The sequence below is a fragment of the Cydia fagiglandana genome, chromosome Z (assembly GCF_963556715.1).
Source record: "Cydia fagiglandana chromosome Z, ilCydFagi1.1, whole genome shotgun sequence".
In the NCBI taxonomy this organism is placed as follows: domain Eukaryota; kingdom Metazoa; phylum Arthropoda; class Insecta; order Lepidoptera; family Tortricidae; genus Cydia; species Cydia fagiglandana.
The window spans coordinates 24,632,610-24,704,698 of NC_085959.1; the positions used below are offsets into that span (position 1 = coordinate 24,632,610).

The 72,089-nt window shown below is 36.3% G+C and overlaps 1 protein-coding gene across 1 annotated transcript; it reads left to right on the forward strand.

Moving 5' to 3' along the window:
* The first annotated feature begins 2,555 nt into the window (after nucleotides 1-2,555).
* On the forward strand, nucleotides 2,556-39,887 carry LOC134678070 (neuroligin-4, Y-linked-like). The gene is made up of 11 exons (XM_063536511.1): nucleotides 2,556-2,890; nucleotides 25,814-26,362; nucleotides 26,530-26,747; nucleotides 29,275-29,427; nucleotides 30,512-30,712; nucleotides 30,906-31,404; nucleotides 32,430-32,520; nucleotides 33,154-33,327; nucleotides 33,817-33,968; nucleotides 34,527-34,645; nucleotides 36,872-39,887. Exons 2-11 carry the CDS (start codon nucleotides 25,977-25,979, stop codon nucleotides 37,888-37,890), a joined length of 3,012 nt encoding a protein of 1,003 aa, XP_063392581.1. The 5' UTR covers nucleotides 2,556-2,890; nucleotides 25,814-25,976; the 3' UTR covers nucleotides 37,891-39,887.
* The last annotated feature ends 32,202 nt before the right edge of the window (nucleotides 39,888-72,089 follow it).

Sequence of the window (72,089 nt, forward strand, 5' to 3'; positions counted from 1 at the left end):
AGTAAGTTCTTCCATAACTTTTGAATACTGACAGGCAACTCTTTCAATAACACGCACATAGATCATTGTCGTGAATGAACAAGTTCAGCGCCACCTTCTCAATAACAGTACCAACAACTTGACTTTACAACATCTTGGTTCCAACACACAGCTAGCCTCATCGCCTGGCCGAAACCCCGCAGTTGCAGTTACGAATAGGACTGTGCCCTCCAGCACCCAGCCCTCAAACGCCCTCTGAACAACTCAGGATCCGGTTGCGACCGCCAACTCATGTGATGAACTTCTCAAATAAACTATTCTGAATGGTATCATTACTGTTAATTTGAAAGGGGTGTGAACCACGTTTTGTCTTTTATGTCAATATCATAAAACCAAATGGTTACTTAGCTATTATTATTCACGCAAAATGCTAAACTGACAGCAAAAATGACTAGTTAAGATTTCTTCAGCTTTTATGGGGTTAAAGTCACCTTTTAGGTTCTTCAAATAGAATCACGCAATTTTAACACTTTTCAACGAATACAGTTACAATTCATAAAATAATGGTACCAACTCACATGATTTCTAACCTCCAGTGACAGTCTAGCAACCAGTAAATATGCAGCTCATATCGGTTTCTGTAAACAAACTAAGGCACCCATGTTTATGCAACCGCAGCTGCAACCCGTGCGAGACGGGAGATCTCGCAGCAACAATCTTCGTTCTTCGTGGTGAACAGCAGAGGGCTGTAAGCGTGTTTACTTAGATTTACCTACAATATTTACAACAATCACAACAACATTTCCACGAACATTTCACACAACATAACATAAAACGTAATTATGAAAAAACTTGATCACAATTTACAAAACATGAAATATGTCAACTGTCATTTCACTTCAAATATTTTCCATCACGATGCTTCTTTATTTTCCACCAGCGACAGCATGAGATTTCTTCATTTTCTAGGCCTTTATAACTCTTGAATTAAGGAATGCCAGGGATTTTCAAATTCAGGGCAGATTTTCGGGACCTTCAGTCCACCTTCATTTGGCAAATTTGAGCTTTCAAGAGGAATTCCGTAGCGAATTCCGTGTGTTCGGCCGCACTTCTGATGTCGAGGATTGTGGGCGTATCATACTATCTGCAGCACATCAGAACCTTCAATCGTGGATGACGAGGGCCTTCAATGAAATACGTTGTTCAACTCACAATCTTTACTGCACAAGACTCATTACAAATCACAGCACGCGATACGTTTCTTATCTTAAGCAAACCAGTGGATTTGACCCAGGAGCCGCCACAGACGTCATCTTCTCCCGTTCGTTCTCATCGTGCTTCTTCTGAAAATTGATTGACAGCATAACTTCAATTGTTCTCGACTTCAATTGTTTTAATAGCGCACTCTATGACGTCTTAGCGGAACTGCGTCGAACGCCACTCAGATGTACGTAACACGTAACACCCTAGTTTGCTCTATTTGTCAAGGTTTGCATGATAAAACGCCTCTTGAGGGCGATAGATGGCACATTTCAGCCGTTCTCCGACATATATAAATCTATATTTTTTATGTAACTCCTACTGTCTCCTCCATATATTGGTATATTGTTTACGTCTAAATAAATCAAGTTCACATAAAAAAAATCTAAATTTTATAGATGTGTTTATTATTTTCTATTTAATTATCATGCACGGGAATGTATTTAATTATATAATTTTGAGGTGCAGAGGTACCGAAGTAGTATAATTGCCGTGGCAGTGCGACAAGGACATATACATAATACATCGGCGAGCGAACGACGTAGGTAACATATAACCTTTATAATCTCTCACGGTCCAGTGCCCTACACGTGCGACTGCGAGTGATTTACGCGTACCTTTAGAAAGTTAGCTTTCGGCGACTAATCAATGGCAAAAGGCATGAATAATGTCTATCATTTGAGTAACGGGTCGGTAGTGTTTCGAATAATTAATTTTCGGGGTGTGTACGGTTGTGTTGGTCTCGGCGAGGCTTGATTCAAAACGCGCATGCGTCCTGTCGCCGACTCGAGGCGAATCGTGTAGGGCGTACACATTTTTTTCATCATCTTTGTTAAGTCTCTCAGCACGTGTACTAGTAGTTGCGCACAAAGTGGTATATTATATATTAATACTTACATCAACTTTAACTATAAGAAGCAATTTGGCTAGTATCTACGAACATATTTTTCTCAGGCAGTAGCTAAGTCCACGTAACAATTAATCAATATCAAGCGCTTGCGTAAAGCTTTTTGATTTTACTTTTTGTGCATTAATTTACAACAAATAATGCGATACTATTATTGGTCGTATGAGTAAATTATAATAGTTACTATGTACCACTAAATAGCTTCCTATGATTACGATTTGATTAACATAAGATTTGTTTTTTTTATTGCATCAAAAAAGTTATAAATGTTAAAAAACATGGCCACCCTAACTGCAGCCTCCAGAACCCGAGGAGGTTTGATATTGACCTATACGTATTACGAGTACTCTCACTATGCTCTCTTTCAGGCTGTGCGAGCAAGATAGATATATTTCTGCCTGAAAATTGTGTAGGATAGAAAGAGTAAGTTGTATCTGGGTAGTCAGCCAGGTCTTGCTCAGTCCAGTATATTTGAAACGTCGGTGTGTTGTGGTCCTGCGTGGTAGCGTCCTTGTGGAAATCAAAGCGCGTGTACAACATTTTATGAACTTGCAACTTGTGTAGGCATTAACATTGTGTTAAGTATAAAGAAAAATACCTTGTGAAGTGATGCAAAACATTTATGTGCTTTTTTTACAAAAGCGTATGGACGCCAGTCTGGTGAAATAACGCATTATTAGTAGTGTTCGTGAGACTGTATTTTTTTCATGAGCCTGCGTTTCTCTCAGGAGTCATTTATAAAATGTAAGTATATGTATTTATATTTTCATTATTATTTTTCGGCGCCGATATTATTATAAATAGATTTGTTAATTTGTATTATCCAATAAGGGTAATGCTGATTGCGAATTTTTTTGCAACGCGAATGTCTATTCGACCTGTGTTACTTAGCTAGCGATAACCTTTCGTCTTGCGAAGATATATTTGTTAGCAGGAATACTATAGTGTGCCTTGTCAATACCTTTTTTGTTCTTTACCTCCTTCTAACGTGTGTTAAGGCTTGGTTTAATTGGGGCATAGTAAGGGTTTGATCAGAAAAAAATATGATCATGACCTAAGAGAGTAATCTTGGAATCAATTCTAGAACGATACGTTCTCCGTTTTTTTAGCATTAGAAAAAGGGTAAACAATCTTGATATGTTTTTTTAATCAAAAAGGCGATTAAAAATAGTAACTAATAGGTATACTTATGGAACCAAAAGAATGTAAATGACCATATACGCTATATACCTAATTGTTACATGTTAGCTGCAACTTATTTTTCAAAAGTGTTTTTAATAATGACACGTAATTTAGATTGCTTACCTTCTTTATATTGCCAAAAAAAAGGATAAACAGTTTAACGAGTATTTCTTTAAGAATAATAAAATATTCTGTGTAGTTTGCCCACGTATGTATGTAACTAAAACATTAAATAAATAAATTAGATAGGTACACGACTAATTATTGATTTCGTATATGTAAGTAACAAACCAACATACATTGCATTGCAACATTTTACCCTGAACAATCTTACCAAAAGATAAAACAGAAATTAAAATCAATAAATACAAAACTTTACGTACAGTCGCCGTCAGATATATCAGAGCGGCCGAAGTGTTCACAATATCTGGACACGCACTCTAACGCCCAGACAATAGAGGCGTGTTCAGATATTTATGAGCGCCTTAGTCGTTCCGATACACCTAATGGCTACTGGGGGCCGATTTTTGAAATTCGATCGCTCGATTTCGTCACTCGAAAATCGGTGGAAAACGACGAAATGCTAATTTTTGAAATACGAGCGATAGAAATTTGGAATCGAGTGGTATTGATCACTCGTTTTCAATTCTATTAGTAGAATTTAAATGCCTAGTAGTGGAGATATTATTGAATATGCACGAAATCGAGCGGTCGAATTTCAAAAATCGGCCCCTGTACCTAATCACATTATGAAAACTCAATAGGTACCTTTAAAAATAAACTTACGGTAAAATAACTTAACAATAACCTTTACTATTACTAGAAAAAAACTAGTTTAGTACTATGAGTACCTACATTGTGGAAAGAGCCCCCCTCTTTCCACAATGTAGGTACTCTAGTTGTTAGTTAGTGACAATTGGATCGAGTACCCCTCCGGCATTCAGCCACGATTGAAATGTATAAATATTTTAAACAGCTATTAAATGAATCAAGTAAAGTATTTTTAAACATTAACAAAAATATAAAATAATATACGATATTAATTTTAAAAGTAAAACTCATTTATGCCTACTTGGTTCGTATGAAGTTCGTAGGGAGTTATAGCTTCCACAATCCATAACTCCCGCGGTAACAATAGAGGCTTTTCTTCCTTAGTACACCTGCATAAAAATAGTATCTTTTTCGAGCAAGTAGGTACTTATGAAAAATTATTTACGCTTATCAAATGTTGGTCAGTTTGAGAAGTAGGTAGGTTACAGTTTAATATAACACGCAAGAAAATAACAATGCATGAAGTTTCATTACAAACTGTTCCCTTTGTCGGCCTTTGTTGCCGATTTTAGCGATCAAAAGGTAAAACGGATAGACGTAGGCGGGCAGTGTAGGCTTAGTAACATTTTCTTTTGTGACAGTTAAAAATATGTAATTATTGTACAGGGATACGCCAAAAACAGACTCTGGCGGTCAGACAAACATACAAAATAGATTTTTTATTTGTTGACACATGTCAAATTGTGCATAGGTCGGGTGCGCAGCGCTCCTTCACACCATGTATGTGTGCCCGAAATCTACTACCGCAAAGAAAAACCTGATGTTGACTCATTTAATTGCTAGCACCTTTATAAGAGTCGTAAAATATAAAATTTTAAATAATATTTCCGACGCAGAACAATTTCGATTTTTCATGTACACACACCATTCGAAGTTTGAGGAACCGCCGCCATAATCTATAGAGAAATTGCCTTTTACTCTGAAAAAAAAAATGAAAAATGAAAATTATTTGCATAAAATAATTAATCTTATATCAAGTAGCTATACGACTCGAAGTCTTATTAGGTACTTACAAAGAATAAAGTGGGTAAAGGACCATGGCCATTTTAAATATGCATGGATCATTTCGATGATATTCATTTTGGATAAAAATGTATCAATGTCCATATATTAATTAATCATTTTGCAGCTCACATTGAAACAAAAAGAAGAATTAACGAAAACAATCACTCATAATTTTAACTAAATTTGTTATATTTAATTATTTGTGTAGGTTTTTTTGTTTGTGCACCGGCCTTTTATTATTTTTCTAGTGACACCTAAAAGTATCGTTATGGCGAACGTTCCAATTCAAACGTAAACATAATAGAACCTCAATTTAAATAACTGTCCTATAAGGCACCTGCTTAATAATTTATAAATCAAAATAAATAAGTAAGAATTTTAAAATAATTCGTCATAAACTTATATAGGGTTTACCTTTATTTTGCCGGCAATTTTTCTGCAGATTTTCGTTTCACAGAAAAAAATTCAAGTAATTTCAAATCGCAAATATTTACGTAGAATATTTACTTCAAATAATTTTAGCTCGGATTAGTTATGTTTCACCAAAAATTTAAAACATTAGTTTTGTTTCAAGAACCATTTGTTTGTGTAATTTCATTTCACAGAACCATCGATCTGTAGAAGTCTCTTTTTAAAAATCGGTTCACCAATATTTAATATACAGAATAGTCATTTAGTCGAATTTTATTTATTGGGTCGTTAATTTAACGCAATCTGCTTCTCTGGAAGGAATTCGTTTTAAGAGGTTACCGTTCTAACCTAACCTAACCTACCTTTCTGGCAACAGTTCGCTTTCTTGGGGGTCGCAGTTCTAACCTAACCTAACCCACTTTTCCAGCAACGGTTCGTTTTCTTAGGGGTTGCAGCTCTAAAGTAACCTAAACTCCATTTTTAGCAATTTCAATGAATCCTACGAGTATGTGAAAGGTAATTTAGTAAAATATTAATTGTTGAAATTAATATTGTGTGAACTGTAGTGTCGCACAAATAATATTCAATGAATAATAATTCTACAGTCCGTCTTTAATTTATTTAAAAATATTTGAAGAAATATTCTGATTTTTAAACGAGTTACAAAATACGTTTCTTTGAAATGAATAATCGAAGAAACAGAATTAATTGTAACAAAAATGTGCGATTCGATTATTCTATGAATAATTTTCTGTAAAACCAAAAAAATCTGCAAAAATTTGGGTGTAAAATAAGGGTACACCCTTATATAGCAATCATCAGTTTTGACTGCGCACTAGTTTACATATACAGTCGGACCAAGAAAAGTCTGCAGCGGATTTGATACCCCACGCAGTGCGTCATTTAAGCGTCATAATTTCATAGAAGTTTGACATTAATATTAACACGTGCACTGCGTGGGCTATCAAATCCGCTGCAGACTTTTCATGGACTGACTCTATAAAATACACTTGTTTCCTATTTCATAAACCACCAACTTAAAAAAATATGGCTATTTTCCTTCTTTCATAGATGCAACTTCACACCACTTGCTGTTAATATCTGTCAATTTGATAGTTTATAATGTTTATATCCTGACCACGTCGTGGAACTTCTGTTCAACAAATAAGCTAGTTATACGACATTTAGGCTGCGCCAACTCAACTTAAAAGTTGTAGAAATACGACCACATAACCTACATTTTGTCTCAAATTGTTAATTGGGTATTAATAATCTATTTGACTGCTTTTTCAAATGTCGTTACTCGTATTTTATCTAAATAAAAATATTATAGGGTTAGAGCACGACAAGTCTGCAACGATTTTGATAGCACACGCAGTGCAAATGTTATTTACACGTCATAATTTCATAGAAGTTTGACGTTTAAAATAACACTTACACTGGGTATGCTATACAGGGTGTCCCAAGACTATGGGACATCAAGGGAAAGTACCTTAAACATCGTAGATAGGATATTTTACTGAAAGAAGAAATGATTTTAATTTAAAAAACAATTTTAACTGCATTCATAGATTTTTAAATAATTACACGGTTGAACCGGGAATCGAACCCGCTACACGAGAAAAAATATTATCCTGTAGCTTTATCATACCGATCGAAAGGCTTCATCTTCAGGATTATATTTTGCTAAATATCATAGTGTCAGAAATAAAAGGAAGACCATTAATTTTAACATTTTTAATTCAAAATGAATCAATTTAATTTGTCAAACGGTCTAAATGAGCTACGGGGTAATTTTATTTCTCATGTAGCGGGTTCGATTCCTGGTTCTACCATATAATTATTTAACAATCTATGAATGCAGTTTAAATTGTTTTTTAAATTAAAATAATGTCTTCTTTCAGCAAAATATCCTATTTACGATATTTAAGATACTTTCCCTTGATGTCCTATAGTCTTGGGATGCCCTGTATAAATCGTTTTATGAAACCACGATCCACGATGCAAGTGAAACTTTTTACTGGATTGTAGACAGGAATTTAACTGAAAATGCTCGGAAAATTTATTCGATATATAGGGTGTTAATATCGCGTTTTTATTCTTTACCTACTTAATACATATTCTCTTTAATTGTGTTATAAAAGCTCGTCCAACGCCAATCATGCCAATGTAATTCAGCTACTCAACATTGCTGCATCTGTAATTCATTCATTAGTAATATCGCTTACCGAGTCAGGGGCTAAGGAAACCGGTTTAAATAGGTAAGCTCTCCGACTATGCTTTGGTTGTTACGGATCTCACGGCCATGTTACACTGGCGTTTTTGAGATGTCTGCACGCTTGCGAGCCTTGCGAGTAGCCAACCGTTGGGACATTGACCGTGACGTTCGAAAACAAAAAGTCGTAAGACTATTAAAGTATTAACTTCCCATTATGACATGACTATTCGCCGTAGAATTTGACAGATAAAGAGAGTTTGACGTATTATTACCGTATTTAAGGTTAATATGGTCTACTGTCCTTTAAAAAAAGTGTTAAATTAAAAGCAAATATCAGTCTTCGTGAATTAAGTATCCGTGATGTTCGAAACTAAAAAGTAATACCTACTTACGCTTATTTTATCCTTTTTGACGCCGTGTTAAACACAAAAGCTGTCACGCGGACGCCACGTCACCGAAGTGTCAAAACTGAAATTAAACTTTATGCATAAGCACGTAGGTCTATGTTGCTCTGTGGTCTGTGACCGATTAATCAGTCTTTGCCATTGAATGGCATTTGGCGGATACATCGGTCATCGGCGTCCAAAAGGTTAAAAACTATGAACTCAAAGTACCTACTAGATTTAAAGTAGAATTATACTAATGCTATAGGTAATTATGCACTTAATGCAACATGCTGTTAGACAATCCGAAAAATTTGGGGCGATAGAAGTTTCACTTTAGAAATTACGATATTTGCGATTGTAATAATATTTTTAACTTTATTAAGGCCATAGAAAACTCTATTTTCCATAAGGACATACATGTAAGCAATTATAATTAAATTAAATACTTAAATAAATAAGTACCGCATTGTAGCATAGTGGCACAATGTTCATTATTTATGCAACACTAGTGAAATTTAATGTAATAAGTAAGTGAGACTGGATGTCTGAAGCCGTTGGATTGCCACCAAACGCCTATCAAATTAATTTTGGTCCAAACGCGCACTTACACTAACAGAAAACACGTCCGGAGTCCCGGCCCACCCGCTGCTAGCACCATCCTTGTAATGAGAGAATTGTCTAATTGGGTCAAATCACCCCTTTGTTAACCCTTCACCCACACAGAATTCTGGGACAATGGGTGCGCCACCAGTCCTTAAATAATTTTATATTAACAAAATGCCAGATGCCGGCATCCACTTTGTTTCGTCATATTTGATCGTGCACGTGCAGGAAAAAACGACCATGAAATGCGATGAACCGGGTCAGGTTTTCTTTGATGGTAAAAAAAAAATGTTTTTTTAATCAAGAGCATTTGTTTTCGTTTTATCCATTAATTTAAAAAAATAATATATACACGAGACAAGTGCACCCAGCCGCAAAATTTCATAGGCAACCACTTTATAGATGAATTTAGTCATAAAGTATAAACCATTCATGCCGACAAAGTGGTAAAATAAAAACTAGAAAAAAAGGCCTTATAAAACGATTTCCTCCATTGCTGGGAATTAATTCCTCTAAACGCTTTTTTGGGTTTAATTTAACTGGCCTACCACGTCTACGTATGATTTGACATCTAGTGTAAATTGTAAAAGCGGAAATAATCCCTTTTAAGTAACAACACACACCAGTTTTTGGTGTTATATTTGTAATGTTGGAATTAGAATTTATACTTTCTACCACTGCAGACTATACTTAGCTGTGCTTGGATTTAATACCTACCCTTAACTGATTGAACTAAACAAAAAGAAAAAAAACGTTAAGGATGGATAAAGTTACACCAGTTACAAGTAAAACTGTCAGCTTAAAAGTTTATCAGTAAAGATTCATTGCGTCGTTTGGGCCCTAGATCGATAACGGATCTTTGTCGTTGAAACCGCTATCACATACAAATGTGTAGATACATGCTTTACAACGATGAAATCTTCTTTCAATGCCAACGCCGAATAGTGTCGTTTACAATACAAGCAACATTACGAGTACATAAAAATGAACTGAATGTGCCACATAACCTGTCGCACGTGTCACAGTTACAAAAAAAATAAGTTAAAAATTAATATTTGCTGCATCACACAAACGAAGATGAGTTTTGATTGATTCCTTAAATTCATTTTCTATTTATCAGAAAGCCGTGAAAGGCAAGAGATCTCTGATGTTTTTCTAAAACTGTATAGGTATTTACGTCCATCCGTATTTAAAATAGTCCTATCTTAAATAAAAAAGTAAGCCGCTTTTTGAGAGCAGATCCGTACCTCTAAAGGAAAAAAATGAACTCTTATAAGATCACTCTTGTGTCTGTTAAAGCCGATTTGCTCTAAAAGTAGGTACTTATTGGACCGATTGGATTGTAATACATATTTTACACATCATATATGTCAGTCAGTTTTATTTTTTTATTTTTATTATGAATGGGCTTACTCATGGCCACAGACTAGCCGAGGCGTAGACGTGGCCTACGATGGAGCGAGCTCGCCCAGAAGGTGCCTGTTCACTCTTGATTTGAAGGTTGCCGGGTTATAAGAACACGGAAATATAGACGCCGGCAAGGAATTCCATTCCTTGGCAGTGCGCATAAGGAAAGTAGAAGCAAAGCGCTTCGTGCGAATTGGTGGAATATCTACCAAGTAAGGATGGAAACCGGCCGTGCGTCTAAAAGTCCGATGGTAGAATGGGGACGGTGGAATAAGCTCGTGTAGTTCTTGGGCACACTCCCCGAAGTGCAACCTGTAGAATACCGACAGGCTGGCGACTTTCCGCCGATGGGCCAAAGACTGAAGCTTAGCCGTTAGCTTCTTGTCGCCAATCATCCTCCTGGCTCTGCGCTCCACTGAGTCCAAAGCGGCGAGTTGGTATTTAGCTGAGCCATCCCACAGGTGGCTGCAATACTCCATACACGACCGGACTTGAGCTTTGTAAAGTGTTAGAAGCTGTCCAGGTGTGAAGTATCGCTTCACCTTATTTAGGACGCCCAGCTTTCTGGCCGCAGTTTGTGCTTTAGACTCAATGAAGCTGCCGAAGCTGAGGACTGAACTCAGCTCCATGCCGAGGAGTTCCAGGCTGTCGGCAATAGGTACAGATGCACCCCGGAAAGAAGGAGTCAGGTCGAATGGACTCCGTTTTGCGGAAAATAGACACGTCTGCGTTTTGGAGGCATTGAACGTGACCAGATTGTCACCACCCCACTGGGAAACGAGACTAAGGGTCAAGTTCATTCGCTCAACCATGGCCTCTCTCTGTGAACGTATATCCTCCCTGCTGTCCCCTGCACTAGCCAAATATCTCTCAACAACCGTACTGTCATCTGCATAACCTACAATGCTGGGTTGCAGCATGTCGTTAATGTGGAGCAGGAAAAGGGTTGCGGAGAGAACAGACCCCTGAGGAACACCGGCGTCAATGGCCATGAGGTCTGAAGAGCAGCCATCAATAACTACTCTGATCGACCGTTCACTCAAGAAATCAGATAGCCAGCTACAAAAGTCAGCAGGGATGCCGTATGCAGGAAGCTTGCTAAGGAGACTTGCGTGCCAAACCCTGTCAAAGGCCTTCGAGATGTCCAGTGAAACAGCAAGCGCTTCACCGTTCCTCTCGATGGCCTCGCCGCAGCAGTGCGTGACATACGCTAAAAGATCCCCAGTAGACCGACCTCGGCGAAAGCCATATTGACGGTCACTGAGCAGATCATTTGCTTCGAGGTATGCCAGCAGCTTGCCGTTAAGTACCCTTTCCATGACTTTACAGAGCATGGAGGTAATGGCGATTGGTCGGTAATTGCAGGGATCAGCACGACTACCCTTCTTGGGTACTGGCTGCACGTTTGCAAGCCTCCAGGATTTCGGCACCGTTCTTGTTTGGAGAGAGAGGCGGTACAGGCGTGTCAGTACAGAAGACAACTCAGGCGCACACTGCTTTAGTACACGTGCAGGTATACCGTCTGGTCCACCGGCCTTATTCACGTCAAGATTCTGCAGAGCTCGGCGTACCTCTTTTTGATGAATAGCAATTCTCTGCATAGAGGAACTGCATTGAGGTAGCGTAGGTGGAAGTTTTGAGCCTGCGTCTAGACGTGAATTGCTCGCAAACAGAGAAGCAAACAAGTTTGCTTTCTCTGTCGCGGAGTGGGCCAGTGTCCCATCAGGTTTCTGCAGAGGTGGCAATGTGGGTCGGCAGAAGTTGGATTCGACCGCTTTCGACAGGGACCAGAACCGCTTGCTACCAGGAGGGTAGGAGGCGAGTTTGGCCCCTATTCGACTGACGTGGTCGAATCGAGCCTTTCGAAGCACCCGTTTGCAGGACTTGGCAGCTGAGTTAAAGGCTTTTTTCCTCGCGCGAACCCTCTGTGCTCCAGCTTTGGTATCGCGGGCTAATACCCAAGCCTGGTATGCAGACTGCTTAAGGGCCTCGGCTCGAGCACAGTCCGAATTGTACCATGCTCGGGTCTTGTGATCGAGCGATAGGTCGGAGAACGGAATGAAATATTCCATTCCCTGCCGAATCACATCCGCAACAGCCTCAGCAGAACACGAGGGGTCACCCGAAGAAAAACAGACCTGCCGCCAGGGGAAAGACGTAAAGAAATGCCGCATCTCATCCCAGTCCGCTGACTCGTATCGCCATACCCTCCTCGTGCCCCTAGGGCAGAGATCAGGAGGAGAGTGGATCGACACGGATTTCACTAGACAGTGATCGGACGATCCTAGCGGAGCTGAGACCGAAACCGAGTGCCTGTCTGGATCAGTTGTCAGCAGAAGGTCAAGGCAATTGGGTGTATGGTCAGTAACATCCGGTATCCGCGTCGCAACATTTACCAGCTGGGTAAGGTTTAGGGATACAGCAAATTTGCGCGCTTCCCTCCCAGCGTGGCAAGTATTCTTGAACGGGAACAGCCACTCCTCGTGGTGGGCGTTAAAGTCCCCAAGGAATACGAGTTGAGCCGCAGGGTACCGCTGTTGGGCTTTATCTGCCATCTCAGTAAGGTGGTCAAAGAGCCTAGTTGTCTCCTGGTTTCCGCTGTGCGATCGGTAGACACAGGCATACAGAGTTTTCTCTGAGCCCGAGTCAACCATAATCCACAAAGTGGAAAACCCGGCAGCCTCAAAGCAACGGAGACGCTTGCAGCAAATGTTATCGCGGACGTACACACAGACCCCAGCACGTGCTCTGAACTTATGTTCCAGTGAGTAGCCTGGGTAGTTGAGGTACGACGCGTCCGCTGGGGTTTTGATTTGCGTCTCCGTCAAAAAGAATAGGTGCGGTTTTTCGGTTTCAAGATGGTGGTGGACCGGATCGATATTTGAGTGCAACCCCCTGATGTTGGTGAGGTGCACTTTCAATGGGAGGAAGTGCAGCCGGTGTTTAACCCTATTCTTTTTTCTTTTCAATTTCATATTTGTGGAGTGTGGGATGGGTGAAAAAATGCCTGTCGAGGTGTTGCGTTTACCATTTGGATCACTTGAGCTAATCCGGACAATGACCCAAAGACGGGCTTGTAATGTAAATTAAATAGCAGATAAAAAAGTACTTATTGGCATATGAATTATGTATTATTGGCATAAAAATATGAATTGGACGGTTCAAATATTAGATAGAGAGATAAATTCGAAAGTTATTCAAGTAAATACGCGAAAATTTACCTCCCCAGTCCCCGACCGCTTATCTTCAAATCCGTTGGACATAAAATATTGAGAATAAAGAAACAGAAATAAATTAATTACCCATAGATTACAGAAAAATCTATAAGAAAGGTCAAACGTGAGTCTATCTTACGAGGACATAATAGTTTAATAAATAAAAAGTGTGATTACGAACCCTTGGGACACGAGTCCCACTTATACTTGGCCGGTTTATTACTTTCTTAGATACTTGAAAATCACAGACGACACGAGTGTTTCTTTTATTCTTTGCCATTTTTATATATTGTGACATTTGTGACCTTTTTTGCCACTTGTGTTATTTCTACTCAGAATTACTAGCTCTTTCGATACTAATGGGATATAAAAAAATGTCGCAAAGTTTTTTCCTATTGTGTTACCATTTCCCCATACGCTTTGTATGGCGGTAACAAAAAGGCAAGAATGGAAAATGTATGGACATTTTAAGACACTTTTTTCTCCTATAAGGATGAAAAGGGCTCGCGATCCTGACTAGAAATACTTAACACAAAAGTGGCAAAAAAGGTCACAATATATAAAATGGCAAAAAATAAAAGAAACGCTCACACACGCATTTGAAATGTAGTGCTGGAGGCGATTGCTGTCACTGTTGTCTTTTACACGCTTCGATTCCAACCTCAATATTTCTAAGAACAAAATACACGTAGGCTTCGAGCACGCGAGTGTTTACCCGACGATGCCATGCTTCGGTACTATTCGTCTAAATATTCGTGCGCGGTGAATTCCGTCTGCACAACTTTTTATACACAAATTAGGCCTTTGCTTGTGTAGACGTATTAATTGAATTTTCTCATTTCTGTTAAATCTGTAAACGCTTGTAAAATGTTTATCCATGCATCTCCAGGGTAATTTGTAGGCAGTAAAGACAGGTTGGTTATACCTAGGGCTTCCAAATACCGGACTTCTTTCAATACCGGTATTAATACAGAAACTGTCTTCATCAATACCGGGATCCTGGAATCCCGGTATTGACTATGGATCGCCTAAAATTTTTGAGTATTAAAAAAGGCTCACTGTAACACCAGATGTATGTCCTTAGCTTAGGATATTGAACAATAATCGCCATTTGCAATAATTATCATTTCACCCTCCAGGTTGGCAATCATTTTATCCGCCTTGTTGACTTCACCAGTCACATTTTTAGTTCAACCCAATAAAGCAGCCAACTATATTAAAATTTGCCACCAAAAATTCGTTTGCAATTTAGGGCCATTCCAGGTGATTTCAACAAATTTGAATTAAAAAGTGTGCCGCATGATTTTTGATTTGCATAAAAAAAATTGAGGATATATTTCATGGTGGCAGAAGTGCTGAACCACCACCAGTTTTTTTTTTTATCTTTTAATTTCCAAGTTTTGCCCATTCGAAGTTAGCAGTGGGGTCAAATTCTTGCTTGTACAAAATCAGACCTAACTTTTTTTCTATAAAAGGTAACGAAATAATTATTACTTTTTTTGATTAGGTATGAAATGTGGATATTATACTGTATGACAAAATTTATCTGAATTAACTACAAAAAAAATGGTGACCACCCGAAGTGTACACCTAATTGGTCAATCATTGCAATTTAAAAATGGTTCTTGTGCCAACCCTGGTGCATATCAAATATTACTTTTTTCTGAAATATAATGTACTTACCGTGTTCATCTTGTAAAATAAATATAATTGTGTTAGATCAATTACTTCTAATAGAAAAATGTAAGTGAAAATTGAGAAATTCGATAAATGCTCGTGTTTGACTCTAAAAAAAACCATGTCGAAGAGAAAATAAAAATTTGATTGTAGTCAGAAAATATAGCTGATATCTTCGTTAATTAGATTTAGAAAAAAAAGTTTTGTTATTTTGCCTATTTTTTGAAATATGATTTTTTTTAACATGCTACTTTTTACAACTATCGATACAAAATGTTTTATGTTATAAATTAATAAAAATGGGACGGTAATTGGTCATACGGATATTATTTACGTTTTTTATGTTCAAATATTTTTTTTGACATGGCAATAATTTCATTTGTAAATTTAATGAGGGTAGAAATTCGACAATGCACTGTTACCTGACAAGGATTGTGAATCACTTGCGAATGTTTCTTAATTTAGCCGTGCAGTGAATAACCGACGCCTCCTGACTTGTTAACAAGCTTTATTTGCATGTTACATGGCTAAATTACGAACATAAGTAAACGGCCCAATAATCCTTATCGAAGTTCTATAGGAAATCGTATTTATCTAGGAGATAATGAAGTGGTGCAAACTCTACAAAGAGTTTGCACCACTTCATTATCTCCTATATTACGAACATAAGTAAACGGCCCAATAATCCTTATCGAAGTTTTATAGGAAATCGTATTTATCTAGGAGATAATGAAGTGGTGCAAACTCTTTGTAGTAAGTGCTTGTGTTATTAATAGTTGACTGTTCAAATTCATGGGATCAAGTTCTTTTTCGTCTCAAAATCAGATGTTGAAGAAGCTGAGGTATATCTATCAGAGCGATTTAAAAATATAAGGACCATAAAAAATACACGTTCTTATCATAGCTTCGTTCCCATTTCTCAAAATGAATTAAAAGTGCGACCTTATTCAACTTCAGAAAATTTTGAAGTAGCAAAGGTTTGCAAATGATTTTTTTTTTTGTATAAATATATAAAGTAAATTTCAATCGTCTGGATTTTATTTATATTTTTCCATCGAATTCATTCATATTTATAAGTTTAAGGTCATATGTATTATAATCTGCATAAATACAACAAGAGCGAAAATGTATGAGACGAGCAGTTTAAAAAATCATATTTCAAAAAATAGGCAAAACAACAAAACTTTTTTTTCTAAATCTAATTAACGAAGATATCAGCTATATTTGCTGACTACAATCAAATTTTTATTTTATCTTCCACATGGATTTTTTTAGAGTCAAACACGAGCATTTATCGAATTTCTCAATTTTCACTTATATTTTTCTATTAGAAGTAATTGATCTAACACAATCATATTAATTTTACAAGATGAACACGGCAAGTACTTTATATTTCAGAAAAAAGTAATATTTGATATGCACCAGGGTTGGCACAAGAACCAATTTAAAATTGCAATAATTGACCAATTAGGTATACACTTCGGGTGGTCACCATTTTTTTTGTAGTTAATTCAGATAAATTTTGTCATACAGTTTAATTATCCACATTTCTTACCTAATCAAAAAAAGTAATAATTATTTCGTTACCTTTTATAGAAAAAAAGTTAGGTCTGATTTTGTACAAGCAGGAATTTAACCCCACTGTTAACTTCGAATGGGCAAAACTTGGAAATTAAAAGATAAAAAAAAAACTGGTGGTGGTTCAGCACTTCTGCCACCATGAAGTATATCCTCAATTTTTTTTATTCAAATCAAAAATCATACGGCACACTCGATTTGTTGAAATCACCTGGAATGACCCAATACTACAATTCGTTGCTCATTTATTTCTACTTTTTGATCTAATTTTATTAATATCATTATCCTGAACATCAGAATTCATCACCAAATATTAAAAATAAAATATATATTGTAGGACAATTTTACACACATCGACCTAGTCCCACGATAAGCTCAATGGCTCAATAAGGCTTGTGTTGTGGGTACTAGACGATAAAATTGGTAAGTAATCTTCTTTAGACAGCCGAATTTAATCATTTTATTGGATTTTAAACGGTATAACTAATCGGCACATTTTCCTTGTTTTTGAAAATACCGGGATCCCGGTATTGCATAAAAAAATACTGGTATTGAAAAATGCGTTTAAACAGACGGGATCCCGGTATTTTGGGATCCCAGGATCCCGGTATTGGAAGCTGTAGTCGTAGAGATGAAATTTATTTCTTCAGCTTTGTTTCAGGTAGCTTTAAAACAGTAAAAAGTACCCTGTTAATTCTGTTTCCGGATATAAGTACAGTTTTGAAAGCTGTGGAACGTCGTAATCGCGTTTGTAAAAGTGGATATCATTTCCTATTAATTAGCTATTTTATACTAAAATATTATATACACAAATGTTTTATACTATTGTGACGGACTGGCAAATACGGAACCCTACTGACATGGCCTGTTGTTTATAATTTGGTAAATACGAGAAAAACAATGAACATTGAAACTTTCAAAGTCGTAATCTTCGAATAAGTCCTTATTATTTAAATCAAATGAATCAAATGACACAATTATGTTTAAAAATCTGTGTAATTTTCTTAAGGTTTTCATCCGAATTATCGGCATAACAGCTTTGGCATGTCTCCAAGTCATGAATTTTGTTTTATCTGCTTTACTCAAACGTTGTGAACAGAATACTGCATATTGAATATTTTGTACTTTTTACACTGTGTTTATGTTATATATTATATGAACGAGTAAGTATTATTATCAACGAGTATTTTTCATTTAATATATGCCTGTGATAAAAAGAGAAGAAAGTCACTAAAAAATTTTGTTATCTATGGTTGTAAATTAACTAGCTGCATGGATGCACCCCATATGCACCCTATTATCTTAAGGCGCAGTGACATAGGCGTACGCACGGTGGGGCAAGTGGGGGAACTTGCCCCACCCTGGTCTGTGGTCTGACGAGAAGCTAAACATTTTTAGGAACAATTAAGGCACGTAACCATACTTCTGCCCCACCCTTTAAAAATGCTGGGTACGCCTATGCAGTGGGTTCAAGTTCTTATCCTAACTCCTAACGCAGCTCGCTGAGCAGAGACCAGGCGGCCGTGCTTTTCCCGGGATCGCGGATATCATTTTTATTGAATTGTTAATTATATTTAATTTAGCATGGATCACTTGTGGAAGATTTATATTTCGTTTAAAAATAAACATTATTTTAAAGTACATAAAAATCCTTACATTTTATAGGTATTACATATTATTTCAATAAAGACACATTAAGTTTTAACAAAAAAACTAATCGATGACACGATCAAAAATAAAATTATGCGGTTTAAGAAGCAAATTTCATGTTAGCTTTTAGATTTCATTTCTAGAAGATTCTATCAAACCTAACATAATGAGGTTGCGCTATTTTATCGCAGAATTCCTATGGCCATTTCCTGTCTTCATCAGCAGATCAACTCGATGTCATAATAATATTGCATTGCTTCGGCTTAAGGTGGCTTAAGTCGCAAACCTCGGAACTCCTCCGGGGGAGTTACGAGGTTTACGACTTTAAGTATTGTTGTCCAAGGTAGCAATTACTAATTTCCTTGAAATGGAGTTACGAGGTTTGCGACTTAGGCCGACGAATTTGTCATCGGTTTTTCATGAGTAGGTATCCCAAATTTTAGCTCAATCTGAAGCCAATAAGTTATCGAAAGACGGTTTACAAAATTTACATATTTACATACGAACATAACAGTTATATAAAAGATTGTAAAAATATTTCTTCGGATTATTTGTACTTAAAAACCTCCTACTATCTCTTTTGTGGAAATACCTAAAATTAAGGGCTAGGGCAGCGTAATTATCGTATTTAACCCGAATAGAGAGGTACATTTTTTATACTAACATGTATCATAACTTCCATCCACAGGAGGGATATTAAGCATCTTTTAAAATCTGTATACCTACAACCCGTAAATTACACGATAGTGATTAAAACACTTTATAGAAGGCATTACCGACATTCACGGTTAGCCTTACTGTTCGTTTCGGTGCGTTTTGCGCCCTCTATCTTAACAAGGTAGAGCGTATGAACGGCCTGAATAAACATTATTTGTCGTAAGTTTAACTCCTACCTAATTTTCACCTAGGTAGATGTGAAAAACATACATTATAGTTAGATACCTGTATAATTATATAGAAACCTTGATATTCGCCAAATACCGTTTTTGTGATGTTTGACTTTCACTAACTAACGATGCGTAGGTAGGTTATATATACGGGATTTTCTGTGATATTAAGGCAGCTTATTATCTCTATGAAAAGACTGAAATGAAAGGAAATTTCATAGCCTTGTACACGTATAATTTTATATTACTAGCTTTTTATTAACTTGCAATGTACTTATGTGTCTATGTATGTAACTATGTTTGTACGGATCAAATCTTGCAAGTTAAATTTGACCCACTTCCCGATTTCCGATGAAGCTGAAAATTTGCATACAATACGAGTAGGTTTGTAAGTCGGGTGACAATGCAATATTATGGTACCATCGAGCTGATTAGGTGATGGATGCCGTAGGAAAACTGTGCTAAAACAACGCAACCTAATTATGTTTGGGGTTTTGAGAATTGTCTCGGTGAGTACCTATATTAGTTGTCTGTGGAAAGAAAAGTACAGTCAGCGATAAAAGCTTTTACTTAGGTACCAAATATTAAAATTTTGTCAAATACATCGTATTGTAAAGGCAACAAACATCCCTTACTCTTCTTAAGATCTAGATAGTAGGGTAAATCGTCAATTACTGGCCACTTTAATAACTGGCCAGCTTATATAAAACATGAACTCAATTCAACTATAAACAAAGTGATAATAAAAACAACATTAAAATTAAAACTAAAATTTAACAGAACTTATAAATAAAAAATGCTCCCCAGGTCGCCTTCGTTTGTTATGGTGCAACTATAAACAGAATTCATTTTAGTATATGGTGGCTAGTTATTGAAGGGTGACCAGTTATTGACACCTTATACATAAATGAATTCTGTTTATAGGTGAATATAATTAATTTTTAGAGTTCTGTACTTCAAAAAGAAAAAACGGAATCCTTATAGGATCACTCGTACGTCTGTCTGTCTGTCCGTCTGTCACAGGCTATTTTCTCGGAAAGTACTGGACCAATTAAGTTAAAATTTGGTACACATATGAAAATTATTGACCCAAACATGGACATGTTTTTTTTTATAATTTTAAAATACATAGGCTCGAAGTTATTTAAGAAAATAGCCAAAAAATGACCGCCCCCCCCCCCTTTATCTCCGAAACTACTGGGTCTAAAATTTTGAAAAAACACAAAATCATTATTTACCTATAGATGACAGGAAAACCTATTAGAAATGTGCAGTCAAGCGTGATTCGGACTTATGTACGGAACCCTAGAAACGCGAGTCCGACTCGCACTTGGCCGGTTTTTAATATACCTACCTAATATACGGTGGTCAGTTATTAAACAGTGACCAGTAATTGACGATTAATTTATCCTAAGTAATCTTACATTGTAGTAAAAGTCATCTAACAAAAAGTAAAAGTAGGTATGTGATTACCTACATCACTTGGCGCCCACTTTTAAGTTCACAAGTAATCTAACATTGAAATTGCCTCCCCTCATTTATTGTTTTGTTAGAATAGTAACTTAAATCTTCAGAAATTATGGTGCACAAGGAAACGTAGAGTCTACTCTAACTTTACGTTCGTTCAGAATACTTGTTCGAATGTTGATTCGTAGTTATTCCCTTTATGAATATTGCAACGCTTTTTCTCTAACGTGTATTTGCTCGTGAGCGCTAAAATAGAAAGTATTAAAAATCGTGACGCACGAAAGCATACTGTCGTCACGTGAGCTCAGGAAAATCCATTACCTCAAACGAATGCGGTATGACACGCGGGTGCAAGATGGAAACAACTAGAGCGTGCTAGACGCTCTCAATGCACGTTCTTATCGGCCGCCCATATAGCGTATTTCACACGAGTGTGTTTACTAACTTCTTGTGATAGGATCATCACTAACGTTCCATTTAATAGTTACTAAAGCACACAGTTCAATGTATGAATTTTAAATAAGTACCTACTAAACATTCAATAGCATATGGCCCTAATTTTTAACCAAAATTCCGAAATTGTTAACCAAAACTGGTCCAAAGGGTGAAGGCTTTTTATGAATCGAGTCCACAAATTGAATATACCGCCCGTGTTACGCACAATACTTTTCATCCCACTAGCAAAGAATCAGTTTTTGGGAAATATACATTTAAGTACGTCACTCATTGGCGCCTATTTCATAATGTCACATAAATCGGAACTAACTGTAAGAAGGTTTGGCGTTAAACGTGTAGGCATAAATATCCAGAATACTTCGTGGGAACATAGCTGTTATTGGAAATTCTCTTTGGCATATGGCTAAACCCAAAAAGTACTGTGAATAAATTTCAAAACAAAGAAAACTCTTTCCATAAATACCATAAAATTTTATTTTAAAAGAACGAATTAATCACGCTTTTTAGATGATACCGTAAAAGTAGGTCAATACAAATCGCGGGCCAAATGGAGAAATTGTGGCGCTTTTTTTTTCAAATTGGCGTATTCAAAATTAAACCCACATCACCCGAAATGCCTAGATTTCTAGGGATACAGTAGAATTGTTATGCTCGACATAAATAAAATTGTCTCGTTGGAATACATAAAGTTACGCATTACAGCGGAAATAGAAACAATTGTTTTCCACAACACAAACGTCTGGCAATGTCATTTTCGAATTGAGTAGATAGTTCCCCTTCGTTTAATAATACTACACCAAACCCAGAACTTTGAAACTTGTATCTTTATTTAAGGTGGCCTGCATTTTTAGAACTTCACCCATGCCTGGCTTTAGTAATAATGATAGTATCAGTAAACTGTCAAAGTGTCGTTGCTCTTTTTATCATGTACCGCTTTCCGAAGCTAGATCTCCGTCTAAATATCTATACCTACGTACCTACTCATTATCAATTAGGTTACTCAACAATTAAAACTAATATGTACAATCAGGATCAAAAGTAACGTATTAGACTATGCGTCGAAAGTATCTATCATTATCTAATAATAGCTAACAGCTTAGGTTTGAAAGCGAACTGCTCAGATATATCTCTGCCTGGAAAATTATTCTAGGGTGGCAGACATTTGGCGCGTTGTTTCATCAGCTAGTCGACCGCTACTAATGTTGATGCTTACTTGTATCTACCTAAATTCAATTCATTAGATTAGACAAAATAAATATATGTTTTGTTTTACTAAATAGGTACCAGCATCGGTTGTTTCGACTTACACGGTAGGTATTTTTTAATAAACAATAATGTACAACCGTGAGCGTGCCGCTAATAATGCCTCAATTAAATTATTTCATGACTAAATCCGGTAACAAAGCACGCAAAGGCAGGGAACGGATTAGAAAAGGTGAACCATGAACACTACTACTATTTAGCCCACAAAAAGATCCTTTCGGGTACAAAAAATTGTGTTTAGTTACCCACTTATTCTTTTTTCCTCGCTGTTATTCTAACAAATTAAGCTATTAATCAGGTGGCGGGTCTCCATTTCAAACTGGTGCGGTTCATGGATTAAGAAAATGAGCTCACAATGTATCTAGTCAACTCATAAAGATAGTCGAAATAAATAAATGTTAGTTTTTTTAAATTAAAAACGGTAAAATTATTCACACCCTAACATTACAGCAAAAATCATAATTGCAAATAAGTCTCATTACATAAAGTTAATTAGAGTCTATGCGGAAAGAGAAGAGTCGTGAAATGTATGGGCTCTTACATTCCACGACTCTTCTCTTTCCGCACAGACTCTAACTAGCTTTATGTTATGAGACTTTTTAAGGCTCCGTAGCCAAATGACAAAAAACTGAACCCTTATGGGTTCGTCATGTCTGTCTGTCTGTCCGTCTGTATGTCACAGCCACTTTTTTCCGAAACTATAAGAACTATAAGAACTGTTGAAACTTAGTAAGTATAGTTCGTTTTTTTTAGCATTAGAAAGAACTTGAAAGAAGGTAAGCGATCTTGACATGTCTTTTAATTGAAAAAGGCTTTTTAAAAATCAGTAACTATTACTTATGAAAGCAGAAGAATATAAATTATCGTATTAGATTCATAAATTTCATAATTGTTACATATTTGCCGTAACTTATTTTTAAAATGTGTTTTTTATTAAAAGACACATCAAGATTGTATAAGTACCTTATTTCTAATGCTAAAAAAAACGAACTATAGATGTATTCTGTAAACCGCATTAAGATTTTCACACCAAAATAAATAGTAAACCGCAATTTTATTATGTTACATGCTGCTACGGAACCCTTCAGGGGCGAGTCCGACTCGCATTTGGCCGCTTTTTTGCAATGATAACCAGCCATAAATTTAAAATGTTAATTCATTAAAAATGACTGGCATAGCTTAATCTTAAGCTTATGAAAAAAATATGAAAAGACATATATTTCTACACATTTTAAAACATATTCATAAGATCAGGTATGTCATTTTTAATCTCAATAAATTAGGTCTCGAGCAAAACTCATAAACTGTAAAGAAAACAATACTTCAACACGTCAAAACGCTGACGAGTCTAATTATTTTTATCACATGCCAACCCTAAGCCCGAGTAGCAGTATATCTTGACCCGTTTCTGCTTTTGAGGGAGAATCACTTAGCGGGTTTTTCCGCATGGCAGGCGTAAAAGGGATTTCCTTATGTGACATTAGCTAGAAAGTTTGTTGTATTGATTTTTATAGCGTAGTACCTATTTTTATAAACCTATTAATATAACATGACAAATTTGTATATATAAATGTATATGAATTAACTTTATATGTTTAATTTAAATGTGTGGGGAAGACAAACAAATTAATCACCACAGCAGGTGGTGGTCTCATCAATCAATTAACAGGTTGTCAACCATTAATACCTCTAGAAAGTTTTAGAGAAACTATTCACTTTGCCTTAAACATTCACATTCCTCAGTTTGAAGTCATGACTTCATGAGTCATGGAACAACAATTTAACAATTTTTGAGAGAATAAACTAATATATGCAAATTAACTCGGTGTTATGAACACTGCATAATGTGTAATACGTCAAATGTCCAAATGCGATTGATTGAGCCTTTTCCCTCATCTATATTCCTCTCTTTACGAATAATCGAGCCTCTTGATTTATTACAAGCATTTGCTATCGAATACTGAATAAGCCATTTGTCATCTTTTTAAAATCTTTCGGGGATTGGGTATCCTCGTCTTCTCAATACGAATGGATCAATGAAAGCTGATTGCCCGCAGGTTTTTAGATTCCAGAATTTTTTGGTAGTACTTAAATAAAAAACGTATCTAATGTGACTTCTAATAGTTCTAATACTTTAATTAATACCTATACCAAGTTAATTATAAGGATAGCGTACCTAGTTTAAAAAAATGCTTTAAGACCGAGAGCAAACTACCCTGTAATATTTTATTAAGTACGTCTCTTATTATTTGTTTACAACGAAAATTAAAGAGCGTTTAGTTCATCATTTGCCATTTTTGGGTTGGGTCATTTGCTATCTTTTCAGACCTCTAAAACAAGTCCTATGCCCTCGGATCGGAGTATATATTTACCCCGTTATTCGTAAACTTTTACTAAAGTTGACAAGCCGATAATAATAGTTTGTCCCTTTCCGTCATACCAATACGTCGGAAAGGGATAAACAATTATTATCGGCTTGTCAACTATAGTAAACGTTTATGAATAAGGGGGTTAGACTTTGTAATTATAGACTTAATAATCGACAACGATGAGGTATATACAATATTAGACTCATTTTGTGGTAAGGTTAGTCTTCTTAAAATTATTTATAATAATATGACTGATTAATTTGTCTATATTTCTATTGTATAGTTGCTTTTTATCGTTCTAATTCTTTCCAATTTTTAGTGTATTTTCCCCATTCCTCTTTGTGTAATATATGTATGTTTATCCTATAAATTTTGTATGTATTTATATCCTTTATCTTTCTGGTACCTTGTTGTACATTTTGCTGCATTTGTCACCCTCTTTTCACTCTCTCCTCTCATCTACTCAAAGGTTAACTGGAAGAGATCCCTCAAAGGGATAAGTTCGCCTTTGTACTTCTTGCTAATTGTATGTTATTTTTAATGTCTTTTTGTACAATAAAGAGTTTACTACTACTACTACTATTTTACAAAAAAATTTTTCCTTGATATCCGATTTTTACGTTTTTAGTGTATTTGACAAGGCTTTCTTGGTCAACAACTTGGATTTGATGTTAATAACATTTAATTTGTTGTTTTTTTAGTCACCGGCAATAATTTACGAGGTGAATATATATAGGTTATACTGTGCAACTTTTACTACAATGGGACCATGCAACAATACCCTGCAAATGACTACAATAACAACCTTTCGGTATATAATCCAGCCGTACATATTTAATGCACACTAAATAGCTTTAAATGAAATATACCGCTTTCCGCAACTCGTAAATTATATGTAATCTGTCAATTTCATACATTTTTAATACAGGTACTTACCTTTTTATTTTATCGGTGTACAGTGTCAGTATTAACTCAAAATCGTATAGGTATGCCGCAGAGCAAAATAAACCACATAATGTACTTACTTCGACACGCATATAATTCGAGTTTCTTTTGTTACAGGTTATAAACGATGGCTGTGCCTAGTGAAAATATTGTGCCAACACTATTAAAAGCAGTTTATTTTTCTAAAAACGATTGTTTGAGTAATTTAATGCACCGCAATTGTAATAAAATTGACGAAATTGAATAAATAATGGGACCCCATAGCTGACATTATCTCAAAATGGCTAATATAAGACTGCCGCTACATATATGTAATTCAATCAAACAGTATAACGCCCTTAACGTCAACACGAAATTAATAAATGAGCAAAACTTAGACAACAAATCTGGAAAGCATTCCACATATTTAAAAGCAAATATTAATTTGAAATCAAAGCAAGCAGATAAAGCAAAGTTGGTTATATTTCTTATTTTACTCCTCCCAAGAAGTTCGTGTGGCAATAGTTACAACGGTGGAAGAAATTCTATGCTTAGGACAAGAGTGATTGGAACGAGATACGGTAAAATGCAAGGTGTTATACTGCCGATGGATCAACATAAATTCTTGAAACCGGTGGAAGCGTATTTAGGAGTACCGTATGCGACTCCACCTACCGGGTCTAACAGGTAATCTTTAAAATTATTTACAATTGCACAACGTTATACGGTGTATTTAAGTACCATACCCAACAAATTTTATGTAGAATCTGAGTATAATGGACGTTCTTGCAGTGCAGTTAGTGTATGGATGTGGGTACTTAATAAGTTAATTGTAAAAGCCGCTTATAATGCAGGTTCGCACCAACGCGCGCTCCAGCACCATGGGATGACGTGAAACAGGTCGACCAAATGGGTCCAGTGTGCCCCCAACGCTTGCCAGATGTTTCAAACGAGACTCTTGCTTTGGAGAGAATGCCCAAAGGTAGACTGGAGTATTTGAGGAGACTGCTACCAAGACTGAAGAATCAAAGCGAGGATTGCCTCTACATGAACATTTACACCCCCGTCCAAGGTATGTTTTATAATCTTGCTTGACGTATTTACACACCAACCAAAATTATTATATATTTAAATAGGTATAACTTACAAACTTATCTTAAGCTTTACAGTGGTGACAACTGGTGGTGGTGATATATTTTGTAAACAATGTGTTTACAAAATACAAGTCAACCAAATAATATTATCATACAAAAATGTTAACATTTAACAAGTCTAACAGAGTTTGCAGATCGACGTTTATATAAATCTTGTCTCATAAAATCTGTTTCCACAGAGCGCACCTGTGCTCTACGGTTCACTGAAAACAGACACGTTGATCCGTTCGCAGCTTCGACTTTATTTCCAATACTGACAATTTATTGTTTTGGATAAGAACGGATAATGTTGATTTACTAGAAAGGTTTCGTATATCGAGATAACCTAATTTATTGTTTACATACTCAAAAGATAAGATTATTAAGCGAGGAAAGTGTATGGTACCTATATTATAAGCCGTTTTTGTCTTGTAACTGTATATCGTCGGTCGATCGCATATCATGATACGCCACCATTTTACGATTTATAGTCGCTACGCTTAAGTATTCCGACATTTGCTCTATTTTTGAAAACTGAAATTAAACCCTAATAAACTATGTTACATACCTATTCTCCTTTTATTTAAATTTGACAGATCATATAGTGGAATTTACAAGCGAAACGACAATATGCTCGTATCAAATTAAGATGAAAACCATATCAATTTGGTAAAACTGAATCGGGGCATATAATATATAATATCCCGATGTGCCTTATAGGTACGGCAGATCGATGAGAGCGAGGTATTCGCCGATATTTTAATATCATTACACTTATAGGCCTTCTCCGATAGCTTCCCCGGTTTACGTCCCCTTTTTATAATTTAAAATCATGTGGTCCTATTACTTGGGATTATAGGTATAATGCAACCGGTTTTTATTCACAATTCACAGCTCAAATCACAATAATCGAAAATCCCGTTTTTCGGATATACTGTGTACCAGTGTACCCATTTAAAAAACAGTTGCATTTACTTTAATAAGGAGCAAAACCCATCACAATGAATGAATATTAAATATGGTACAGGGAAAAGCATCTAAGTAAAACTATTATTAATGTGGACAAAAGTGCACTATGTTCTTGATACTTAGATTATTTTTATTCCTCTTCCAAAGATTCTTATTTATGTACAGAATAAATAGGTAACTTAAAGTTACTGAATTAAATTGTACCTTAATGGAGAAACGAATTAAATAGGTCTTATTTCGAATGGGAGTAACGGAATAGAACTCAGAGAGCACTAGCAATGAAATATCTCCTGAACACTGTTCAAAAATGTAATCATAGCCTACAATAGCTCCGTGCTCTATCTAGAGAGTTGCATACTATTGTAAAGCAACGATAGGGTCTTTGTCCGATATTTTAACAAAAGTTTGAGCTTCCTGACTGTAATAAAGAGAAAATGAAAACAATATAAGAAGAATGCCCTACCATTTTAGTCATTGTCTTCTTGCTTACCTTAAACATTCCCGCGGGATGTTAAAATTCAGAACACAGTAGGTTAATTAATGCTTGTAAAATATGACGATACTAAAACTGGTTAAAAGAGATTTTTAAATAACTAATAACATAAATTGGGAAATGTAAAGAGCAAATGAAAAAGAAACAAGAATTAGTAATTACAATAATAAAAAGAATAACCGCTTACTTTGGACACGTACACAGACATGACAAATATAATATTGTTAGAGGGATAAAAGAGGGAAAAATCGAAGGCAAAAGGGGCAGAGGGAAAAGAAAAACAACTTGGATGGATACTTAACCTTAGGAGTTGGACGGGAATCGACGCTGCCACGCTAGACAGAAAGACTGCAAATAGAGAAGAGTTCCGGACTTAGGTAGCCGACATCCGTAGAGGATATGGCACCTAAATAAGAAGAAGTAAGAACAAAGTTAAATTAGGCCGTCGTTGTCGTACCTATTTCTCCGTCCTACCTATTTCATAAGTCCGTCCCGTGTTAATATTGTACATATCTACTTAGAAACCGTATCAAGTAGGCATCTAATACAACATCATACAATTTTATAAACTGACGTGTAAAGGATGACTTCCGCTAGACCGGGCCGTGCCCGAGCCGAGGCGTCCGACATGTCATTTTCTATGACGCTAATCGGTGATAACGTGGTGCTTTCCGTGGAAAACGAACCGCCGCAAGCTCCGGCCCGGCCCCGGCCCGGTCTATCGTGAGTCAACCTTAATAGGTATAAAATTTGGGAAGATGACACAGGTTAACTGTTAACGCAAAATAGGACAACCATTGTGCCTATTTTGCGCGAAAACGAGGTTACTAGTTTACTACTCTACTCTAGCCACCCCAGCTTCTCCACAAAACCTAGCAGTGTCTTCAGGTTGCCCTTCGTGATTTTTCAACTATGTTATTATAACAAAGACAATCATTCCAATTATTAGATTGTAAAACTCAGTTTTTTTTCATAAAAAAAATCATTGTATTTTTTTGTTTCAGTGGGTCCGACATTGCAGGCCAAATATCCAGTTGTTATTTTTATCCACGGAGAATCATTTGAGTGGAATTCTGGAAACGTTTACGACGGGGCCGTGCTAGCTAGCTATGCGGGGCTTGTTGTTATCACCATTAACTACAGACTAGGTATTCTAGGTAAGCTAAATTAGAATAAATATACACTGGTCAAAACTCGGCATATGACTATTTTCTGTCAATGTACACATACAATATGAGTTAGTAATTTCTAAAATAAGTTATGGTTTTCGTGGGCGTGCCATCACCAGAGCTTCAAGCAAGCAATCAAACCAAGTACCTATATATATAATTTAGCCTATAGGTATACGTCCCACTGCTGGACACAGGCCTCCTCTCAAGCACGAGAGGGTTTGAGCTATAGTCCCCACGCTGGCCGAATGCGGGTTGGGGACTGAACCAAGTACCTAGTTGGTCAAAATTCAACAACACAGTTCGAATGATGGAGCATTATATTGGACACAACTGTACGTAGCCAACCTTACTACTCGCTCCTCAATAATAATGTATTTAGTAAGTAAGGATAATAATGTAGGTATTACTTATCACCAAGGCACTTTGCAAAACCTGGTTTTTTTTTAATCGAGTGTAAGCTAGTTATTTACACCAAGGCTTCACGGAAAACTTATCTTAACTAGTTGAAGCGATACGGAAAACTAGTTATAACTATGAAAACTGCCTTTTCACGGGTTTTACGGTAACATTATACTGTAGGTATGCTTCTTTGTAATTCGATGAAATAAAGAAGTGGTGCGATATATAAATCCAGGTTACTACGAGCAACATTTCTAATGTTATCCCTAAATTAGGTAAGATTAAGATTATCTAACTTTGTACCGCATTGCCTTGTACAAAATTCATGCTTCTTAGGTATCTTAATTTGTTTGCCAAAATGCGAGATGAGTTTCTTAATGTGATAATCCAATTTTGTGCTACTAATTAAGATTCCATTTGTTTAAATTAGTGAAAGTCCGTGCCTGAAGGCCGGGATTTTAACAATTGATTTTTGTATTTGTATTTATATATTAAGTTTAACCTATAGAAATACTAATTTCCTTGACTGTACTATCGCTACCTGATTTAATACAATTGATAATACATGTAGGTACAGGGAGATTCAGTTTTACGTAATACTTATTAAATTATTTTATTAGGTTTTTTTTTAGCCAAGTTATAAGTACCTAAATTGAAATATTTATTGCAGGTTTCTTGAATGCCAACCCCATACCCCATCTTAAGGCTAGGGTTGCCAACTATGGACTGATGGATCAAATTGCGGCATTACATTGGATTCAGCAAAACATAGCTTTGTTCGGCGGAGACTCTGGTAATGTGACCATGCTGGGGCACGGTGCTGGTGCTGCGTGTATTAACTTTCTGATGATATCACCGACTGTAATGCCGGGTAAGGACAATTTATCGCTATACCTAATGTATACATATCGCCTAAAGAAAAGTGATTCCTCACCAAACAGCTGTGTAGGTCCATTTTAGGAGTTAGATATAAATTTTAGAGCTATTTAGTGCTGTAAGTAATGTTCTTATCTTGATTGTGATTTTGCTTACTTATTTTATGCACCTATAATATATTATTGCAGGACTTTTTCATCGAGCTATACTATTATCTGGTTCCGCATTAAGTTCATGGGCTCTCGTAGAAGATCCTGTTAGTTTTTCCGTCCAACTGGCCAAGCAATCAAATTGCACCTTACCAGAAGACATTGTTAAGGATCACGAACTAATAGTTGATTGTTTGCGTGAAGTCCCACTGGAGGAGCTCATGTCGGCGGAAATTAATACACCAAGCTATCTAACAGCGTTTGGGCCATCCGTTGACGGAGTAGTGGTCAAAACAGACTACGCTAAAGAACTACTTACCTATTTCATTCCAAATGATCTGCAAGGTTTCACAAGTGTTTCCGGAGTTAATAACATTAAAGCTGATAAAAGAGGTGGCGATAGGATATTCGGGATAAGGAGTGGGCAGAACAAATATGACCTGCTTTTTGGAGTGGTTACGAGTGAAGCACTGTGGAAATTCTCAGCTCAAGATATACAAAACGGATTTGAGGGTGAACGGAGGGACAGGATAATAAGGTGAACTCGATGTTTATTTAACAAATTGGTATTTGACAACCGCAGGAACTAGTAAAGTAGGTAGCTATATAATCTATTTTACTTTGTATCAACAAAAGGGAATAATGTAACTTCAAGAAAATATTCTGGTTTCAACATTGATGATTTTTATGAAGGCAGTACATTTGTGTACTATCTTACATAACTAGACCAACAGAATCCTAAATTGAGGAAAGCTTATGAGACTGATCGGAACTTAAAACCACTTAACAGTGTGAAATTTTCTTACAAAATAATAAAACAGTCCGTAGGTATTGTTTACCATTAATTAACATATGTTACACGAATAGATTAGTAATAGAATATTTATATTAATAGTCTTGATTAAATATACATACTAAACTTGTATCAAAAGTCAAGATTTTTATAAGTATAGGATACCTGGCTTTCACCCAGGAGGCTTGGGTTCAATTCCCGGTACGGGAACCAATAAACATAACACAAAACAACTTGCATAATAAAGGCCTGTGCACACCGGATGCGTGTGCGTGAAGTGTACGTGCGCGTGCGGTGTTGTAGTATACAGATTCTTATGAGAGGCGGCACACCGCTTGCGTGACGTGTGCGTGTGCGGCTCCAACATTTAGCGCACGCACACGTGCACGTCACGCACACGCAAGCCGGTGTGCACAGATCTTTAACCTTCCCACTACGGCTGGTCACTGAGGGAAGTTCAGACCATAGCCCTCCAATAAAATATAGTAAAAATATAAAAACAATGGAAGCTATTGGAGGACGCCTTTGCCAACAGGCACACTGAGTCGAGAGATTTCTTATAGAAATAGAAGCCAGCAACCAACATTGATTAGATTCTCTCACCCAGTCTAAGGGGCTATATAAATAAATAAGTATTATATTTCATTTGTAACATATAACAGCCAGAGCTTCGCAAACGTAGGTACCTATGCTAACATCTGACTCCAGAACAAATGTGTTTGATTATTTGTGTATCAACAGGAACAATATAACATTCACTTATATTTTAGGACTTACGTAAGGAACGCGTACACATATCATTTGAGTGAAATATTTTTCACGATAGTAAATGAATACACTGATTGGGAACGAACGGTCCAGGTAAGAATTCATTAAATTACTAATTACAATAGAAATCATTAAATTACTAATTACTATACTCCTTTGAACAATGCAGTTCTTTCATTTTACTTTTTTATTTTATTTCTTGCAATGTGTGTACACGTGACACATTAGCGATTATGTTTGTAAAAGATCTAAAAGACCCGTTGGATGTTCGCTTGCGCCTTGGTTTTTGGGGCGACCCTTGGCGTGGGACGTGACCTGCGTGGATTATTTGGCTCCGTCCCATGTCCAGCGCTCGGCCCGAATACTGCTGCAGATGCAGAAGACGCCCAACTTAACAAGCGCCACAAATATGTTTTTTTAAAAGACAATTACATATTTGCAGTAGGTACTTAGTCAAAACCTGGGGGATGATGCCCCGGACAACTAGGGTTTACAGACGAATACTGTTAATGTATATTGTGTACCTATGCTATTGTAAAAAAGGAAAATCTACTTTACATACTTCTGTGTAAAAGGATGCAATAAAACAAAGTAAAAGGGTTTTACTTATTAGGATATATAGGGCTAAACGGGACTTTCGAATTCCATTCTCATTGCGCTCAAATTATACAGGTGCTATCATTTTTTATAAGTAATTAACATGTTGCGTAATGTCTTATTTGCCAGCATCCAATCAACACTCGAGACGCAGCCGTATTAGCACTCTCGGATGCACAATACGTAGCACCATTGGTTCAAACTGGAGACTTCTTAAGCGTCGCTAAGAGCTCGCCCGATTCTGGGCCAAATGCCTTCTTCTATGTCTTTGACTACCAAACGAAGGATGGAGATTATCCACAGGTAATGTGTTAGGTTAGGAAATCTTGGTAAGTACACGATAACAGAACTATCAAATCGACTGGGTTATATGTCGGGGAAGACCGTACCGTATATACAAAAAAGCTATTTCTACTATAGAATTCAAACCAGTAATAAACACGTTTTTAAATATTAGAAATGTAAAAGAACACAAATCCGTCGTCAGTAGTAATTAATGTTAACAACAAGATCGGCATTTAATTTCTAATAATTAATTAGGCTTTATAAGTAAATATTAACATAAATATATTTAAAAAATACAGATTTTTAAGGAATATTCATAATCATAAAGTTTTGTCTTTTCAATACTGTTGATATTGAGTGCCCCGTATATTAATTTTAATAAAATCAAGATTATTTTACATTCCTTATTATAGGTACCTACTATGAGATGATATGATGATCACATGGCACTATTTTTCTGTGGCATTATACAATTTTTTATTAAAATAACTTTCTTAACTGTTTCAGAGAATGGGATCTGTTCACGGAGAAGAGTTGCCTTATTTGTTCGGAGCGCCGCTGGTCGACGGCTTAGGTCATTTTCCTAAGAATTATACAAAATCAGAGGTTGCGTTATCCGAAGCTTTCATATTTTACATTGCCAACTTTGCGAGAACAGGGTAAGTCGTCTGCTGTTTGTTTTATTCTTAGTAGTTTCGTGAATTTGTGCCGACCTTTCGTAAAAAATCGAGTTTGGGATGTAAACTTTTTTATCGACATCTTGTGTGACATAGTAAAGATAGTATTAATACATAGTCTCACATTATTTTATATCGTACACAGATTAATTGATATATATGCATAAATCTTAAAAGAGTCAAGGTCAAATATGAAGTTACACATTATATTAATTCTGGTTACATAACATTTTACAGGTTTATCGAACTATCTTATCTTACCTTATCATGACTTTTGTTAAAACTAGAATTTAAATAAAAAAACAGATGTAAAATTTTTATGCAAATATTGGCAAAGCAATTTACCTTTAAGGTGACATTTGGGTGTCAACTGCAGCAGCAATACAGTTGCGACTTAATTCTATTACCTAATCGAATTAGATAAATTTCAACTCACCAGTGAACATTTGTTTTATATGTCTACGTTGCCATCGTTATGAGGTTAAGACTTCGCTTGTATTATACGTATTGATATTATACCATTTCTAATTCTCTACCTAGGAATCCTAATGAGGCACTGCGACAAGAATCCTTGTTACCAATATCCAGAGAACGCAACAGATACAAGAGCATTGTTTGGGATGAATATGACACTTTGCATCAGAAATATCTAGAAATTGGTAAGATATTAGGTATAACCCTCAGAATAGTTATGTACGGTGACAAAACTAGAATATGGAAATCAACTTAAACATTTTGTTACTGTTACGATACAACCTTGACCTTGGCACAAATTACAGTGCATCTCGCAAATTGGCGACAGTGTTGCCAACTCGGATTTTGAAAAGATGCTAGACTAATGTCTAGATTATGCCAAAATTATTCCAAAGATTTTAGAAATACTTATGCTAAAAAAAATGCTAAAATGTCACTTGAAAATACACAGTTAAAATAATGTGGTCTCTAAAAATATTCTGTAAAAAACACCGCAATTTGTCAGTAGAAAAAGGCGCAAAATTCAAATTTTCTATGGGACGATAACCCTTCGCGCCTACTTTTTTTTAAATTTACTGCTAATTTCTACTGACTTGACTTGAGATTTGCTTGACCAACTATAGTTGCCATTTAAAAAAATGTATAGGTACATATACAATCTGTTCATGTCTATCCGCCCACAAAAGTCAAAATTCTTATGAAAATATGAACCACATAAGGCGATGGCGCATATTGTTGTTGCCAAGTTGGTGAAAACTTGGCTTAGACTAAATTATGCTAAAAATTATGCCAGATTCTAAATGGAAAATTTTGGTGCCAAAGCGAGTGAAAATATGCCAGATCTGGCATCATTTATGCCAAGTTGGCAACACTGCACACATACAGTGCCTTTCGTGCGTTCTATAGATAAGCCGACCGATTGTATCGTATCAATATCATTTTCATAACAGATTTTAAAATGTGAATACGGTTCTAACCTAGTCGATAGTGACCCTGTATACAATGCTGGAGGTCCTTGGTCTGGGTCCGAATCCCGTGGCATAAGTATTTATTGCGTGTTTATCATGAATATATTTTTAATTACTATAGGTACTTACCTATACCGGGTGTGGCCTGCAACACGAGCAAATAATTAAAACATAGATTGTACTCCTCAAACGGTGACACTTGTTCAACAACTTTTAAAAATTATGAAGTATTTAGACTTCCTATTTTTCATACAAAATAAATATTATCTTCAATGGACGCCATCGCCACGCCATATCATTGTGATTGACGTTGCTTGTCACGCCTTAAACATAACAAAATTCGCAATACATTGCGTCTTAGAATAAACTTTAAAGTGTGTTTTAAATCAAACCACAAGTTATTTTTTAAAGTCGCTGAACAAATGTTAGCAGGTCAGTATGAGGAGTACAGCCTACAGTTTAATTTTTGCTCATATTACAGGCCACACCCGGTATATTGTCGGTTAGTACTCACAACATAAGCTTTATTAAGCTTAATGCATGTCGAATAAAATGATTGGATTTTATGTTACTATAAAATATTTTATTTTGTATTCCATTTGTATCCCTAGGAACGTATGTATGTATGTTTTTAAACTCGGCCACGAATCATACGAACCAATAATTCAAATATTTAAGGTAGGTACTTAATTAAAATCAAGCTATAGGTAAATAAGTTTTACTTTAGTGAGGTAAGTATTTGTTTCATTTCTTGTCTTAGGCAACAAAGTTGAAAATATTTTTACGGAATTTTTAAGTAGTTTTATAACTTGAAGTCAAACAATAAAGAAAATTCCGGACAATACATATCTGTAATTTTGCCACATTTGCCATTCATTAAAAAAAAATGTGTAATATGGGTGGTATGTATTCAAATTATAAATAAAACTTCTACCATCACGGTTCTATTGAATCTTGATAAGAATTTTATGCATACCGTCCTTTATTATAGTTCGTTTTTTTTAGCATTAGAAAGAACTCCGGAGAAGCAAGCGTGCAGTTTTTATCAGGCTCGTTAATTGTTAATAATTATTGAATTATCTAATGTAGCATGGTCAATACATATAATTTACTTCAAATTGTTACCGCTAAAAGTGCCAGATTTGGAACCACAAGCAAACTTCTGCGAAGTTCTTTCTAATGCTAATAAAAACGGACTATACACATTCATTAAATGGTAATCGTGGAAGAAATCTTGGTTTTGTGTATATGCAATTTTAACTTCGTACGCCTAAACGGCTATCGTGATTTATATACAACAAAGTAACTTAAAAACGCCAATATGAAGTTTAATTGCATATATTCACCATTACCAATACTCATTCAACCTAACACAACGTCAAAGCAATTTCAGTCCCCGAAATTTCAAACTACACCCTTCTTCATTCAAAAACTCTATTGCAGGCATGAAGCCGCGCATGAAAAACCATTACCGGGCCCATCAGTTGTCCGTGTGGCTGCGGTTGATCCCGGAGATACATAGGGCCGGCATGAAGGACGTGGTTGCAAAACACAACCTTTTCCGAAACCACAACGACCCAGAACTATACGACGGACTAGTTCGGCCTGATCCGCTCACCCGAGCTAACTACTTTGACCCCACACTTGAGCTTTACCGCAGGCCTATATACAATGTTACCTTAGATGTGCCGTCCACTACAATGGATACGTTCGTGACTACTTGTGTGAGCGTTATGTCAGCGCGGCCCGGCTCCGCTGTTACGCAGAGTCAGATACCGAACAACACTCATACACAAGACATTTCAAACTTGGAAGTGGCTGGCTACACAGCTTACTCCACGGCTTTAAGTGTTACTATTGCTATTGGGTGTTCGTTACTCATCCTAAATGTCCTCATTTTTGCTGGCGTGTATTACCAGAGAGATAAAACTCGCCTGCAAGTAAAAGCTTTGCAACAACAACAAAAACGTTCACACAACTCTACTTTTGACAGCGTCTCGTCAAAACACCCTCACTATTTTATCGGCCATTCTCAAAGTTCAAGTACTATCGTTGACATCGATCATCAAGATAAGAATGCTATTATTGCAATGACAAATCGTGTGCCACATTTTTCAAATTCAAACTGTCCCAATGTTTGTCACACGGGTATACAAATGTCAAATCTATCTCAAAAAGCTAGCCCACCCACTAGTCGAGGTCAATGCACTACCCTGCCAAGGAAAGTAGGATTTAGCTATCAACAACAAAATCAAATCTGCAACGCGTCAAATTGCATGACATTGCCGAAAAATGCAACATTCATGAGCAGCTCGAGCAACCTGCCGGACGTTCAGGCGCAGACGGGCCAGGCGCTGGCGGCCGGCAACGGCGCGGCGCTGCCTGCGCCGCCCTCGCCCACCACGCAGCACTTTCAGAAATCGCGGGTTCCTCAAGCGGCCATGTCCGAAATGAATGTATGAGAAATGGAAGATATTTACAATTATGTATAAAGTGATGACATTTTGTAGTGTGGAAGATGCACTGTAGTAAGAAAGTGTAAATCACTGGACGATGCATGGTTGTAAATATCTTCACTGAAAACTGTATATAAAAGCGACAAGTTCACTTAACTACTCAAAAAAACAGGTAAATACGTTTTACGTTAATTTTAGTAATGTATCCGAAAGACCTTTATGTCTGAATGATATTGTCTGTATAAAATATTACTTTTATTGTTGTAAATAATTATAAAATATCCTTCCATTTTAAATGGATTTAACCACTAAGAAAAGATAACAGAAATAGTTAATCTTCATATGATTAGAATCGTTTTAAAATCTACAAGCCCTTTTACTTCACACATTATTTACTCGTATGTTCAAACTTTACATATGTGTGGTATAGTCATATAATGACGTAATTAATGTAAATAATTTAGAATCTTAAAGACTGTATACTTGTAATAGGAAAATGTTTATGTTTACGTAGAAACATATTAAGCCGAAGGAATATAATTATAACTCATTAGAAATAATAACAGTACATTCATTTTCACTTCATCCTTCAGGTACCTACTTACTCATTAGAAAACTAATTATGGTTAAATAATATTTCATAAACATTGTACAAGCCCTGTTATATTCTTTTTTTTTCAATCTAAGTAGTGTTTAATATTAATAAAACTACATTTACATATATTTAATAATAACGGTATCTATTCTACGAAGAAACGTTATGCAGAATACAGTTTATTCGTGAAACGTCTGTATTTTATTTTGTTGTAAGCTCTCGGAATACTTTGTCATGAGTATGTATACAAGTAGTATATTTTTATATACACTGCCTCCAGCGTGTTTTGTGTAATATGATGCAAACACATGCCTACCTACTTTATATAGAATCACTACGAAGCAAAATAACGAAATCCTAAAAGTTAACCAAAACGATCGTAAACTAATGGCACTAAACAAGTGTAAATATTTTGTGGACTATATTTGGTCATTTTAATTGATGTATATAATATCATGTGTCCTACCTTCTTTAACAATATTTTACTTCGTCAGTATCTACCACACTTTTGTTTGGTAAAATATTAGTCTAATTGCGAATTCACAAAGGGGATCTATTTTTACCAAGTATGCAATACGTAAGTGAACGGGGATAACACTGAAAGTTTTTAGAGTAAAAAAACTATTAGTTATGTAGTATGTAGTCAATATTATTAAAGCTATCCTAAACTTTTCCAGACCACACATAAAAGCACTTTGCCTAGTCTACCTTAGGCACTTTATATATGGTATGGAGATTTTAGGTTGGCGTTGGTTGTTTATTTTACCTGTATCTTATATCCAATAAAAACTATACGGTACTTCATTCCCAAAAACATGTGATCGATTTAGGGAAGGGTTGTCAGAAAACTTAGTTTAAATATGATCACATGATTTCTGGACGAGCCGTGAAGGTTTTTCTTTTTCTTCTTCTACCTAGCGTTATCCCGGCCTTTGCCAGGGTGCGCTTTCCTACTTGCTTTCCTCCACTTTGCGCGATCCTGGGCGTCGCCTCGTGTGAGCCCGTTCACGCTCATATCTGCTTTCACGCTCATATCTGTTGTTGTAGAACACCAAATAGATCGGCACATACGAGTAGGTATGCTTTATATTTATGTAAATGACAGTTCTTCAAACTTTCATTGTTATTTTACTTAATTGGTTACCTGCATGTATTGATGGCATAGTTGTTATATTCCGACTAACGTGTCAGTTTGTGTGATAATAAAATGAGCATATGCTTTTGTAGTATTATTGGGTGGAATATATCCGACGACGGTATTTTTTTCAAATTTGTTGTTACTGGACGTTATCTAATTAATTGCATAACTGTTTATCGATGGAACATGAATCGTGTTAATGAAATGTGTTAAAACTTAATAATGTAAAAGTTATCTAACCGTTACTATGAATTCTTATGACAATTAATAAAAGAGTACACTTATTAAATATTAACATTTGTGAAAATTTATCAAGTTTTATTTTTCACAATCCTAAAACCAGTACTTAAGAATCTTAAAGACTATACGTGTTTCGTAGAAACATATTAAGCCGAATGAATATGATTATAACTCATTAGAAATAATAAAAGTACATTTATTTTCGCTTCATCCTTCATCCACAATTACTTTACCTAGTACAAATTTTGCAGAATAATAATAATGTTTATGAACGTGAACATCACATAACAAAAAATGATTTCATGATTACTTAGATATGTTCTCTTTGATTCAATTGTTAATAGGTAAGTACATATACAGCTTGCATAATTATCCTGCACTTTGTACGTGTTCATTTTTAAGTAAATTTTATGGGAAAGTAACCTTGACAAGTCTTCATACATACATAAATATCGGGTATAAACTACAAAAACATGTTCGACGTATACTACAAGGTCTACAAGATACATAAGTCAAAGAAATTACCTATAACAACAAGCAACACACGCAGTCAATCAGCGTCTCTACAAAGCGCACGTCAGCGTCTCTACAAAGCGCGCACCACCCTCGCCCGTCTCCTCGCAACCGTCGTCGGGTGATGAATTCGTCACCGCGCCCGACACCAGCGAGTCGAGCGACAAGTGCGGGCCGCCGCCACTGCCGTCACGACCACCAGCTCGCAATCGGAGCCTGCGGGACATCCTGCCCCGCCCACGGCTCCTGCTGCGGGTGGTGTAGTGCGTCGCATGCAATGCTCTCAATCGATGAATCAGAATGTCATGCGCGCCTACTATGGAGCTACAGAGGGGGGAAGTAGTCTATCCGCGTATCGTGTCTGGATACTTCCTATTTCATTTTCATTTCAGGCACTTGAACCGACCATCGCAAGGTGGTTGGATCAAGGGCCAGTTGCTGAAGGCTGTGATCTTGGACACGGCGCGGATAGTCCGCCGGCAAGGCCCAAGTTACCGGCGGCACCCTAGGTTAGGTTTTTATTATATGTTTATATGTATTTTTATTGTTTTGTGAGTGTTTTCATATTTTACTTTTATATTCATATTATAAAACCCTAACCTAAGACTTAAGATAAATAACGAAAATAATAATACATATTACGTAACTGTCTTACGTAAATAAATTAGGTTGACTTCAAATGACAAGTCAATTGATATATAGAGTTAGAGGATCAATTGACCATTAACCGTTAAATACGCTTTGCATTTTTCTATTCAGCTCGTAACGTAACCGTACTCGCCGGCTAATGGAAGCATATCTCTGTGTAAAAGCTTTTTACAATGGACCGGCGATACAGCTCGCGTGAACAGTAGAGGAATCAATAAACGAACCAAATACTTTTGGTATCTGGTTGATAACTATGTACCTAAACACTACACGATCATGATCTATTTATATAGAAAAAAAGTCTAGGTATAGGCGCTGTTTTTCTATTCAAGGTAACGCTGAAACGCTGAACCGGATAATAAGGCCTTGTTTAAAATTGTTAATCACGCCTAAAAAGGCCTCTTGCGATACTTATAATGTCTATCTCAAATGTTTTGAATTAGAGGTCAGGCTCAGATATTTTTGTAATAGCAATGATTAAGTTTCAGTGCAATAATTGGCGATTACGAGTATTTTTTTCACCCAGAAACAATCAAGTAGGTCATTTAGTGTCATTTGCGATGATAATTTAAGAGTGAATTATTTACGTTTGTGTACCCATAGGTACTTTTTTCAGAAGTACTGCTCGAGTTTCGGCGACATTGCAAGATTAGCAAGATTTTACGTGACAAAGTCTTAATTAGAAACCTGATATAGTCGGGACTAACCTAACTGCACTCTACCGTCTTTGACATGACGTGTTAAATGTTTTCATAGACGTTTATACGCTGACACGTTCACACTTTGTCATTGCAAAGTCTGTGCTTAGTTAAACTCTATTTTTCGCCGACTAGGTACTTAAGATTTCGATGACATTAATTACTATAGGCCGGGACAAAAAGGCTGGTATCTCAGCTCTCGCTCCGCTGCTTTAAGCATTAAGAGTAAAGAACCTCTAGGCTTCCTTCGCGTATTGGTCCTGAAGATCCTAATTCTAAAAGAAATTACGCAATTTGAATTTATATTTTATTCTTCAACATACTGTTCCTTGAACAGGAATGTGAGGAACAAATGGTGAATATGTGCAAAACGTTTTCATTTTAATGGTAATCACGGTGACTATAGGAATCAGCGCCATCAACAGTTTCCAAAACGTGACTTTAAACTTGTTAGGTACTTAAGTTGTGTTAATATTATAAGTAGGTAAAAATAGTCAATGTAATTATTGTTCGTGGCCTAAATATTATTTAATCTACTTATATATAAGAACCACTAATCATGCGGAAGGTTAGAATTCGAAATTTAAAAGATACCTATATTGGGAGATCATTGAACCATTCCCCATCCGCTGACAGTCCGATTCGATGATCCCAAGTTTTATGGCCTAGGTATCTATTTCGCGTTTCAATAGACATTTCACAGTCAAAAAGAGGTCACTCTCGGTAATTGAGAATAATGATCAGATAAACAGATCCATATTGCAATTAAAGCATATAAGATAACTATGGGACAATGCCTGGAAAAAATATGCCCGTATATGTATATAGAAAGTTAATGTTAGTCTGCCAGCAACTTAACACTTTTTTACTATTACGTACACTGGTGGAAGTTCCCCAGGTGATTTTAATTGTTAAAATATATAATAAAATTCACCACCACCAAGACATTCTAAATATATTGAAAAATGTGTTAATGACGGTGCTGTTTGGTTCGCCTTAGAATATGTTAAACTTTTGTAACTAATTTAACCATCTTCCAAGGATCATAGCGTCATGAAAATTGGCAGCTGCATTTATTTCTGATGACAATACAATAATATGGTACTGTCGAACTGAGCTGATGATGGAGCCGGAAGATATGAACTGGAACTTCATGATGGAACATGGTATCATAGCTGTGTTTGGATTTGTTAGAAATGTCTTGTAATGAACTTTGACCACGGTTAGGTTTCAAGGTCTGATATGAAGCCGGAACATAGGCACAGGCTTTCCATGATGGAATATCATATCATAGTCGTATTTGCACTTGTGAGAAAGGTCACGTAATGGACTTTAAATGTAACCTGCTTCCCGTAACATCTGTTCACTTGATTTTTCAACAAGTTAAACAAGAACGTCTTTCCTGTTCCAGCGCCACCAGTTACGAAAAGTTTAAGCCTTTGTTGATCTAGTATGAGCACTGCGTATTTATCCAACAAACGACCAAGTAGAGAAGCACAACAATGAAGTTCTTAAATTTTACGAACGAAAAGGTACTCGAATGTACGACATAAAGGCTCAAGAACAACTTATTGACGCGACCCGAAACCTTGGAAATACTTCATTGGAGTCCATTATTCCCAGCGATATAGATAAAACGGGTGGACTACCGAGTAAATTAAGAATTTTCAAAGGGGCTAAAATCATGTTTCGATCCAATGTAGACGTGGAGAAGGGGCTAGTGAATGGGAGTATCGGATTAATCTCGGACATCGTCTGGCCGCACTTTAGATGCGACCAAATGTATGAAACCGACATACCTACCGTCCATCAAAGTTAATTTCGGAAACGACGGTGAGCACCTAATTCAGCCTATAGGCATCCAATTCCCGGCCAGGTACAGCTACGGTACGGTGGAAAGGCGCATGCTCCCAGTGATTTTAAGTTGGGCATCTACCGTGCACAAGATGCAAGGCTGTACGGTAGACCACTCAGTTGTGTACTTAGGATCCCGTACTTTTGCGGCTGGACCTAAAAAATATATAGGTAGTAGGTACCTACACAAATATGTATAGCATGTATGTTCTAATGAAAATGCCTCGACTCGTTAATAGTACCTCTGTACAAAACGCTCTTTTAAATCTGCTTTTGCAACATGCTCTTAGCCGGTATTCTCAAACAAATTAATTATAATTTATTGGTTTTGTAATTAGATTGCTAAGATCCTGCTACATAACCCGCTTGTGCATCAGGAAATCCCATTCCTGTAACATTACCAATCCCGACGTTGGTTCTGTGCGATGTGCGAGGCAATCAAAATTCCTACTCCAAAACCGGGTAGGTATTGAAGTAGGAATTTTATTTCCTTTTACATTACCGGCAGCGGCACATGACGTTGGTGTTGTCCAAGGAAAAAAAATCATTTTACAAAACCCGGTTTTGAAGAAGGAATAATTTGTCAACTCTCAGTGCTGGTTATGTAAATTGGTTATGCGCAGAGAACAAGTGGTATTAGGATAAAAGCAAAGCTTCAAATATTTAGCAGAGGGGACTAGTTTTTAATCAATATAGAGAAGACAAATTGAAACCAGATAGGTACTAGTGAAAACAGAGGTTCAGGATTGCTGTCAAAGACAACGTTAAGTATCCCAAAAAAAATCTTAGAAGGACAAAAATAAAGAGAATGATTAATTATGATAGCCCACAAATTAACTAAAACTGATTCAGGCGCCTTCTTCTTCTTCCATGCCTTTACCGGGTGTGATACTGTTTCAGGATTCGTTGGAATAGGTTAAAGTAAGGCTTGGAATAAAGGACAGCTTCAAGACAAATTGATGTGGCATCTCATAATTACTCTTGTGGAAGTGTACTAGGGTGGTCCACATATGTATGGAAAAAAAATTATATTGATTTTTACCCTCTCCACAATACTCTTTTTGTTTGTATGACTGTAAATAATGTCTGTACCAAAAATCAGCCAATTCCAAGCATGTTTAGGGGTCGCGACAAATTAAACGATTGAAATAAATAGCAAAATTACCAAATACTCGATTATTTATTTGTTGTATTCATACAACGTTGTCAGTTTATAACAAAATTTGACACATTTATGTAAGATAAATGTGTACCTATCACTAACTCACAACGCACCGCTTTTATGATTTGAAGGGTAGGTATATACTATTATACTTGTTAATATAGTCGTCATCTCAGAGCTCCTTTGAATGACGCAAAACTTCTAGCACTAATCAAAGATTACCCAAATCGCAAGATTAGTGACACTGCGATGAAAGCCTTTCGTCGCCATTTGTGGTATTTTTCGGAACATCTAATAGGACTTTCCCTATTTGATCCCAGGGTAAGTATTGAGTCTAAAAGAGAAATGGTTAAAAATATGCAAAAACCACCTAGACGAAAGGCTTTGAAAAGACTAGATGGCAAAACTTTTGACCCAGAACAGCCTTTACAGACTTTTTTTACACAGCGGACTGCGACCTTGTTTGACTTATTAATTTTTGAGGGACGCGAGAAATCAGTAGGTTTTTTGGAAAAAGATCCTTCACAATGGGCCACTGATGAAATTTACACCCAAATGGCGGAGAAAGCTAGACAAACAAAGGTCGTAAATGACTGTGCAGAGCGTGGAATAGCATTAATTACACAATTCAATTCTTCTATCACAAAAGATGAACAGCAGAAACAATTTCTCTTGCATGTGGTTGATCTTCACAGAAAAAAGTTTCCTGTGGCTTCAAAATCCAATGTTATGTCAATGTCTTTTGAAGATAGTGATTGAAAATATATATACTGGCTATAATTTTGTTACATTTTAATACGATTTATGTAAGTTACTTAAATAAATATAAAAAACTACATTACTTACTTCAATAATAAATATATATACATATAATAGTCAAAGTTGCATTTTTTTCCCTAGTATTGTCCCTTTAACAGAAGTAGCAAATCGTCGCGACCTCTAAATATTACTTGTTTTTGCTGAAAATGGGCTCGAGTGTTCCTGGGACCTTAAGGAACAAGAAGAAGCTTGTGGAAGACCAACTTTATAAACTTTTTTTTTTTGGACCACCCTAAAGTGTACCGAGTATAGACAACATTGCAATTCTGGAATAATTTATAGTACATCCTCTATCGTATCGTACTCTGTTCTATCCTACATAAGACGTAAATGACAGACGAATGTGTGGAGAAGTTGTTTGTCAAGTGATCCTTACCAAATCCTTACGACTGGGGTTAGCTAAAGAATAACGACGGCCAGGCCTTCACCCCGTTCTGGAAAACTATAGCAGATGCTAGCGCCGAATGTAGGTATCGTGCAAGTGCTAAGAAAAGTGTAGGTAAAGTTGACGAAATATAAAGTGAGCTGATGTATTTCGTAAACCTTACCTACTCGATGCCGGTGTGAGACAAATGATTTGAACTGCACTCTTTTTTGTGCTTGTAAAGGTTTCTGAAAATGTGTTTACTTATTAGCATTCTATTATTTTTCTCGGTAGGTATAGGTACCCGAAGGTTGTCTGGAAGAGATCGCTTACAGACATACCTCCGCCTTTATTAATATTGTAAATCTGTTGTTAAAGTAGTTCTTTTTTGGTGCAATATTTACTTACCTACTTAAATTACACTTACCTATTAAGAAATAGGTTATATAATTTTATTTTTAGTACTTTATAAACCGCATTCGCGTATATAAGTTATCTATAATTTACATACCTAGATTGCTACATACATTTATGACAATTTTTAAAATAAAATTCATCTAGATTTGTTATAATTTAATGTTTTCAATTGAGTATTAAGACTGCATCGAGCAAAATCAGCGAAAAAGGCAGTCACCGTTTAGTCGCTAGCGTCCACATCTCTTGATAAAAAAATTTATAATAAATATCATTATTATCCCAAAGAGTGTGTTTACAACGAATCACCCTTGAAAATTTGAAATCTTTTACAATATAATAAATACACTCATGCAAAGTTGTACCTAAAACGTGATGAACGAGTGTCAGCGTTTAGTAAAATTTGTATAAAAAAATCGATGCTCATGCTATAAAATCGAGTCATTTTGAAAGCCAGATAACTGGACTAGAACGAATCAGGCTTTTTTCTATTTTTCCTCTTAAAGGCTACAGAGAAATTCAATCGTAAACGTAAACTCGTAAAATTTCCATACATCCGCCATATCTGTCAAATTCTTCTTTTCCTCAGATTCCCGCTGTGGGCCGTTCGAGGCGGACGCGTACTTGCTCTTCCCAAGTTGACAGTTCAATTTGGCATATATATTGACAGAAATTCATGTCCGTATACGAATGATGATACCAGTGAAAAACTGTGTTCAAAATAAATAGGGTAAATGAATAATGTCACACGGAGATCCAGAGTCATTAAAATTTTGATTTGTTTTTATTCATAAGTCATAATACTTTAAAAAATATAACAAATTATTTAAAAAATATCCGAACACAACCAAATCAGTGTAATTAGTTTCTTCCTAATTCACTAAAAATGAAAAAAGTTTGAAGATTTGTTTTATCTTATTGGAATAAATTTTCATTATGCTGGCATTCATATTACGTCATTTTAAAAACATATATGACATAATGTCAATATACTAGATAGACAATTTATCAACAAATTTCTTCACATTTTAACGTAAACAATATAAATTATTAAAATTTTATTTATGAAGACGAAGCAATGTTGTTCACATAATATCAGCAATAAAATTCTTAGTTTCAACCAGTTTTGTTGCTATTCTGAAAGCTATCACGTGCTTTGAAAGTTAATTCAATGATATATCATCAAGAAATTGAAATCAAGACTCGACCTGCCTTATTCTCAACAGAGCTTTAAAAATTAAGTTATAAGTGAAATATAATAAGCGTCTATAGTTTTAAAAAATATGTTACAAGACCTATAACTAATGAAGGGATAATTTTAGATATAGTCCACTTTTTTCGAGTAGGTAAAGTAGACGATTTCTTATATTTTTTAATAATAAAACTCCTAGGTTTAATTTGGTCTATGTCTACAAACCGCATACCTACCATCGCACATCACCACACTGTTAACTGACAGTTCGTAAACCTTATTACAAAAGGCATAAGGTCCACCGATGGACAGTTAAGAGCGTCGCCGTATTGTACCTATCTTAATACAAAAGTCAACAACGAAAATAATTAATTACCTTATACGAGTACGTCACATACCTATGACATGACATGAACAAACAAGGAAAGCTATATATAAAAAGTGTTTTTAGCGTTCCGTACCCAAAGGGTAAAACGGGACCCTATTACTAAGACTTCGCTGTCCGTCCGTCCGTCTGTCCGTCTGTCTGTCACCAGGCTGTATCTCACGAACCGTGATAGCTAGACAGTTGAAATTTTCCAAGATGATGTATTTCTGTTGCCGCTATAACAACAAATACTAAAAACAGAATAAAATAAAGATTTAAGTGGGGCTCCCATGCAGCAAACGTGATTTTTGACCAAAGTTAAGCAACGTCGGGCGTGGTCAGTACTTGGATGGGTGACCGTTTTCTTTATGCATTTTTTTCCGTTTTTTTTTTGCTTTATGGTACGGAACCCTTCGTGCGCGAGTCCGACTCGCACTTGCCCGGTTTTGCTGTCTTCTCACGAAGGAAAGCTTTGACAGTTTAAATTCCTCAAAGAAGGTCAGTAGTTAACACTAAACTCGAAACAGCACCTTTAAAAAAACATTAGGGGTCACTGACCTGTCCCAGTAAATTGAGGCAGTGTGCGTGAGCTGCGTTTGTGTGTGAAATGGGGTAATTTGACAGAATCTGAAAATTTACCCTCCTCGACGCCCTCTTAAATTAAAGTCAACCCAAATAAACAGCAAAATAGCATAACAACATATTCAAGTAAATACCTAAATCATCCCCTACCAACCAACAAGCCGTTTCTAACGTTATGATAATGTGAAACTTTCGGTAGTATTCACGCTTTAGTTTCCTGAGCAAGTTCGTTTTGTCCCCCCTTTGTTAAAACTTCACAATTGCGGGCCCTGCTCGTAACTTCATTACTTTCAATGGTATCATAGCTCTGAATGTGTCGTTTGATGTATTCTGGCGGCTGAATATAACTTTTATGTCTATTTGTATAGTGTGATAGATAATTAACATAATAATCTAGCCCAATAGTAATTTCAATAAGGCTTGTGTTGTTACCTCATAACTATTTAGTTCACCTCTAGATTTTTTTTGTGTAATCGGCGGTTTGGTTGCATCTTTAACCGTTTATTTAAATAACAATTATCCGGCTAAAAGCATACCGGGTCAAAGATGACGCATAATGTAAGGTTACGTCATTGCCCGTCGTACACATTAGGCGGAAAAAGGGGCCATTTGTAGATACCTACTAAGTCCATGACGAACAAAAGAGATCTAATTGTAAGTAGGTATATCTAAATGAATTAGAAGAATAATTTCGTCTGCTTGTCTTGTTGTTGTTTGCTGAGCTTGTTTTTAGCCGTATGGCATGTCTGTTCAGATTATTTAGGGCAATACCACCGGAACATTGTTTGGTGCCCCACGTGTAAATAAACTAGGCTCCCTATTTAACGAGAAATATCTTAGATAGGTACTTATACCTTTAAACGAACAAATCTTGTGTCAAATATATATATATATTATTTATTTATTTCGGGGATCTCGGAGACGGCTCTAACCATTTCGATTAAATTTGTTATATGGGGGTTTTCGGGGGCGAAAACTCGATCTAGGTCTTATCTCTGGAAAAACACGCATTTTTGAGGTTTTAGGTATATGTTTTCTGAGCAAAGCTCGGTCTCCCAGATATTAATATTTATGTTTGCAGATAGCTCTTAGTTTATTGGTACACTACTAAACTGCGATTTGTAGAATATATTATTATGTATATCATGAAACGTATGCAAATGTGTCCCGACTGCAACTCAATATCCCGACTCCCTTTGTTGTGGAACGCAAATCATGCGTGTGATGTTGCTCCCGACGTGGGAATCAGTTTAGAGTGTGCCTCGAATAAAATTACTATCGCTATTTGTTCGTACCGATCTGTGTACGTTATAGACAAGATACGTATTTATTATAAGTAATGATCCAGTTATTTAATACATGAATACCTATAATGTAAAAAAACCGGCCAAGAGCATTTCAGGTCATTTGATTTTCAAGTCCATTTTTTCTTTGATCCAGCGTGGACAAATTCATAAGTAAAAATAATATAACGTTCAAATTCGAATAAATAAGGTGCCTAATAAAATGATATTGTATTAATTAAAAATTATTTACAATAATTCTGAGCCATAAAAAAAGGTGTTTCTGAAAGTAATGAGAAACAAAAGTTTGACATGTATAGTAACAGCACCAGTCATGGGACATTTAAGAGGAAATTTGGAGTATTTATGATATTTCCCTTATACATGTAAATGATCTACCGCTTAGCGTGTTAAAAGATGAAAGTCCTATCCGTCTTTCATGTTTTAGGCGTGTTGTATCAAAGATACTGCAATTAGTTTCCACATATTTAACAAATTAAAACTATGCTTTTTTTCTCCAGTCATGGACACCAAAGTTCCAGTAATGGGCCCCCGGTAATGGACGTGAATCCAGTAATGGGCCCCCTATAATGGACATTGCTCTATCAGTATAAAATATTGAAATGGGGAATAAATTACGGCAAACAAAAACAATTTTTGGTATAAGCTTTTATCGCTGAATGTATTTTTCTTTCCACAGCCAATTATTATTGTATTAGATCCATCGAGACAATTCTAATAATTATACCCTAACACAATTAGTTAGGGTTTAATGCGATAAAGTTCCCATGGCCACCTCCTGTCTCCATCATCAGATCAGGTCCATGTTATCGTAATATTGCATTATCATCCGATTTGCATACTTAATTACGTACTTACACAAAATTTCAAATGAATCGTAAATCGAAAAGTGGCTCAAATTCAGCTACCCAGATTGGACCCACACTAACTAACAGGGCAAGTTAAATAATAGTTTGGAAAAACGATATTAATTTATCCGAAGTCCGAGAATACCTCCTGATTGACATATTTCTTAACTACATTTTATTTCTGTATTGTTTAAACATGAAATTATGGCATAGCAAGCAACATTCTGTCATTTGTCCCATCATAGGAGGTACGCAGTTTTACAGCTCCTATAATGGGATTGGGCCAAATATCACTATTTTCACGTCTGTGGAGTCACAACATAGTGTGTTGTATACCTTATCTCATGGTAAATGCAATTAACTAAACACATTCTAGTTTTCATCAAGTATTAATTAATTACAATTTAATAAATTAACTCACCTCTCTTAGCGAAGTTGTTAAGAATTCGTAGTGGTATTTTTTTCAGTGACACGACAACTTTTAGTTTGAGGCGTCAATTTCTTAAAAAACAACCAAATTTAATAAAACTTCAAACTGAAACAGCTCTAGGTCTCTTATTTATGATAATATACAGCCAGTGTTTATAAACTACTTTTAGATACTTATTTTAGAGGAATTATGTTGGTTTGTAGAGGCTGTATATAGCAATCGACACTGGATTGAGACATTCTCTTTGAATATAGAAAGCTCAAGTTTGAAGTATGTTCGAGTTCAAACTTGAGAATTGTCAATCACTCTACTTCAATCATCCGTAATAACAAGTCATGTGTTGTGAATACAATTAAATAAATAAATGAGATGTTTACAAACTAAAGTGCCTTCCAGTGATTAATAAAATCCTCCAGAGACCGGGTGTAAGTGTAGTAAGAGTAACTGAATCATTATTTAACCTCATCCATCATCATCACCGAAGAAGAGTTTACTCACTTTAATAGGTACATTTTACATGGTTTCTGAAAAATATCCTTGAGTTTTTGTTTCTAAGTCTGTATTTGAATATTTTATAATTTATATTAGAATTGTTATCATGATTATTAGTGATGTGAAAGAGTTGAGTCGGTAAATAAAAATATTTATTATATTTAGTGATGTTGAAGAGTTGAGTCGGTGGATAAAAGATTTAATATATATATATATGTTTTGTGGTGAAGAGTCAAGTGGAAGGATAGAGGATTTATTATATATACAATTAGTGTTGAAGAGTCGAGTGGCAGAATAGAGCTTTGACTATAGATATGTGATTAATGTTGATGAGTCGAGTGGGAGAATAAAACGTTTATTATAGATGATTAGTAGTGAAGTATCGAGTGGAGGAATACTAGAGTATTTATCTTGTTGAATGAGAATTTACTGTAATGTATTTGTTGAATGGGGTATACAGGATGATGTAATATGTGGGAAATATACAGGATGATGTAATATATGGGAAATATACAGGGTGATGTAATATGAGGGAATATACAGGATGTGTTATGTTTTTCTGGTTATTGTATTTGAATTTTTTTATTGGAATATTGTCTTGACTAGAGTTTAGCGCTGTAAATTAATGCTTCAAGCAGAGTCGATTGAGGGGGTGTGTTGGTTTGTAGAGGCTGTATATAGCAATCGACACTGGCTTGAGACATTCTCTTTGAATATAGAAAGCTCAAGTTTGAAGTATGTTCGAATTCAAACTTGAGAATTGTCAATCACTCTACTTCAATCATCCGTAATAACTAGTCATGTGTTGTGAATACAATTAAATTAATAAACAAGATGCTTACAAACTAAAGTGCCTTCCAGTGATTAATAAAACCCTCCAAAGACCTCCTGTAGCGGCTCTACAAATTATGTTTTTTTGTCCCATTACTGGTTCCACGTCCATTATAGGGTCCACTACTATAGGTACATAGTGGCTGTTGCTCACCAATGCAAAATGGTAATTGTGATACTGAGATGGTAATAACTGGTTAGACACACGTAGGGTTGTAGAAGCGGTAATTTCGTGACCGCTTACCTCTTTACAAGTAAAAGATGACTCACGTTAGACCGGACTGTGTGTCTATGGAAAGCATGAAGTGATCGCCTTTCATGTCATAGAAAAGTAAGCGACAGAAGCTCCGGCCCGGACACGGCCCATTCTAACGTGAACGAGTCATCCTTAATAGTAGGAAGACTATTGCAAACTGGCCCATGAATCTACTGAACCCTACTCTCTCCTACCAGTTTATAAACAATGGTTTAAAAAAAAATGTTTACTAGGAAATTATCTATCGCAATTTCAGTTAATCTTATGGATATTTAATATATTAAGTCGCAGTAACTCTTAAGCGAGTCTGATTTATTCAGCGTAAAGCGAAGTCGCGTTTCATATGTAAATTTACATCGTGACTGAAGCCGTTTGGGTACAAGTTACAAAGGGTATTTTTGACGTCCGATACTTAGAATATACGTGCGCTTTTTTAAGTTGAGTAAGTCCTATTTTGTCGATTTTTGTTGATATTAGAGAAACTAATACCTAGGTAAATAACGTAAACATAAAAGCGTGTCCTTCCTTCTATTCAACGAGATTGTGTAATTTAAACAACAACCAGAGCAAATGTTTCCCACGTGACCCAACAAGTGACCCCCAAACTATTATAAAAGTGACACTTGTCGAGGAGAAACTGCTAAATAAGACCAAAATTAAACACCGACAGGATGTCGTTGAGACATTATATTTCATTACGTGTTGTTTTTCCTCTAATAATAAACATTGTTATTTGGTAAAACGGAACTGCTGATGAGGACTAGAATGGAATTCTTAGAATGGCTAATGGTAATTATTATGAGATGCTCTATGGTCATAAATAATTTTAATGTCATTTCTAACTATATTGAGTAACTTGTGGAGTCGATTTTTTCTTTAAATATTAATACTTATTATATGTTTTGCCAATTCAAACCAAAATTCACTTTCTTCGACGCTACCCAATATGGAAAATTGAATTGCCCACTACTGGGCAAAAGGCCTCCCCGTGATTTCCACATCTGCGCTTGCAACGACTGCGGTTTTCTTGCGGCATCCAGCACTTAGTGGGTATACTAGCCGACCTAACTTACTTGACATACGATCCTCGTCAAATATTTTTTTTTTTTTTTTATTATTATGAATGGGCTTACTCATGGCCACAGACTAGCCGAGGCGTAGACGTGGCCTACGATGGAGCGAGCTCGCCCAGAAGGTGCCTGTTCACTCTTGATTTGAAGGTTGCCGGGTTATAAGAACACGGAAATATAGACGCCGGCAGGGAATTCCATTCCTTGGCAGTTCGCATAAGGAAAGTAGAAGCAAAGCGCTTCGTGCGAATTGGTGGAATATTTACCATGTAAGGATGGAAACCGGCCGTGCGTCTAAAAGTCCGATGGTAGAATGGGGACGGTGGTATAAGCTCGTGTAGCTCTTGGGCACACTCCCCGAAGTGCAGCCTGTAGAATACCGACAGGCTGGCGACTTTCCGCCGATGGGCCAAAGACTGAAGCTTAGCCGTTAGCTTCTTGTCGCCAATCATCCTCCTGGCTCTGCGCTCCACTGAGTCCAAAGCGGCGAGTTGGTATTTAGCTGAGCCATCCCACAGGTGGCTGCAATACTCCATACACGACCGGACTTGAGCTTTGTAAAGTGTTAGAAGCTGTCCAGGTGTGAAGTATCGCTTCACCTTATTTAGGACGCCCAGCTTTCTGGCCGCAGTTTGAGCTTAATTTTTAAAGTATAATTAGCTATAGGAATTACTGTCATGCTAAAATGCCTAAACGTAGGCATATACAGGAACAATAGCTCACAAACAGTATGTAAATGATTTGGTTACTGAATAGGGATGCCGGCGCATTGCATCGGCTTGCAAATTGCGGATCTGCCATGTGAACCGGGAAGGCTTTGCTGTTTGTGTTGGCAAGATACTTCACATACTACTTCAATACTAAAGCTGCTTTAATGCAGTCCGCAGAATTCTACGGTTTATTTAAAATGATATAATTTATTGTTGTCTATTTTAATACTCACTCTATTTGATATCATTTTAATTAATTTTGTTCTGAAAATTAACCTACCTATTTGTAAAAATAAAATTATAATATTATATGTATAATAATGCTTAATAACTTTTGGTTTTGGTTTGTCACTATAAATTTACGTTTTTTATGTCATCTAATTTATTATTGATTCAACTTTTTATCACCGACTAGTATTTTTATTTCTACAATTTATCATTAGCTGTTTGAGAAGATTTTATATTTCCCATATTTACGAGTTCACATTTATTTGTTACCATGCTCAGCTTTGGTTTCTGTCATCAGATCCAATCGATCACTTCATAATATTACATACCTACCTTATAAAAATAGCCAATATCACGAGTGAGGAGCCAAACTGTCACTGTTGCTGTCTGTGCTGTCACTGTCAAATCACAAACATTTTTTTCAAATAAATTGTAAACTTTCTCCTTTTTCTCCAAAATACTGCAATATTGTGTGACAAATAGTAGAAATATAGGATCTCCCTTTTTTCCCAAGGACCCGATATGCATAAATCGGTGAGAAAAAGCTTTGAGTATCAAAAACTAAGGCACATTACAAAGATCGTTTGTATAGACTGCATTTTAAGGAAGATAAATATTTTGGAAAGAGTAAATACACAGGTAAGCTAAGTTTTAATGAAGTAGTACATAATTTAGGGCATAATGGCTTGTCCACACATGCTGTACTCCATACGCATCACGACTTTGTGTACCTATGTATCTGATGTGTCGTAGGGCGGATGTATGTGAAACGCCTTCTTGTACATCCAGGTGATCCAGGTATACACCAAAGCTTTATTTTCCATCGAACACTTGTAATATAAGAGGAAAAACTGCAAGTAAGCCTTCGAAAATTTGAATAAACGGTAAAATACACAAGATAACCTCAAATATATTAAGTGATTATCTTTGTATCAAATCAGCCTTTTTTCCACCAACGGCATTTCTCCTTCGAATCTCGGTTTGTACTTCCCGTACAGTCATAAATGAATACATTTTTCTTGATAAATCGCAAGTATTAGTAAAAAATTCGCAACCATACGCTTGTCACAAATCGTAAACAATGACGGATTACAGAGACGACATCTGGCCTAACCTTTCAGAGCCTTTCAGTGTGCCTCCTCGTTCCTTACCAAAAAGTTTCGTATCTGCGCAAGGCACGAAGGAGTTTCCGTAAAACCTATTTTCAATAGCGTTTCGTTTAACTTTATGTTCTAAACTCGCGGTGCCTGTTTAAGGCCGTAAAGGGATTTCTTCAGCAAACAAACCTTGTTTTCTTTGCTCTTTTCGATGAAACCAAGACTATACCAAGAGGTTGCTCCATAAAAACTTCTTCTAAATCTCCGTTTAGCAACGCGGTATCAACGTCCAGGTGCTTCATTCTTAACCCCATCTCTGCAGCTACTGGAAATAAAGTGCGGAGGGAAGAATGGCGAATGGCGAATGTTTCGTCGTAGTTTACTTCCTCGACTTGATGAAAACCTTTTAGGACGAGTCTCGCTTTATTTATACTTCGTTATATTACCGTACGCGTCCTTTTCAATCTTGTAAACCCATTAACATAGTATGACCCTTTTATTAGGCTTGTCTACTAGGTCCCTAGGTGAAGTTTTTTCAGTGAACTATACTCATCAGCCATAGCATGCTTCCACTTATCTGCATCATCGGTAATATCGGCATGAGTAGCTTCATAATAATATTATGTCGTAGGTTCTCTAGATTCAACCGTTGATACATTGTAAGTTAGGAAACCTACTAAATTTATTAGAATAAAAAATGTGTAATTGATTGTTTATTTCCACTTTGATGACCTCATATCGTAGTACCTATTTATAAACAATTAGATGGCAGAGGCTCTGGAGGTTTTAATCCAGATAGGTTTCAGCAGTCGCTAATGGGCCCTAAACCCACTGGGTCTGGGGCTACTGAGCCTTCCCCTTTATTATGAACTCTAAGGGTTCCCCCACATATGTCGATGCAAAACCATGTAGGAAAAAGCTTTATATCTGCGCAATAAGAGCGAAAAAGTCGTCGTTCGGCTCGGCACCGGCAGGCATCGACCGGCGTCTGCCGACGCGTTGGAGGTATTTCGCTTTTATTGCGCAGACATAAGGCTCTTTCCTATCGACTTTTGCCAAATGCGCGTCGACATATCTGGGGAGACCCTTACTTGTTCTCTATTTATTCCAAGACGATGCCGTTATTATCTTCAAATAAAAGTTCGTTGGGTCGATTCGTATTTTTCCTGTCCATCAGCGCCTCACACTCACGAGCAACGGAAGCGAACGTTGGGAACGTTTACGGATGTATACCTTTGTTACCTAGTTTTTGGTCTACTGTATTTACATTAACTTAAACTGAATTCAGTATAAACCTACAATATAACTTTATAAAACCAACCTTTATATGAAAACATACAACGCAAAAATGAAATCACAAAATTGCTTCAGTCGTTAAAAAGTTTTTCAAAGAAACTCTAACTTCATTCGCCCCCAGAGAAATATACGTACAGATTGACGTTTCATCTTTGACTTGAGAGTTTCTAGAGTCCAATGATATTTTCATCTAGAGACTATAGTCGCACCAATAAAAGTCTGCAGCGGATTTGATAGCCCACGCAGCGTAAGTGTTATTTATACGTTATAATTTCATAGAAGTTTGACGTTTAAAATGCAATCCAAGTGACACTAATACTTATACTGCGTGGGCTATCAAAATCGCTGCAGACTTTTTACGGTCTGACTCCTACCTTACCATGTTAAATAATTAAAATAAAATATCCGTTAAATTTATTTAATACTTCTACTTTACCTACAATTAAAACAAACTTTTCCCTTTGCCCTATTTTGACCCTTCTGAATCCGATTCGGCGAATTACCCAAGTAAAGGGAAGTCTTAATCGGAATTATAATAGTATTTTCTCAAAAATGGACGGCAAAGTCGAATTTGCCGTCTAAAAACTAGTTCGCGAAGCGCGTAGTTTATGGTCAGTCAAAAATTAAAAAGTTAAAAACATTGCAGTCTCGCTTTTGGGACTGCAATGTTGCATACAAATTCCATTATTTGTCGTGTTCCAAACTTTTTAAATGTTGAAATGGCCATATCAAATGAAGGCATAGGCCCATTAAACAGCCAAACAGATGATGAGTACCGCGACTATTTAGCTGTCTCAAATAGGTTGGCGTATTTTCGGCAGAAAAATACACTTCTATTTGTTTATTAAAAAAATAAAAAGGCGGCAAGGGCTTTTTTCTGTGAAAATATATACGTAAGAACGTTGCTTTTGTAAAATATTTCTATGATATTTATATTTCTTGCACCATTTTTGAGAAAAGCACTATATATGACTCGGCTGGAAGGCTACTTGCTGGCTTCGGATTCAATTAAACGGACTCCCAAGGTCGTCCGTTTAAAACGAATCCTCAGCCTGCAAGTAGCTACTTCCGAGCCTCGACAATAATGTACTATTACTATAGGATACCTTTACACCTTATTTTGACAAACCCATCGACAGGAAAGATAAACGAATACATTTTGATACTTAATTAGTTTTATTCTTATTAGATTCTAAATTATCTAAAAAAAATGCAAATTTTAATAACATTCATAGATAAAGCATTCATCAATAATCTGGTTAACGGCTAAAAAGTGTACGCGATAATATTTATGGCAAAAAACCGACTTCACAAAAAAGTTCATCGTACATCAGTCACCGGCATCTTTCATTGGAGCCATAATAGTCCACGACAACTTGCACTTTGTGACTATGCGCTGACACTTGGCACAGTTGATACTTAGCTGGTCTTGAACAGATACAGACCGGGAGCCGTCGAGCACCTCTCTCATTTAATGGGGGGCGGGGGAGTTCGACGCTGCGGCGCTTCACTTGGAGCAACATTTCTCTAAAAGTCTAAAATAATAATATCATTTTCGGATAAGGAATCTATTTTTAGAACAAAAGCAATGCGCTTTCTAACAAAAAAAAAAGAATTAAAGAGAAAATGACTAAAAAACGTACCACCTTAATATACATATTTTGAAATATCGAATATTGATCCTAGCGAAAAAGTGTAAGTACTGAATCTTTTTTGTAGAACATTTCATGTAGATTGCTTATGTAATAGAACATCTTTTGTGACGGGCCACCATTTAAGTTATTTACGACATACTAAAAAAGAGGGACCTTAAAACCCCCCTCCCCGTTGTCTTCACCCCCACCTCTCGGTACTTTTAGTATCTTGTTTAATACACCATTCCCTACAACTATGCCAAAATTTGCTTATACACGCATTATTTCCCCTGTAATTCCTTCGTTTGGTGGCCTAATAATAGTTATGTCAGGAAAGGCCTTCCAAGCTTCAAGCGCACTTCTCGTTCCTTTACCATTGAACGAAGATACCGTGTCACATCCTGTGAATGCGTGAAAGAGGGGTAATACTCTTTCTCTCTGTGGCCATGCAAATAAAAATATACGTATAAAACATCCGTTCAACAAACAACCAAGGCCGCACGATGGGCAGGCACGCCTGGTTCCAAGATTGCTCTCTATATTTGAAATGGTTTCAAGGGAAGATCTAATAAGGTAGTCAATCGATATTATCGATGGTGAGGAGTTTTGGTGTTTCCAAAATGGACAAAAGCGGAGCAAATAAGTAAATTTTGGTACGAAAAGGCAGAATTTTAGAATAGTCAGAGCGGAATGAGAATTGATGTCGATGTCGTAATCGCGTTTGTGATAATGCTGTGGGTGGCTTCTTCGAAAATTGGTGACCCTAGGAGGTTTAGAGAGTCCTTGTTGACTACTTTTATATTGGGAGTGAGGGCTTGACATTTTTGTACAATATTGGGATTTAATATAATACGCACTTCGCGAAATTATATTCCAGCCCTATGAGCTGAAATATATTTTTTATATTATTCGGTAAAAAATTCTATCAACAATAGGCTTTAAATCACATTATTAACCTAATATTTACTAACTACTTTACTCGGAGCCATAATATCTATTATATATCACATTTTAATAGGGGATATTACTGCAATGCTCTGCCGCCAGAGTGCAGCACTACCGACTCTAGTAAATTCATAGACTAACTTATACATACTGTGCCTTAAACTGTTTTTTGACAAGTTTTCACAGACAATAAAATATGACATTGATGCACCAAGGCGGTTTGTTAACAAGGGCCTGCCGGTAAACGCGAAAATCGAAATTTAGTTATCTGCCTCTTTATCGCTCGAATATGCAAGAGTGATAGAGAGGCAGAAACCGAACTTTCGATTGTCGTGTTTCACGGTAGGCCATGTGATTGACGTACTTGTGACGCATGTGTCATTGATGTTTTTTTAGGTATTTCGTGTATGTGCTAGTTGTGCCACGTACACAGAGCTTTGTCTAATATTCAAAAATGGCCAAACTGGCCTCATTGACTATACCGCAATGAGAGGCGTAGTATTCAAAACTGATATCAATTAGACAAAAAAGCAAAACGGTCCGACACAGATAATTTTATAATCATTTAGATTTCCAAACTTGGTTACAATTGGTTAAGTTTTGGACGAGGAAACTGTTAAGTACGAAACCGCACTAGTTTTAGGAGCCGCTTCCGTTAGCGAGACAGGTAATTTACCTAAAATATTTAAAACTCAGCTCCTGTTTCGTCTTAAAGTACATTTTCGAGATCAGGTTTCATTCTTATACCTAATATTTACTCTATGTTAGTTATCTGAGTAGTTTCTGGCAAGTTTATCCAGAAATGCCGCCTAGTCTCAGGCATCAAAGGCACAATTTTTTTTATTATATTTTGTTTCCGGTCTGTATTTATTCCTCTTGGTGTTGTTCTGACAGACGGATTTGGAAGACATTTATTTTGTTTAATTTTTATTTGTAGAAAATCAAGTTCTTTCCAACCATTATCCATATGGCTTTTTTATATTTCATATTGAACTCCCCTCTTCCCACCTTTACTGACATAATGGACGCGATTCTACGGCGGCCGCTAAACCTCCTAATTTTATTTAGGCGTCGCTAAACCACTTTGCTATTCTATGAGCAGCTGTCATAATCAAATGACAACACCAATTTGAATCTGACGTTTCTTAATTTAGGCGGTCTATTCAATTTAGGTTTAGCTGCTTAAATGCTATTCAGTACATGTCTTTTTTAAACAAAAACATAGAAACGTCAAGCTAAACTGACTAATTTTAGCGGCGAATAAAATAGTCCCGTTTAAAATACGATAACACAAAAAAGTCAAGTTTTGCAGAATTTCTTTTTCGAAATGGATGAAGAATACGTCATAGCTGCTGTGGTGGCCGAAGAGAGGGAGTATGGCGAGGGAGTTTCTGTAGTGAGCAGAAACATTTGTTCCTGAGACTTGGTAGTTTTCTATGTATTTAAGTATATATCTATTAAATATATCATCGCCTAGTACCCATAACACAAGCCTTATTGAGCTTACTTAGGGACAGGGACTAGATTGATTTGTGTAAAAAAATCCCCTAATATTTATTTATTTTATTTTGATTCCAACAGTACTTACACTCTGCCACTCCGCCACTGTCCTTCGACATCCGTGACTATTAAGAGTAACAGTTAGGGCCGCCTAAAATGCTGCCAATTTGGGGCTAGCCGTATTTCCTGAAAAGATACACATTTTACCCATACACAAATACATACAATAAAAAAAAAGCTTCATGACACAGGTAGTTGATTATAACAAGGTCATTATCATTAACATTACAACTAAACCAATATAAGCCTAATCAAATAGACCAGTGGGATTTGTACCAGGTGCAAAGGTGTCCATCACTACACAAGTAACATTTCCAATAATTTGATATACAGATTGGTCTTGCCCACTCCTACAAATTATAGTAAGTTGATCTTCCAAAGCTCTTACAACAGAATTTGCAGCTGTTTTCGTGGGTCTGATTATTTTAGCAGCTTCAGTTTCAGCGCAGTGGATGCGGTAAGGCGTTGTCGTTACGGTGCTGTGGCGATATTTGTACGGTACCTAAACTTCTCCATTCTCGAAAGTGGTAACCGGAGTTCTGCGTTGGCGTTACATTCAGGTCCCATGGAACACGAACGCAGAACGCCGGTAACGGCTCTAGAGTCGACGGCTAGAACGAACTCGAGACACAATTTGAGATGAAGAAAAGAGGAATTCATTTCTTCATCTCAAATTGTTTTCACCTTATGTCACATCATATTAGTAAATAAACATGCTTACCTCTTGCTAACATCAAGTTAGCATGGAGATGCTCTACGAGCACCTCCTGTTGCGTTTTATTGCTCCGCTTTCGCGACACCGACATTTTCCACGTTTTCCACAAACAAAACCAAACAAATTGGAATACAAACAAGTTTACAAACTTCTTCGTACTTGACAGCAGATTTTTTTAAATGTTGCCTATTAAAATTTGATTAATTATTTTTAATTACATAATTAAAAAGTAACGTTTTAGTGGTCTAAGGTGTGTACACTAGTGTTAAATATATGTAATGGAATAAAATTCATTAAATTATCATATTTCACCCAAAAGAAAATACGATTTTACAGTTTTTATACAGATATCATTCATTCATTCGTTCACTTATTTTTTTAAAGTGGCAACACACTCAATTCAACTTAGAAATTTTAGAATCCGTCTAAAATCTGGCTAAATTTAGTCAGCTTGACGTTCTGGAATAGCACTTGTTAAATCCGCCGTCTAAAATATGATTAAAACTTAGACATTTTAATTTTAGGCTATTTAGGCGATGTGCACGTAGAATCGCGTCCATTATCGTGTAGATACACTCTTGGTGAGATATTTTTTAGTTGCTGGGAGGAATAATAAATTGGAAAAATCTGTCGTCGGTATTATTACTTTAATAGTTTTATTTTTAATTTGACATCTTACGGTATCTACGAAGTCATCGATGTCGTACACCTTCCCTTTCTTTTTTAAGGCCATTTCCCTTGATGGTGGAAATAGTCTGCTGACATGAATGTATGTCCTGGCTCAAAAAACGATTGTTATGGATTTGCAGACACAACATCGCTGTTTAGTATATTTATAAGGAAAGAAATTTGTGGCCCATTTTTATTTTATGCCGAACAGTTGTCAGCCCACTGGACAAAATATTTCGCGTCGCAATGATAGGTGAAGAACGACTTATATGCGGATATTATGTCTTCTTGGCGTCGTCCAGAGACTGTTTCATCCTAAAAGACAGCATATGGTACATTTGAACCACTACTACTGCCAAGTGGGACGAAGCTTCTGTTAATTACTACTCATAAATGCGATAACTTGACATCATATTGCACCGTGATTGGTAAAACTATACTGTCTGCTATGGGGCAGATGGGGCACCATCGTCCTAAACATAAATGCAGTAACTTAGTTGTATTGCCTTGTTATTAAGTAAACTTATCATTAAAATTTCGTCAATCCTAAACATAAGTGTAACAAATTCGATCACTTCTTGCGTTTATGATTAGTTATTGGACTAACATTTGTTATCATCATTTTACTAAGCATAAGAGCGATAACTATTCTTATTACATTTTTTACTAGTAACGTGCTAATAAAAATAATATACCCTACCAATCATATTCGTAATAACTATACTTATTGCAGTTTTTGTAAGTAAGTGATATTGAAGTATTTTATTAATCCTACTTACTGCGGATATTGTTAGTAATGTTGCTTTAAAGTATTTCTAATCCAAGAATAACTACAGCTATGTTGTTCTTCATAAGTAAATCACAAGTCATTGCCTCAGATATTGCAGTTTTGATTAATAAAAAACATGTTTACGTTACAGAAACCTTAAAACTGTCTAAGAAGAAAATATAGAACTCGTTATGCTCAACGCGAATATGTATGTAACTCGACCCAAAACCCGAGTTGTTGCACTTTTCGTTAGGAGGGCAGTTATGAGTTTAGGTTTTGAACAACTGGATTGATAGCTAAACTGAAGATGGCAGTTAGTATAAACTCCATTCTGTATCAATAATCCGAATGCAGCTGCAAGTGCTGCGCGCCGTACAGGACGATCCACAACGAGCGGCCGTCGGCTGCGGCACTGACAGCGATGTATTGCAGCCACCTCTCTCACACGCAGTGAATCCTGGGAGACGAATGTTGCTATCGTGCTGTCATGTAAAATTGCATTTCTGTTAAATTTGTATTTTTTAATAATTGTTTTGCTTTCGCTCTTTCTCCTTCTGTTCTGTGTATTGTGCAATTAACTGTTTCTTCCGAGGGCCGTGGTTATTATTTATCCTTCCATCTGCACCCGCTTACCACAGCTATGCTTCAGTACTGTTCGTAGTGCTGTGCATAGAATCTGTAAACCCCTGTAATATGGTAATCCATGCATCTTCGAGGTAATGTATTGGCAGTAATGGCAGGTTGGCTGTTAGACTTACATTTGATATTATACTTAATGAATGACCCAACCCAACTAGTGCTGGTAGGTTAAACAAACCAATAGACCAGTTGCTAAAATAGGCAACTTGCTACTTAGACGATTTGCTAGTCCAAAAATAGTAGACCAGATGTTTTTTAGACGAACTGATATTTTAGACGAAATGCGAAGTAGACTATTCGCGAATTAGACGGGTAGCTCCATTGACGAATTGCGAAATAGACCCCATGTTACTAACCCAAATATTTTACCCCTACGTTTCGAGCGGGATTCTGTGTTTCGCTTTAGTGTCGCAAGTAGGACAACTGCCCTACAACTTCATTCAATAAATAAAACACGGCAGATATTCAATACCTAATTTTATTTTCACTTTCTTACTAATATTATGTATATGTACTAACCAAGAATAAATTAACTGGAACATAAAATCCCTCTCCTGTCTTAAGTCTTAATAAAATATGCGAAATTTTTATTTTATTTATTAAGTATCATAGCCACCATCGGCACTTCTTACATAATTCAGTCTGTCTCGCATGGACATTACCATGTTTTAACAATGATCCAAACCCCGCAGAGATTCCCAAATGTCAAATCAGGGCTATAACCGCGAAAATCGATTTTCGCAAATTGCGGGGATTATTCTCTGTCACTCTAATTACGCCTTCATTGGAGTAAAAGAGAAAGATCCCCGCAATTTGCGAATTTCAGTTTTCGCGGTAGCCGCTCTGTGTTTAGTTAATGTTGCCTTCGTTCTGTCTTGTGTGGAGTCCAAAGAGTAGTATTAGGTGGAGTCCCAGTGCTGTGTCATTATATATACCACACAAGTTATCAATGACAATTGGATTTGAATATAGAGGGATGTTAAGTATTAACGCAATTTTTTCTTATTCGTTAATCCATATGGTGCAAATTTTAACTTAGAAAAAGAAACCAAGGCCTCCAGCCTGGAGCACTGGAGGCCTTGGTCACTTTTTCTTATATATGACATTTATTTCAGTTGATAATTTATATAGTAGTTAGGGTTTAATGCGATAAAGTTCCCATGGCCACCTCCTGTCTCCATCATCAGATCAGGTCCATGTTATCGTAATATTGCATTATCATCCGATTTGCATACTTAATTACGTACTTACACAAAATTTCAAATGAATCGTAAATCGAAAAGTGGCTCAAATTCAGCTACCCAGATTGGACCCACACTAACTAACAGGGCAAGTTAAATAATAGTTTGGAAAAACGATATTAATTTATCCGAAGTCCGAGAATACCTCCTGATTGACATATTTCTTAACTACATTTTATTTCTGTATTGTTTAAACATGAAATTATGGCATAGCAAGCAACATTCTGTCATTTGTCCCATCATAGGAGGTACGCAGTTTTACAGCTCCTATAATGGGATTGGGCCAAATATCACTATTTTCACGTCTGTGGAGTCACAACATAGTGTGTTGTATACCTTATCTCATGGTAAATGCAATTAACTAAACACATTCTAGTTTTCATCAAGTATTAATTAATTACAATTTAATAAATTAACTCACCTCTCTTAGCGAAGTTGTTAAGAATTCGTAGTGGTATTTTTTTCAGTGACACGACAACTTTTAGTTTGAGGCGTCAATTTCTTAAAAAACAACCAAATTTAATAAAACTTCAAACTGAAACAGCTCTAGGTCTCTTATTTATGATAATATACAGCCAGTGTTTATAAACTACTTTTAGATACTTATTTTAGAGGAATTATGTTGGTTTGTAGAGGCTGTATATAGCAATCGACACTGGATTGAGACATTCTCTTTGAATATAGAAAGCTCAAGTTTGAAGTATGTTCGAGTTCAAACTTGAGAATTGTCAATCACTCTACTTCAATCATCCGTAATAACAAGTCATGTGTTGTGAATACAATTAAATAAATAAATGAGATGTTTACAAACTAAAGTGCCTTCCAGTGATTAATAAAATCCTCCAGAGACCGGGTGTAAGTGTAGTAAGAGTAACTGAATCATTATTTAACCTCATCCATCATCATCACCGAAGAAGAGTTTACTCACTTTAATAGGTACATTTTACATGGTTTCTGAAAAATATCCTTGAGTTTTTGTTTCTAAGTCTGTATTTGAATATTTTATAATTTATATTAGAATTGTTATCATGATTATTAGTGATGTGAAAGAGTTGAGTCGGTAAATAAAAATATTTATTATATTTAGTGATGTTGAAGAGTTGAGTCGGTGGATAAAAGATTTAATATATATATATATGTTTTGTGGTGAAGAGTCAAGTGGAAGGATAGAGGATTTATTATATATACAATTAGTGTTGAAGAGTCGAGTGGCAGAATAGAGCTTTGACTATAGATATGTGATTAATGTTGATGAGTCGAGTGGGAGAATAAAACGTTTATTATAGATGATTAGTAGTGAAGTATCGAGTGGAGGAATACTAGAGTATTTATCTTGTTGAATGAGAATTTACTGTAATGTATTTGTTGAATGGGGTATACAGGATGATGTAATATGTGGGAAATATACAGGATGATGTAATATATGGGAAATATACAGGGTGATGTAATATGAGGGAATATACAGGATGTGTTATGTTTTTCTGGTTATTGTATTTGAATTTTTTTATTGGAATATTGTCTTGACTAGAGTTTAGCGCTGTAAATTAATGCTTCAAGCAGAGTCGATTGAGGGGGTGTGTTGGTTTGTAGAGGCTGTATATAGCAATCGACACTGGCTTGAGACATTCTCTTTGAATATAGAAAGCTCAAGTTTGAAGTATGTTCGAATTCAAACTTGAGAATTGTCAATCACTCTACTTCAATCATCCGTAATAACTAGTCATGTGTTGTGAATACAATTAAATTAATAAACAAGATGCTTACAAACTAAAGTGCCTTCCAGTGATTAATAAAACCCTCCAAAGACCTCCTGTAGCGGCTCTACAAATTATGTTTTTTTGTCCCATTACTGGTTCCACGTCCATTATAGGGTCCACTACTATAGGTACATAGTGGCTGTTGCTCACCAATGCAAAATGGTAATTGTGATACTGAGATGGTAATAACTGGTTAGACACACGTAGGGTTGTAGAAGCGGTAATTTCGTGACCGCTTACCTCTTTACAAGTAAAAGATGACTCACGTTAGACCGGACTGTGTGTCTATGGAAAGCATGAAGTGATCGCCTTTCATGTCATAGAAAAGTAAGCGACAGAAGCTCCGGCCCGGACACGGCCCATTCTAACGTGAACGAGTCATCCTTAATAGTAGGAAGACTATTGCAAACTGGCCCATGAATCTACTGAACCCTACTCTCTCCTACCAGTTTATAAACAATGGTTTTAAAAAAAATGTTTACTAGGAAATTATCTATCGCAATTTCAGTTAATCTTATGGATATTTAATATATTAAGTCGCAGTAACTCTTAAGCGAGTCTGATTTATTCAGCGTAAAGCGAAGTCGCGTTTCATATGTAAATTTACATCGTGACTGAAGCCGTTTGGGTACAAGTTACAAAGGGTATTTTTGACGTCCGATACTTAGAATATACGTGCGCTTTTTTAAGTTGAGTAAGTCCTATTTTGTCGATTTTTGTTGATATTAGAGAAACTAATACCTAGGTAAATAACGTAAACATAAAAGCGTGTCCTTCCTTCTATTCAACGAGATTGTGTAATTTAAACAACAACCAGAGCAAATGTTTCCCACGTGACCCAACAAGTGACCCCCAAACTATTATAAAAGTGACACTTGTCGAGGAGAAACTGCTAAATAAGACCAAAATTAAACACCGACAGGATGTCGTTGAGACATTATATTTCATTACGTGTTGTTTTTCCTCTAATAATAAACATTGTTATTTGGTAAAACGGAACTGCTGATGAGGACTAGAATGGAATTCTTAGAATGGCTAATGGTAATTATTATGAGATGCTCTATGGTCATAAATAATTTTAATGTCATTTCTAACTATATTGAGTAACTTGTGGAGTCGATTTTTTCTTTAAATATTAATACTTATTATATGTTTTGCCAATTCAAACCAAAATTCACTTTCTTCGACGCTACCCAATATGGAAAATTGAATTGCCCACTACTGGGCAAAAGGCCTCCCCGTGATTTCCACATCTGCGCTTGCAACGACTGCGGTTTTCTTGCGGCATCCAGCACTTAGTGGGTATACTAGCCGACCTAACTTACTTGACATACGATCCTCGTCAAATATTATTTTTTTTTTTTTATTATTATGAATGGGCTTACTCATGGCCACAGACTAGCCGAGGCGTAGACGTGGCCTACGATGGAGCGAGCTCGCCCAGAAGGTGCCTGTTCACTCTTGATTTGAAGGTTGCCGGGTTATAAGAACACGGAAATATAGACGCCGGCAGGGAATTCCATTCCTTGGCAGTTCGCATAAGGAAAGTAGAAGCAAAGCGCTTCGTGCGAATTGGTGGAATATTTACCATGTAAGGATGGAAACCGGCCGTGCGTCTAAAAGTCCGATGGTAGAATGGGGACGGTGGTATAAGCTCGTGTAGCTCTTGGGCACACTCCCCGAAGTGCAGCCTGTAGAATACCGACAGGCTGGCGACTTTCCGCCGATGGGCCAAAGACTGAAGCTTAGCCGTTAGCTTCTTGTCGCCAATCATCCTCCTGGCTCTGCGCTCCACTGAGTCCAAAGCGGCGAGTTGGTATTTAGCTGAGCCATCCCACAGGTGGCTGCAATACTCCATACACGACCGGACTTGAGCTTTGTAAAGTGTTAGAAGCTGTCCAGGTGTGAAGTATCGCTTCACCTTATTTAGGACGCCCAGCTTTCTGGCCGCAGTTTGAGCTTAATTTTTAAAGTATAATTAGCTATAGGAATTACTGTCATGCTAAAATGCCTAAACGTAGGCATATACAGGAACAATAGCTCACAAACAGTATGTAAATGATTTGGTTACTGAATAGGGATGCCGGCGCATTGCATCGGCTTGCAAATTGCGGATCTGCCATGTGAACCGGGAAGGCTTTGCTGTTTGTGTTGGCAAGATACTTCACATACTACTTCAATACTAAAGCTGCTTTAATGCAGTCCGCAGAATTCTACGGTTTATTTAAAATGATATAATTTATTGTTGTCTATTTTAATACTCACTCTATTTGATATCATTTTAATTAATTTTGTTCTGAAAATTAACCTACCTATTTGTAAAAATAAAATTATAATATTATATGTATAATAATGCTTAATAACTTTTGGTTTTGGTTTGTCACTATAAATTTACGTTTTTTATGTCATCTAATTTATTATTGATTCAACTTTTTATCACCGACTAGTATTTTTATTTCTACAATTTATCATTAGCTGTTTGAGAAGATTTTATATTTCCCATATTTACGAGTTCACATTTATTTGTTACCATGCTCAGCTTTGGTTTCTGTCATCAGATCCAATCGATCACTTCATAATATTACATACCTACCTTATAAAAATAGCCAATATCACGAGTGAGGAGCCAAACTGTCACTGTTGCTGTCTGTGCTGTCACTGTCAAATCACAAACATTTTTTTCAAATAAATTGTAAACTTTCTCCTTTTTCTCCAAAATACTGCAATATTGTGTGACAAATAGTAGAAATATAGGATCTCCCTTTTTTCCCAAGGACCCGATATGCATAAATCGGTGAGAAAAAGCTTTGAGTATCAAAAACTAAGGCACATTACAAAGATCGTTTGTATAGACTGCATTTTAAGGAAGATAAATATTTTGGAAAGAGTAAATACACAGGTAAGCTAAGTTTTAATGAAGTAGTACATAATTTAGGGCATAATGGCTTGTCCACACATGCTGTACTCCATACGCATCACGACTTTGTGTACCTATGTATCTGATGTGTCGTAGGGCGGATGTATGTGAAACGCCTTCTTGTACATCCAGGTGATCCAGGTATACACCAAAGCTTTATTTTCCATCGAACACTTGTAATATAAGAGGAAAAACTGCAAGTAAGCCTTCGAAAATTTGAATAAACGGTAAAATACACAAGATAACCTCAAATATATTAAGTGATTATCTTTGTATCAAATCAGCCTTTTTTCCACCAACGGCATTTCTCCTTCGAATCTCGGTTTGTACTTCCCGTACAGTCATAAATGAATACATTTTTCTTGATAAATCGCAAGTATTAGTAAAAAATTCGCAACCATACGCTTGTCACAAATCGTAAACAATGACGGATTACAGAGACGACATCTGGCCTAACCTTTCAGAGCCTTTCAGTGTGCCTCCTCGTTCCTTACCAAAAAGTTTCGTATCTGCGCAAGGCACGAAGGAGTTTCCGTAAAACCTATTTTCAATAGCGTTTCGTTTAACTTTATGTTCTAAACTCGCGGTGCCTGTTTAAGGCCGTAAAGGGATTTCTTCAGCAAACAAACCTTGTTTTCTTTGCTCTTTTCGATGAAACCAAGACTATACCAAGAGGTTGCTCCATAAAAACTTCTTCTAAATCTCCGTTTAGCAACGCGGTATCAACGTCCAGGTGCTTCATTCTTAACCCCATCTCTGCAGCTACTGGAAATAAAGTGCGGAGGGAAGAATGGCGAATGGCGAATGTTTCGTCGTAGTTTACTTCCTCGACTTGATGAAAACCTTTTAGGACGAGTCTCGCTTTATTTATACTTCGTTATATTACCGTACGCGTCCTTTTCAATCTTGTAAACCCATTAACATAGTATGACCCTTTTATTAGGCTTGTCTACTAGGTCCCTAGGTGAAGTTTTTTCAGTGAACTATACTCATCAGCCATAGCATGCTTCCACTTATCTGCATCATCGGTAATATCGGCATGAGTAGCTTCATAATAATATTATGTCGTAGGTTCTCTAGATTCAACCGTTGATACATTGTAAGTTAGGAAACCTACTAAATTTATTAGAATAAAAAATGTGTAATTGATTGTTTATTTCCACTTTGATGACCTCATATCGTAGTACCTATTTATAAACAATTAGATGGCAGAGGCTCTGGAGGTTTTAATCCAGATAGGTTTCAGCAGTCGCTAATGGGCCCTAAACCCACTGGGTCTGGGGCTACTGAGCCTTCCCCTTTATTATGAACTCTAAGGGTTCCCCCACATATGTCGATGCAAAACCATGTAGGAAAAAGCTTTATATCTGCGCAATAAGAGCGAAAAAGTCGTCGTTCGGCTCGGCACCGGCAGGCATCGACCGGCGTCTGCCGACGCGTTGGAGGTATTTCGCTTTTATTGCGCAGACATAAGGCTCTTTCCTATCGAATTTTGCCAAATGCGCGTCGACATATCTGGGGAGACCCTTACTTGTTCTCTATTTATTCCAAGACGATGCCGTTATTATCTTCAAATAAAAGTTCGTTGGGTCGATTCGTATTTTTCCTGTCCATCAGCGCCTCACACTCACGAGCAACGGAAGCGAACGTTGGGAACGTTTACGGATGTATACCTTTGTTACCTAGTTTTTGGTCTACTGTATTTACATTAACTTAAACTGAATTCAGTATAAACCTACAATATAACTTTATAAAACCAACCTTTATATGAAAACATACAACGCAAAAATGAAATCACAAAATTGCTTCAGTCGTTAAAAAGTTTTTCAAAGAAACTCTAACTTCATTCGCCCCCAGAGAAATATACGTACAGATTGACGTTTCATCTTTGACTTGAGAGTTTCTAGAGTCCAATGATATTTTCATCTAGAGACTATAGTCGCACCAATAAAAGTCTGCAGCGGATTTGATAGCCCACGCAGCGTAAGTGTTATTTATACGTTATAATTTCATAGAAGTTTGACGTTTAAAATGCAATCCAAGTGACACTAATACTTATACTGCGTGGGCTATCAAAATCGCTGCAGACTTTTTACGGTCTGACTCCTACCTTACCATGTTAAATAATTAAAATAAAATATCCGTTAAATTTATTTAATACTTCTACTTTACCTACAATTAAAACAAACTTTTCCCTTTGCCCTATTTTGA

Coding starts and splice junctions, on each gene's coding strand:
- LOC134678070 (XM_063536511.1), top strand. CDS start 25,977: ATGGCTAATATAAGACTGCCGCTACATATATGTAATTCAATCAAACAG. Junction 26,363..26,529: donor CCACCTACCGGGTCTAACAG/GTAATCTTTAAA, acceptor CTTATAATGCAG/GTTCGCACCAACGCGCGCTC. Junction 33,328..33,816: donor AGGATGGAGATTATCCACAG/GTAATGTGTTAG, acceptor TAACTGTTTCAG/AGAATGGGATCTGTTCACGG.